General features: G+C 34.9%; 5 protein-coding genes and 1 long non-coding RNA gene across 9 annotated transcripts; 3 read left to right on the forward strand and 3 right to left on the reverse strand.

Annotated features, from left to right (window-relative positions):
- Nucleotides 1-2,818: 2,818 nt before the first annotated feature.
- Nucleotides 2,819-5,307, reverse strand: LOC114717565 (uncharacterized). Of its 4 annotated transcripts, none has more exons than XM_028902757.1 (3): nt 5,192-5,307; nt 4,033-4,200; nt 2,819-3,418 (listed from the first exon to the last, which is right to left on the reverse strand). In XM_028902757.1, the coding sequence occupies exons 1-3, from the start codon at nt 5,246-5,248 to the stop codon at nt 3,221-3,223; spliced, it is 423 nt and encodes a 140-aa protein (XP_028758590.1). In that variant the 5' UTR covers nt 5,249-5,307; the 3' UTR covers nt 2,819-3,220. The 4 variants fall into 4 exon arrangements, with proteins under 4 accessions (XP_028758590.1, XP_028758592.1, XP_028758591.1 ...); XM_028902759.1 differs by having other exon boundaries at nt 4,033-4,978; nt 5,202-5,281; XM_028902758.1 differs by having other exon boundaries at nt 4,857-5,275.
- Nucleotides 5,308-15,882: 10,575 nt separating this feature from the next.
- Nucleotides 15,883-16,350, reverse strand: LOC114717593 (uncharacterized). Its single transcript, XM_028902805.1, has one exon. The coding sequence runs from the start codon at nt 16,348-16,350 to the stop codon at nt 15,883-15,885; it is 468 nt and encodes a 155-aa protein (XP_028758638.1).
- A 7,278-nt stretch (nt 16,351-23,628) lies between these two features.
- LOC114717588 (uncharacterized) lies at nt 23,629-43,162 on the reverse strand. Its single transcript, XR_003737727.1, has 3 exons — nt 43,093-43,162; nt 30,077-30,089; nt 23,629-23,640 (listed from the first exon to the last, which is right to left on the reverse strand). It is a non-coding gene; the product is annotated as an uncharacterized LOC114717588 (long non-coding RNA).
- Nucleotides 33,169-38,549, forward strand: LOC114717587 (eukaryotic translation initiation factor 2A-like). Its single transcript, XM_028902800.1, has 14 exons — nt 33,169-33,324; nt 33,397-33,502; nt 33,579-33,933; nt 34,156-34,342; nt 34,951-35,185; nt 35,272-35,340; nt 35,921-36,022; nt 36,147-36,187; nt 36,985-37,118; nt 37,478-37,541; nt 37,617-37,713; nt 37,803-37,876; nt 37,976-37,998; nt 38,090-38,549. Exons 2-14 carry the CDS (start codon nt 33,463-33,465, stop codon nt 38,181-38,183), a joined length of 1,515 nt encoding a protein of 504 aa, XP_028758633.1. The 5' UTR covers nt 33,169-33,324; nt 33,397-33,462; the 3' UTR covers nt 38,184-38,549.
- LOC114717586 (vacuolar-sorting receptor 7-like) lies at nt 40,401-48,477 on the forward strand. The gene is given in 13 exon segments (XM_028902799.1): nt 40,401-40,816; nt 42,608-42,913; nt 42,916-43,299; nt 44,391-44,479; nt 44,586-44,655; nt 45,026-45,109; nt 45,400-45,476; nt 45,638-45,719; nt 46,266-46,348; nt 46,684-46,747; nt 46,843-46,971; nt 47,731-47,834; nt 48,051-48,477. Coding segments are annotated over 13 exon segments (1,893 nt in total). The 5' UTR covers nt 40,401-40,506; the 3' UTR covers nt 48,162-48,477.
- A 9,776-nt stretch (nt 48,478-58,253) lies between these two features.
- On the forward strand, nt 58,254-59,199 carry LOC114717594 (DNA polymerase eta-like). Its single transcript, XM_028902806.1, has 2 exons — nt 58,254-58,454; nt 58,720-59,199. Exons 1-2 carry the CDS (start codon nt 58,254-58,256, stop codon nt 59,002-59,004), a joined length of 486 nt encoding a protein of 161 aa, XP_028758639.1. The 3' UTR covers nt 59,005-59,199.
- The last annotated feature ends 4,032 nt before the right edge of the window (nt 59,200-63,231 follow it).

Consider the following 63,231-nt stretch of genomic DNA (forward strand, 5'->3'; position numbering starts at 1 on the left):
CAAAAATATCCACTTACTAGAAATAATATTTTTTGAGCCACTACTAAATATTAACTGAGTATCTCTTTTAACAAATATTAAAAACAATTTAAATTAAAGATGGTACTTTTACTGCTACTTTGTAGCAGCACCACAAACTAAACAAGTCAACATGTTTTGTCTATTATTTTAACGAATGATTTTGTACTTTTTAAAAATGATTGTCAAAAAGTACTTTTTTTCATGCGAACTACCTATTCCTTTGTTTTTCATATTTTATTTTCCATATTTCGAATTTGAATTCAATTTTAATTATCAAATAAATATAATAACGTTTTAAAATTGAATTTAAATTTAAATTTGGGATACTTAATATGTAAATCCTCATAGTTTCAACTAATTTTTAATTTAAGTTCTTATTATTTTTTTATTAGATTATTATACTTTTACTTGTTTTTAATTAGGTTCATATAGATTTTTTTTTGTTTTTTATCAAGCCCTCGTAGTTCCACATTGTTTTTAATTAGGTCCCTCAGAATTTTTAATTCTTTATTCTATGAATTCCACTAATATTATTTTATAAATATAAAATATAAGTAATTATAATATTATATAAATAGAAATATTCTATAAATAATAAATTATTATTATAATTTTATTTAGATGTTCTTTTAAATTTTCTATTTAAAATACATATGAATCTTACCTATTTTTATAATTATAAAATCCGAATGATAATTAAAAAATTTTAAAAAAACAAAATATACTTGTAATTAATTCATTATTAGTTATTCAAATTAATTACTAGTTATTAATTCTATTAATATTTTATATTTAAATATTTATTATTAAATTTTACATTTCGACATATTTATTTAACTAATTTTAAAATAAATAAAAAATATACAAAGATCTTATTAAAATCAATTGTAATTATAAGGACTGATTTAAAACAAAAAAAAGCAAGGGCCTAATTAAAAATATATAAAAATATAAGGAACTAATTAAAAATTGGTTAAAACTATAATGATTTACAAATTAATTGTCCCTTTAAATTTCAAATTATTTGATTTCACACATTTTTATGGGGTCAGAGACAAATAATTGAATCATAAAAATGTGACAAAACTTGGGGACAAAGAATCACTAAACCAGTCAAGTTGGCCTCAAATCAATCAAAACTGGTAAAAACAACCAGCAATGAAAATCGTAGGTCTCCATTGATGGGCGAGGACCTCACACGCTTGTAGAACATATTTCGAAATTCACATTTTTAGGTAGCATGGCTAATACCATTATCATCCATATGCTTTATTATTTACCCTGACCTATAAATAAAAAAAAATTGTTTGTGATGTTAAAATGAAAGCATCCCCTTCTTGCTTTTTTAATTGAAAGTATCCTAACTTTGATCCTCTATCATCATAGGACAGTCAAAAACAACCTCACATGTAACCAAAATTATAAAGTATCAAATTTAAGAAGAACGTTATGGAATTTAAGAAAGAACATAAAAGACAGAGAAGAACAGAAGAGTATCGAAAGAAAAGAGAAACTGAGAATAAGATAGAATTCAAAGGAAATCTGAATATAGTTCACTAATGATCAACCAATCAACAGTTACAAATGATGTAGGGAGTCCTTATTTATAGCTGCACATCTCTATCTACTCCCATGACAGCTAGTTTAGATAGACATCAATCATAACAACTCATAACTACTAACGGTCTATGACCAACTAGCTACTTCACATGTACTTTGCATAACAATGCCCCCTCAGAACAACCCTTGCCCTCAAAGGTCAATGATTTGGAAATCTGGAAATTGTTTTTGCAGATTAAACAAAGAAATCCAGGTTGCTTCTTCATCTGGAAGCCCTCTCCACTGAACCAGAACTACCGTAATTATCCTCTTTTTCTTCCTTCCAATTCTCTTGCTCAATATATTCTCAGGATAAGGAATAGTAGAGGTAGCTAGCTACTCAACAAGAGGGAGTCTTTGCTTAACAGTTGGGTCAGGACAGAATTTAAGCAAAGAAACATGGAAAGTTGAGTGACGCGAGACTCAGCATTATGATCTGTTCACCCATAACTGACAAATATACATGATAAAAGGCTTTGTCGCTTTTTCCATAAGAGAATAAATTATATCAAGAAAAAAAGACATATAAAGCACCTGCAGGACGAAATCTCCTCTAACCCTCTTAATTAGAAACAAAAACAGATAAGAATGAAAAATAGAAACATGATCGTGCAGCCTATGAACCTATCATGCATTGTTTCCACAAAATCAAGTAGTGTCCAGGTCTAACATTTGTAGAAGCTTATTGTAGAAATGATGCTACTTATTCAAATTATAAATGGACACTAAAATTTTATAGTGCATGTCTTAGTCATGTCTCAAGTCTGAGCCAATCCCATATACATCAGCCCCTTAACCATCTAATAAAGTGAGCCTCTTCAAAAAGCCACACCAAGAGAGAACGCAAAAGATTTTCCATCGCACAGGGGATCTAAAGACAACCAAACACATCAAAAATTACCAGTATTTCATTCCAAACAAAAGTTCCATGTCACAGCAAAAGCCATGCATTGCCAGAATGTCATCCCCTCCTTTTCTATCCAAAACTTTTGAACCATATGTGCATTGTCCACTGGGAGGCAATATACTATAAAACAATCTCAAGTACAAGACATGATTCTCACACTTGATGATCACACCACCCAGTTGAATAGGATGCAAGATGCGTGTTTTTATTTCAGAAAGGTTCGAAGCTCATTTATGAATGACAATATACTTAGCATAAAAAATATCTACAGGAAAATAAAGGGTAAAAACATTGCATTCAATAAAAAATTCATTTCAAGTTGCCTTCCAAAATAAAATTGCGAAACCAGAGAACATAGCATGGCGTGAAGCTACTTGAATGTTAACCATATTCTACTTATCAACCTTCTAAAAAAAATTGAAATAACAAGTTATGTTATCTTCACAAGGATCAAAACACTTTCCCGAAATCATAATAGTCATCAGATTTTCTACAGAAACATGCCAAATACGTAACTCTTATACTAACAACATGATAAATAATCAGTATGTGATTCTTACAACTTAGAATCACATATAAAAGTGTATAAGGGTCTTATATTTAGGACCCGAGGAATATTTTATTAGAGCTACCTATATAGCTTAGTTCATTGAGTCCCTTGGCATGTACACATGTAATGATGATAAGAAACCTTCAGGAGGACTTTGGTTTGGACGGAAGATTCACTGCTTTTGCCTGCACGGAGGAGGGTTTTGAAAACCAAGTGGTATACAGAAACTGCTTATGAGCACCTACAGGGTTGCATATGAGTCGAACCTTCTGCCTCTCTCTCATCCATCTCAATACGATCTTCATATGCCTCTTGCACCTCAAATCTTTCAATCCTACTTCCTAAACACAGTGATACCATCCATCATTATGTATTCTTATAGAAAAGCAACTATACCCAAAAAAAAAAAAAAAAAAAGTCATATACAAAGCAACCATCAATCATCACTTCTGCTACTTTTTCAGAATTTTCTTCTCTTAGGAGGATGCCCATCAATTGTATTTTTCTTCTCTCTTCATAAAGTTCTTTTGTCATCAATGTAATTGACATGAGGACAAGATGAAAGTGATTCTTTTTTTGGGAACTAGAAATTCATTTCGTCCCCTGGGTTTCATTCATCTTACCCTAGGCTGAGAAATTCTTCCACAGCCTAATTACTTTGTAAGATAACATAAAGTCCATTGCAAATGCAATGTTAGGGAACGATTTATTAAGCCAAAATCAGGGTATCCTTCTTATGATCACCAATCAAGCAACAGTTGATAATAAGAAAATGCAATGAGTGTGCCAAGCCAAAAAAATTTCAACTGGATAATTACGGGCCTCAGTGATACTCAGCATGTGTCTGACTTCAAGAGATAGCCTTGCAGGAAAAAAGCACATAGAGTTGAATTTTACGACTACTTCAGAAACTAAATGGAAGTATCAAAAAGAGACAATATGTTCAGATGCTAACCTTGACATGTTCCCACGTCTCTGCAATGGTGAGAGGGCCATGCTCCTTCACAATATCAAAGAGAACCCTAGTGATCGTTTGTGCATGCTCTGGTGGAGTTTTGAGTTCTATAGGTTTTGCCTTTGGCTTTGATGTCTTAGCAGCATACCTAATCACTGTCCCAAACATCTACCAAGAAATGACAAAAAGTTTCACATGAGAAAATTTTTTACGCTCATACCATATTTTGGAGGCTGAGATTTTCCTGAAATGAAGACTAACTGAAATATCCCCATAGAATTATAAGATGGAAAAGTGAAAAAAAGTACTCAATAATATTACACACACATAGGCCAAGGTACCGGAAACTCAAATAGGCTTCCTATCAGAAGGATCAGGACCTAGTTTAGAGAGCATAGTGAAAAATGGGGACCAACTTATACCAACACTTCAGCTTTGTTTTTAATTTTTATTTTATTTTATTGTTTTCCCACAAAGAACAAGAAACTTGTTAGCAATTGATGAAATGGTCAAAACCAACTCCATTGATTCTCTCATAAACATGATAGCCAATGAGCAAGACAGAAAAATTTAGTTGAATATTAATTGGCATCCTTTTGGAACTAGAAGTTACATTATACATGCACACAACATAACCGAAGGAAATTAATGAAACATGTCAAGATAAGTTAAGTACTGAAGGAGTTCGCAGACTACAAATTAGTTGAGACTCAAACAAATCCGTCCATATGCTAGTGAGGCTCGAAGAACTATGAAGAACATAGATGCATATGCGTGTTCGCGCGCGCGCCAAAGAAAACTCAGAAATAGACTTTACTACTTACCAGTGAAATGAGAGAAGTTCAACACATCAAACCTAAATTGCAATCCAAAATAAAATCGGGAAACCAGAGAACAAAGCACGACGTGCAGCTACTTGAATGTTAACCATATTCTACTTATCAACCTGTGAAGAAAAATTGAAATAACATGTATTTATGTTATCTTCACAAGGATCCAAACAATTTCTCGAAAACATACCGCAAAAGAAGGAGGAAACTGAAAGCAAGGAGGAGCTCATCATTCAAAAACAAATAATGCATAAACAAACGCCAAATGGTTCAGAGCAAAAGGAGAATACATGAATTGAAATTTAAGAAGAAAATTGATAGAGCAATACGAGGACGCACAGTTGAACCCGATGCAGAAACCTTGAATAAGACTGCAAAAGGATCATCGATTTCCTTGGGTAAATCGAAACCAGATGGGGGTGTTCCAGTGAGGTACGGAGGAGAGCTCAGAACGAAAGTTTAATTAGCGGCGGAAGTTTTTTTCCCCCTTCATTCAATCTGACTTTTATAAAAATCAGATTTGTTAAATATGAATTTTATTAAATATCCGGTTCTAATTATAAGAGTTAATTGAATAATTTGAGAAGATTAAAGAAATGGGTTAAATTAGTTATTTGTAATAAATAAGTATTATTTTTTCTAAAATATCATTACTAATCAAGTGTATTGATTAGAAATATCATTATTAAAAGGGCTACTTTAGAAAAAATACATAAATATTAGAAACAAAGTGGATTGAGGTCTTATATTGAGGACTAAAATAAAAATCAAATAAGGTCTTATATTAAAGACAGGAGGTATTATTTCACATTATATATATTAGATGACCATTTTTAAAAAAAGTATTCAAATTAAAATTATTAAAAATCAAGAAATTTAATTTATTAATTATCCTAATAGTATTATTCACCGCATCATCATCATCAATATATATATATATATATATATAAATACTCTTCCACCAAGCCATCTCCAGAAACGGCTTAGCACTGGCTTCAAAGATGAATTACTGTTCACAAGCCATGCTCATTAAAATAAGCTTATTTCTTGGGTTTCTGTCAAGCTAATCATAATAAATGATATACATTGGGCTTTGGACTGTGGCTCAATGTTCCACACCTTTCTCTCAGTCCCATTTATTACGTTTTCGCTCTTCGCGAGTTTTATCATCCGCCTCTCCATCATTTTTTCACATGAGGCATTACCTCTCACTTCTTCATTGCCACAGGTACTCACTTCTAAATTCAAATTTTAAATTTTATCTCCCTCCATCTCTTCAGGTCTCCTTTCAGGAGTCTCAGTGCCATTTTATCTCATTCAAAATGTTTATAATCTTCTTTTATTATTTCTTTCATTTCTGCTCTTTCCCCTTCTTCCTCTTATTTTATTTTCCTTTCGCTGATTTCACTTTTCTTTGTTGTTCTTCGGTTTGTTTTTCTTTGGCCCCTTTTATTAGGTTTTCCGATCATTTCTTGCAGTTCATCGAGGAAGGAAGAAAACAAAAACATATATTCTGTCTCTGATTTCTTCTTATTTGCTCGAGGTAGCTCTACTATTCTGTTTGAACTCATCTCTCTCTACAACATTGATCTAAGAATGAAGAAGTTGTTCAAAGGTTTTGCCATATTGACGCAGCTAAAGCTCAACTATGATTTACATGACAGATGAGTTTCTCATCTATGTATTCTCTCTACAAGATGAAGAAGAGCAAAGGTAATATTAGCTATTTCTTCACAATCGCTGAAATTTCTTCGGATTTGCAATCGACAGGGAAAAATAAGAAGGTCCGATGCACGGTTATTGTAAAGTTTCTAAAGCACAATGAGAGAGACATCTGGTAGGCTTTCTTCACGATTTGAGTTTTTATCTTCTTTTTTTTTTTTACGTCATATATATCCATTCTTCCTCTCCTCTTCTTGTTTTTGTTCTCTCCCACCATCTTTCTTCTATTTTATGCAAGTATCTTCAGAAGGTTATGCTTGCTTCAAGGTTTGATTTTTTATCTTCTCTAAAATTTTCTTCTCAACATCTGTCAAGGGTTTGCTTTCTTCGTTTGAGTTTTTAGATTAGAAGGAACAAAGAAATAAAGATGGAGGGAGGAAAGGATGAACACCAATATGAGAGGTCAGGGATGTAGATGGCTAACAGTGTGGAGATATTACGACCAAGGCAGCGGCGAAGAAGCTACAGTGAAGAAGGATGATATGGGGTGAACTAATTTCCCCTTCCCCATGTCTAGCTCCGGCAATTTTGGTTTTTGGGTTCTTCTATAGTTTTCTATCTGTTGATTGTATCTGTTCTTTGATTTTGGGTTCTTCTATTTTATAGAATTCAGATATTTAGTTTCTTTTATCTTGTAGTTCTCTATCTGTTGATTGTATATCTTGCTTTCAAGAGGGATATGTTAGGATGAACCGATCCTCCTTTACATCATGCTCTCCCATGAGATGAATATTTTGGTTGCTCAAGTTTTACCACATCAATGATATTCGATTTCCCAAAATGTCAGAACTTGAAAGTTACGTAGATATATTATTATCAAATTTGATGCAGTGACTTAAAATGATCATTGCGTCCGCACCATGATAAAGTATATAGCACTAAGATTGACTTAACTTTATTAATCTCAGTGGGTAAGGTTTTTATTGTTAAGCATGTGAAACCACATCCTTTAATTCTTTTCTTAATAATCACAGCAATTCTCGCGAGTGAGGCTCTAATAATAAAATGGTGCGGATGCACATACATACCCTATAAAACAAAATGGCTGAGCTATTTAGAAGAAAGTTAAGTCATCAAAAACCGCACCCTATTGGCCTTGCATAGTTGGAAAAGCAAGACTGCTTTATTTTATCTGACCTTACTCTGCTCCCTTGAACAGCTCAATTATGTTTCCTCAAGTGTGAAAGTTGTAAGGGGTACATAAGGGCACCATGTTGATTGTTTAATAAAACAAAAGCATTGTCTGAGTAACAACGACTGGAAAAAAAAAAACTGCTGAATAGTTTGTTTGTTTTTTTTTGCCAACATAAAAGTGTGAGATTGCTAAGTCATTTTTATAATATCATGACCCGATTATATTTGAAGCGTTGTCTGCATTTTTTAAGCTCATATTAAGTGTGAGATTCTATTTGAAGCTTATTTTTCTTTTCCGCCATGTTCTTATTCTTATTATGTCATTCTAATCATCTTGCTTCATTTATTTTGCTGAGCTTGGGTGTGTATTTTGTGTGGATGTGGCTCAATTTGCTTTGTGTGAAGATATGCACCGGTGGCTTTAACTATGGATTCATAAGTTTTGAAAAGAATGGATCCGTACTTTTTTTTAGTATGGATGCTATGTGTTGCAATGGGAGCTATCTAAGGTGATTATAGGATACCATCCAGAAAAAATTATACCATGCTTCAGGAGTTTCATAAGAAAATGTGTTTAGCATCATGTAAAAATTTAAACTACATGAGGATTGAACCATAGATTAAAGAAGATTGAACGCATGATGCTTATGACTTTGCTTCTTTAGTGTTTATTGTTCTGTCAAACAACTTTTTTGTGTCAGTTAAGCCTTTTTTCCTCAAGCTGATGTTAGTCAATGGTAGGGGGAAAAAAAAAAGCTAATGTCTAATGGTTCTTATTCTTTGGGGTGTGTTTTTATTCAAGTTGTCTTACCCATGCTTAAAATCATAATAAATTTAAATGCTCATGCTTAGACTTGCTCTTGGCATCTAACGAATTTTATGCATATTGCAACGTTATTATATACTTCTATGGATGTCAATGTATATAATCATAGAGCACTCAACCCATATTAACTTGAAACACGTTGTTTTATATTAAACAAAGAAGGCCACCAGACAAAATTTTGGGAGTTCAATATTTTCATTAATTTTCATGAAATAATCTGTAATTTTCTGTGGGGCCAAGGAGAATTATAGATTTCCATGTAATCTATCACATTACTTTAAATTTTTTATACACAGCAAAATCATTTGTAACTGTTATTTCGTATATTTCTGATTATTGAATATCATAGATTGAATTTTATTTCTACCAAAGTATAATGATTCTTCCTAGATATTTGTTTTTGCTTCTTTTTTTTTTTCAACATGGTCTTTTGGTGTTTCATGAAAATATTAAAAGCTTTATGGACCACATTGACTGCCCTGAAAAAAGAGATCTGAACCTCAGTGTACAAGTATTTTACCTCTGCTGTGTTTATTTCTTGATGGTGTTAAATGACCGAGAACGTCTCAAAAAGGAAACATGCCAAATAAAGTCACATTTCGGTCTTCTTTTCATTGTAGCATATGGATTCCTTCAAATGACCTGTCTTCTTACAATTAGGCTCACTAATGACTTCATCCTTCTTTTTATCAGTGTTTTCTGTGGCTGATAAAGGGCAATTATTTTTATCCACAAAAAATTGAAAGATTAGCGTAGGAAGCATGTCAAAAAAGGGTATATCTTAAAGTATGCATGTGTAGTTTGTAGACAATATTTGCTTCCGACAGTGCACTGAACTTTTGCAATACAGAGTTCTTATGCCATCAAAATGACAGGTCCTTTCTTTGTTTTTTTTGGGTCAACCGACAGGTCCTTTCTTTATGTTAACAATATATATCAATATTAAAAAAAAAGCCAAACAAACTACATGTTTTCAAAACCTATCCACCCCGTTCTACTATTTGAATTTGAAGGTTACCTATTGATTTTGTTGGAGGCGTATCACTTGAAGTCAAATAATTAGGCATGTATAAAAGCACATGAGAAACAACTTTATCCTTTCCAAGCACTTCATCTTTTTTTTTTTTTGTGGTTTCAAATTGTTTACCACATAACTTTCTTTCTCTCAATTCTAATTTCCATTTGTTTTCTGATATTTCACCCTCTTTAGTTCTGCATTATATTCATTATGTTCTATTCCTTCCCTGTGCACATAGCAGCATATATAGCCGGCCTTGATGATCTCCCTCATGCTCGCTCACTGATGTAAGTGTGTATAACCATAGATTAATAGGTGTCAAAGAATCAAATAGGCCTTGATGATGCCCGTCATACTCAAACCTGTCCATGGGAAAAGCAACATGGCTAACTTATGTATTCAATGACTCGTGAAAAGTCAGCTGGCGGTGTCAAAAGTTCTTTATGTAGGTGTCATATGATATTCCAAATAAGAACAACACATCTTCAAAAGTTGGACTGCCTATTAATACATTCATGTTTTTGGGATCTGTAGATATCAAGTATGACTTATCTCTTTTGTTACAGACGCATTCTTCAATTGAAGATGTCTATAAAAGGTCGCAGGACTAGGGCAGTGCACGTATGGAGGCATTCTGGCTGTAACATTAAGCCTTATAAACAGGGCAAAAGTTGATGACACTGCAAACTGAAAGCAGTTTTTTATGTTTCTTCTTTTTAGGTCAATGAAAAGAAAGTCATCTTTTCCTTTTCATCATGTTTGCTGTCAATTTAAGAGGAAATGAATACTTATTAACTTGTCATAGTTATTACTCCAAATATTATTGTATAGTTTTGCCTATTTTCAAGTAATTATGTTACTCTTTTGAACGTGATAAATACCAATTATCTTGAGCAAATCACTGAAAAACTTAAAGTGCAAGCATGTTGTGCCAAGAAAATTAGAAAGAAATTAAAGTTGTGGTGTGATAGATTAGTATAGGGATCATCTAAATGGTATAATTAATGTAATTGGAGTTAAATATATTTGGTTAGAGTTTATATTTTAATGAATATAACTTTTAGTTCAAAATATAATAAATATATCAATACTAAATTTTGACATAATGAGCTGAGAATTTTCGGACCTACAACTATAATTTCATTAGGATTTTACATTTAAATGTGAAAACATTCCATGATTTTTTATTTTATTTTTTGCCAACAATTATTAGTATTATTAATTGGCTACAAACAATAATCAGTAGTTAATAATAAATTAAGTTTTAACCAAAAAAATAATAGAAAATTAAGATAAAATAATTTTATATCTTTAAGCTCCTTGTGCATCACATGGGTGATACGGGAGTGTGAGATAAAGATAAAGGAGAAGGCATGGATTTAATCAAAGTTCCAAATTAAAAGAAGGATGAGAGGGAAAATAACACTTAATCATAGGTGTTTGAATTTGAAAAAGGGTCAAAGAGGACATTAAAAAAACTTCGATTTATTCCCTCCCTCCTTAAATATAATACTCTCTTTCTAATTTTTAGTATATTTCCTCCTGGTTTTAATATTTGATATTTTTACTATTTGACATACTTTAGTATTAGGTTGGAAATGAATGCTTCCCGTGCAATGCACGGGGAGCACAAGCTAGTTGACAACTGAAAAAGCAACTTAGAGCAACTTATTATAGAAATCCAATTCAAGTCAAGAAGTCCTGTAATTGCTAAAAGGTCTAAACACTACTACTAAGGGGGTGTTTGAATGAATACCAAACTATAATTTTAAAAGTAATTTTACGGTATACGAAGTAAATATGTGGAAGAGTTTACCTTAATTTGTAAAAAGGTACTTTTTAAAAGCACTTTTACCACTTGCCAAACATCCCCTAAATTTCATAACTCCAGCTTTCCTATTTGAGATGCAGCTTGAGCACCCAAACAGCATCCAAACACATCCTAAGATGAGCACGGCTCAAAACCTTTGGACCTTTAGACAATTAAGATCTAATTTGAATGTTCTAGATTTTTTTAATTAATTATTTTATATAATAAAATTTTTTTTTAAAAAAAGTGATAGTTAATAAATCGTTTTTATTTTAAATATTATATTTATTAATATGATTATTTTAAAAAAAATAAAAAAGATAAAAATTAAATCTGCACTACCTAAATCTCATTTTAACGGTCTAGATAAGATTAGCTTTAAGTGCTCATCTTTAACACAAGTATGTAAACGCATTCCGGCTGGGAACTGAATGCGTCTTCTAATATAGGCGCCTTTTTGTTCGCTATTTTTTTCCTAAAAAATATTATTTAGTAATATATAATTAAAACTTAAAAATCACAACCCATACTTTTTAGGGAAAATGACAACAAAATACCACCTGAATTTCAAAAAGACAAATAAGGCACCTGAATAAGCAAAATGACATATAAGGGATTGGGTACCAATCTGGAATTCAGATTTTTGGCCAAAAGACCAAAATGCCCTGTCTGAAAGTGAGAGAAAGGAGAGAGGAAGACGTTGATGAAATATGGGAAGGAGAGAGGAGGAAGACGCTGATGAAATCGAGAAGAAGAGAGGAAGGAGAGAGGAAGACGTTGATTTTCGATGGGTTCCCACAGCTTAAAATGTTATTGCCTAGCATTTCTCTAAAAAAATTAGGTTCTGTCTCTGTTCTTCGCATAAAACCATTTTCAGAGAAATTTACCACTCACGTAATGAGATTTACCAAAAACCAGCAGGCATATGACAGCAGTTACGTTACGTAATTGCTTGTCATTGTTTTCTTATTTTCGCTTTATCTTTCCCACAGCTTCACATTCTCTAAAAATGGTTTTATGCGAAGAACAGAGACAGAACCAAATTTTTTTAGAGAAATGCTAGGCAATAACATTTTAAGCTGTGGAAACCCATCGAAAATCAGCGTCTTCCTCTCTCCTTCCTCTCTTCTTCCCGATTTCATCAGCGTCTTCCTCCTCTCTCCTTCCCGTATTTCATCAACGTCTTCCTCTCTCCTTCCTCTCTCCTTCCTCTCACTTTCAGACAGGGCATTTTGGTCTTTTGGCCAAAAATCTGAATTCCAGATTGGTACCCAGTCCCTTATATGTCATTTTGATTATTTAGGTGCCTTATTTGTCTTTTTGAAATTCAGGTGGTATTTTGTTGTCATTTTTCCTATTTTTTAGCCAAAAAAGTTAGGATCATATATCGCTTCGGGAAACATGGGCATTGAAAATCTTAAAAGCCCGTGGGTTCCCAATTTTGAAGGGTAAATAGGGCTATCAAGCGCTTAGCCCTTAGAGCGAGGATTGGGCAAACTTAAATCAAAATACCATTCGCTTCTTCTGTCAGCTAATTCAACAATGTCTGCCCATTATTAACATAGTAACCACCATACGAAATGCTGACATGAATAGAAAAAAACGGTTCGAATACTATCTACTAGCATCACTGAAAACATTGTTACGATACTTTTTGGAGAAGGTTTTATTGAAAACATGAGAAAACATAGGGATACCAGTAATTTCTAGTCTGCATGGTCTAAATGTCTAATAATTGATTCTTAAAAGTTTGACAATAAAATTAGGTTGGTCACTGGTACAATTCCCTATCCATGATTATGCTCTGTACTGAAAGAATTTTACTGGGATATAGGAAGAATCCCTGAATGAGTAGAAAGAAAAAGAAAAGAATACATCAATTTTTGAATGGTTAGCTTTTGTACAAAATAACAAATTTGGCCAAATATGTTTATATATTAATAATTATTTTGTTTATATTGAAAAGTTAAAATATGCTGTCAAAATATATATAAGAGTGAAAAATAGTAAGACTAAAAATTATGTTTTAATGAGACAGCATAATTTCTCATGCTCTTTTACTCTAAATGAAATTATTTATTACAAATAATTGAACATATATTATTTACTCCTCTGATCCTTAATATAAGACCCATTTAACTAATTTGATTAGATTAAGGAAGTTAGGTAAGTTAGTTAATTATAAGAAATGTGACACGTTTTTCCTAAAATACCATAATCATCTTTCTTAATACCCACGCTTTCTTTTCTACTTGATTATGGTTGAAGGGGTATCCATAAGGATAATTTAGAAAAAATTAATAAATATGAGAAATGGGTCTTATATTTAGGATCAAAACCAACTCAACAATTAGATTCTATATTAAGGACAGGAGGAGTATCATTTATTTAGTTGATAAAACGTGTAACATGTGTGCCAGCCAAGCACTCTTTCTCCATCGGTGATTGACACACAATCTTCTCAACTAATTGATTGAAATTAAGAAATTTAGTTAAATTACGTATTACCTCCGGTCCTAATTATAAGAGCCAGTTGACTAATTTAAAGAGATTAAGGAAATAAGTTGAGTTAGTTATTTGTTCTAACTAGGTGTTGTCTTTCCTAAAATATCCTTACTAATCAAGTGTATTAACTAGAACTATAATTATTAGAAGGACTATCTTGGTAAAAATTGAGTAAATATGAGAAGCAAAGTGGATTAGGGTCTTATATTAAGGACCGAAGGTAGTATTTATAATTTATATATGTCGCACATTTGTGTTACTCTTCTACAGTGAACGACCTTTTGTTTGAAAATTGAGCATTAACTAACTTTCAATAGTTTAATTTCTACTTCTTGTTTCAAATGAATCTGATATAATTATTTTACATATATAAATATTTTTAATGTGAAAACCGCTCTCATATTTTAATTCACCTGGCGCTAACACAGGTGCATATGAAACTCAAATACTATTAACCAGTGATTTGATAGAATACATTCAATTCAAGTGGCAAAAAAACTAATGATTTGGCAAATATTGTATAGGAAATCAGTAAGCAAAACAGCTTACACAAATGATCCCCAAAAAAAAAAAATGAGCTTACCCAAATATGTAATTTTGGAGATTTAAACATAATAGTGAATGAAGAAGATAACATTCCATTTCCGCTTCAGCCCGAAGGTGGGAGGGAGGATGCCCAAGTTGAAACACTCAAACCGTACCTATACCATACTTTTTCTTTTGGTTTGTTGCGCATAGTTATTCCTTCATTAGATGCAATTCTATTCAAAATACTTTTAGTATTAAATATGTTCATCTCAATATTGGTTTTCTATGTTACGAGGGATTTTTTGTTGTTGTTGTTGGATTCATCTCCCATTAGTGTGCCTGTATTATATTGTTCACCTTCTGAATTCCTTTTCCACCAAAACTGAACTTCACTCTTATTCCTAAAGTTACACATTACAGCTTATTACTAAGATTTCTACCTCAGGTGCAAAAACTTCGCTAGTGGCCAGAAATATACTACTATCTCCGGTCCTAATTATAAGAGCCAGTTGATTAATTTGAGGAGATTAAGGAAGTAAGTTAAGTTAGTTATTTGTCTTAAATAGGTGTTGTCTTTCCTAAAATATCCTTACTAATCAAGTGTATAAATTAAAACTATAATTATTAGAAAGATTATCTTGGAAAAAATTGAGTAAATATGAGAGACAAAATGGATTGGGGTCTTATAATTAGGACCAAACTAAAAGTCAAAAGGGGTCTTATAATAAGGACCGGAGGTAGTAATTCTCAAACAAAAGAAAGATATCAATATTGACTAATTATGACTGGAGCATCACTCAATCCGTTTACAGAGGAAACTTTATCATAACATTAATGGAAATACCAAAACATAATCTTTGGACAAAAGAATAATCAAATAGAGAAAGAAAACAAGAATACCAACCTAAGCAAAAACTCAACGTCAAGAAATTAGTTGTCAACACTATCAAATATGTTAACTTAAAAAACTTTTCCACCCTTTTTTTAACCAAAAAGCTTATTACTATTCAAAAACTACATTATTATAAATAAATAATTTTTTAGTTTTTTCATAGTTTTGAAATAAATAGATGTCATATGGACAAGTTTTTTTCGCATTCCTGACCAATGAAATTGAATAGTGAATAAAATAAACATTTTTAGACTTATAAAAAAATATATTATATTAAAGCAAAGAATCTTGAATCCGTTTGAAAAAATTTAAATTTGCGCGGACGGTATACAGTTAATAGAGCTAGCATTGAAGAAGGTAGGAATTTCGTTAACAGTGCGTTTTTTTTGTTTTAAATATATAATCGGGCAAGTTACAAACTTGACAAAAGAAGCTAAGCTAAGAGGCTTAAGACAACATCACGTCTGCTTGAAGGTGATTTCTACATCCAGGATGTGGTTCCAAAAGCAGTGTCATATCTTCCTCCCGTTGATGAGCGTCCTTTGCCAAAAAATCTGCACAGTATAAGGTTTCCCGTGGTGCATGTCAAACCTCAATATCCCAATCAGAGTAGATTAACCTCCTGCCTTCTCCAATTTCAAGTTTAAACGGATGGTCTGTTCCACAATCCGCCATCAGCAAATGAATCACTTCAAGAGAATCAGTATATACCAAGATTTTGTTGAAACCTTGTTGTTTACAAATGCGGAGTCCTTTTACCACTCCTAAAAGCTCTGCACACGTTGGTGGTATACATCCAAGCTTTCTTTGAAATCCTAAGACCCAATCTCCTTTTGGATTCCTGATTAATCCGCCACAGGAGGCATGCCTTTGAGGATTCATAGAACCATCTGTATCTAGACGAAAGTAGCCCTTTGGTGGTGGATACCATTTCGTTATCTCTTCACCTATTTGGAAGATCTGATGTCTAAATTTTCCATGGATTGTTGATTCCATAAGTTGATGAAGACCTAAATGAATAATCTCTAATTCTTGAGCTCTTACGCCTTCCATGACACCCTTGCATCTATTTTTTCCATAAGATCCAGCATATAAAACTAAAAACTTTTATCCAAGGCCATCGTGAGACCTTTGCATTGCTAATGTCCTTTGTCATGTTTTCCTGAAGTCAAACTTGCAAGTCAGAACAAAAAAAATTTGCAAGATGGTTAGGACTAATAATGTTTATCCACATGTTTCGAGCCACTTCACAGTCTCGTAGAATATGTAAGATATTCTCCTCTCTTTGACACTCAAAGGGGCAGCTCTCATTGACATTTATCCCTCTTTTAGCTCTGAGTGAGTTAGTGGGTAATCTCTTATGGAAGACCTGCCAGAGGAAGAACTTAATTTTCTCAGGAACCAGAATTTTCCACATTTTCTTCCACAAAGCCCTGTGAGCTTGATCATGCTATTGAAAAACCATTTGGTACATTGATTTGACATTAAATTTCCCATCACTGCTACTTCTCTAGCAGAAATAGTCATCTTCATTTCCATTAGGGGTGTTTATCTTTGATATGTTGTTGATAATCCACTGAGGCAGAAAGTTCCTCCATTTCTCAATGTTCCAAGACCTATTTGAAAGGACAAAGTCCTTAACTTTAGCACATGTATTTATCAAATGGAAGTTTCTCTCCACAAAATTTATAAGGGGTTCTCCAAGTGGTGTCCAAAGGTCCCACCAAAAATACGTGGTCAACCCTCCCTTAAGTATTTTACCAACCCTAAAGAAAATAATGGCCACATAGTCACAATGCTACGCCAAACTGTAGAGGAATTTGCCCCTTTAATTATTAAAGGGCATCTATCATCTCCACATCCATATTTATCCTATAGACATTGCACCCACAAAGATTTAGGTCTTGTCAAAGATCCTAACAAAGTTTCATGATAAAAGCAATATTTTGGCATTTCAAGTCCTTCACTCCAAGGCCCCCTCTACTTTTATCTTGTTTAACTTGCTCCCACAGTATAAGATGCATCTTCTTCCCTTCTTCTTTTTGATTCCAAAGGAATTTCCTACTGCTTTTCTCAATTTCCTTTAAAATTCCAGTAGGGAGTAGCATTGTTTGCATTTGGTAGCTAGGCAAGGGTGAAAGGATTGATTTAATGAGGATTGTTCTCCCTACCATGGTTAGAACATTCTGTTTCTAATTAGCCAATCTTTTTCGGGCCTTCTGAATGAAAGGAAGATATGTCATTTTTGACATTTGACAAACTCAATTATTTTTATATATTTTGATATCTTTTATATGGGTTTTGTCAACTTAATTAGTCCTTTTGGTCTTAATTGATTATTAATTGATTTAATATGTTTTATTTTGAATTATTATTTTTTAGGGGCAAAATTGTCATATTTTGGTTTAATTGTGACTAATTGATTTTTGAGGACAATTAATGCTACCTTATCTTTAAATTTTGTTTGCAGGTTTTTGGAAGATTTAGAAATAAAAATAAAAATTTTAAAAAAAAAGAAAAAAAAGAAAAAATTACAATAAAAAAATAATTAAAAAAAAGGGGAGCAAAACGCCCAACCTAATATCCAATAATCATCTTCATATTGGACGGAAGGCACGAAGTGGAACGAGCTGGTGGGCGGCGGAAAAAAGAAAAAAAACAGAGAGAGATTCAGCGTGAACGAACAGAGAGAGGTCCTTCCATCGGTCCAGTCCATAATCACCGGCGCCTTCACCTTCTTCTTCTCCTGGGCGCAGCAAAACCAGAGGGAGGCGAAGACCCACAAGCAGAAAGAAGGACCGGCGAGCTGACGGCACAAACAAGAAAAACAGAGATTCAGCGTTCTTGATGGCAAACCGAAGCTAGAGTCTATAATTCTCTAATTCAACAACAATGGCAGGAGCTTAGATCATCAAAAGGGAGTTTTAGTTGCTTTAATTTCTTACTCAATAATTATTTAACAATTCCTAGGTCTTAGGATAGTTTTTCTGATTGTTGGGATAATTGTATTGCTTAATTTGATTATATTTGGAGATTATTGTGACTGAATTATTGCTTAGCATTTGACATTGGGTTGTTTATAGCTTTGATTTTGATTATAATGTTGTGGTTATGACATTTGTATTGATTTTGGAGTTAATATATTGTGATTTTCTGAGGTAGCTTGGAATCTTGGATCATAATGTCTCTTGCTAGCTTTAATTTTGTTGTTTTGGATTTAAGAGTTCTAATTAAGCACTGGTTTTAGCATTCTTAATCCCATTTTATTATTCTGGTTGCAGTTAGTAAGTTGGGATTTTAGGAAAATATTTTGTGACAATTCGAGGTGGCTTGATTGTTGGATTAAAAGCTTAATTGTAATTCTAAATTCATTGTTTTAACTCCCGTATCTTTTAGAGTGATGATTGCCTGCGTTGTTGAATTGGAGGATTGATTATTATCATTGTTACTTGTGTGTCTCATTTTCATTTCTTTAATCTTCATTCATTTTAATTATTTTTATATAAAAACAAAAAAAAGTATTTTAATTTCAATTTAATTTATGGCATTTAATTAGCAATTATCAAATCAAAAATCTTTTTTATAGTTTAGGTTACTTGCATTTATTTACTAGGATTTAATTTCGTTTTCGGCTCCTCAAAGTGAAACGACCCGAGTTTTGCATTATATTGCATTAATTCGGTTAATTTTTGGAGTAATCCCAAAGCGACAAATTAAGGCAGTTATCTTCAACATTCTTTTGTGAAGCAGGGGAACTCCAAGATACTTCCCTAAATCACTTGTAATCCCAATTCCTAAGGCTTGACTCATTTCAGTTGCTCTATTGTGATTAACATTTTTGGAAAAGAAAGCTTTAGATTTAGCTAGACTAATTTTATGGCCAGAGACATCACAAAATCTTTCGATAGTATTTCTCATAATTTCAATTTGTTCCATAGAAGCCTCTCCAAACAGCAAAAGGTCATCTGCAAAGAAAAGATGAGATATTGATGGTCCTTGAGGGCTGAATTTTAAACTCTTCCAATGACCCTGGGAGACTTCCTTAGTAATCTTCTGTCCAAGTCTTTCCATGCACAAGACAAAGAGATAAGGGCTAAGAGGGTCACCTTGTCTCACCCCTCGAGACAGTCGAAAGGCCTGTGATTCAATGCCATTCCATGATACTTTCCTTGTGGCTGAAGTGGTACAAGCCATAATGAGGTTGATCATTTCATTTTTTAGTCCAACACAAGATAAGGTTTGCTTGAGAAATCCCTAACCCAATCTATTATATGTTTTTCCCATGTCTACTTTGATTGCTACAAATCCTTTCTTCCCCGTCTTTGTTCTCATAGTGTGTATGGCTTCCTAAGTAATAATCATATTATCCCTACTCTGTCGCCCACCAACAAATCTGCACTGTTGAGGTTGGATCAGATACTCCATTGCTCCTTTAAGCTGATTAGTAATGATCTTTGTAATAATCTTGAAACTTACATTATAGAGCGAGATCAGTTGGAAGTTTGTTATTTTCACTAGGTTATCAACCTTGGGAATTAGGATTATGTTGGTTTTATTGATCTCATCAATTCTTCTCGAATTCTGCCAGACTTCTTTGATAAAATCACAAAGTTTGCTACCAACATGATCCCATTGTGTGTGAAAGAAGTGAGCTTGTAGCCCATCTAGTCTTGGGGCTTTAAAGGCCCCCATCATGAAATCTGCATTTTTAATTTCAATGTCACTCACTTCTTTATGAATAAGCTCAAAATCATGTGTGGAGAGTGTGGGAAAGTGGACATCCCAATGAAGGACTTCGCTTACACTGTTGTCCTTGGTATATAGTCTTTGGAAGAAGTCACTTGCCATCCTCCAAAGTTCTTGTTGGTCTACAACCCAATTACCATCATCATCTTGCAATGCTTCAACAGTTTGTCTCTTTCTTCTCATTAAAGTGGACATGTGAGAAAATCTAGTATTTTTGTCTCCCCACTGAAGCCATTTGCATCTAGATTTTTGGTACCATATCAACTCTTCTTAAGCAGCTAGTTTGCTATAATCTTGCCATAATTTCCTTTCCAGTTTCTAGAGACCACCTGCTAGCTTCTTCTTCTTGGCTCGGTCTACTCCCTCAAGTCTCCTAAGCACCTTATGTCTCTTTCTAGGAATGCTGCCCGCAATAGAGTTATTCCATTTAGTAGCCTCTTCTGCAAATTTAGAAATGCCATCACACCATTCTGCCCCTTCCCATGATTTGCACACTACCTCTTAAAAACTATCCTTAAGAATCCAAGTAGATTGGTACTCAAAGCTTCGTTTTAAAGGTCCATTTTGAGAAGGTACTGGCCTATTAGAGATGACTACCACCCTGTGGTCAAAGTTGTATCTTATTTGATGATAGGCCTTGGTTTGTGGGTGATGTATATCCCATAAAACATTGCTAAATGCCCAGTCCAATCGTTCTTTCTCATTTTTCTTCTCCCATGTGAATTTCTCTCCAACTACAGGTAGCTCTACAAGACCAGTCTGATGAATACATCCAGCAAATTTTGACATGGCAAAATATATGGGAGAGGTTCTACCCATTTTATCCGTTACATTCATATAATAGTTAAAATCCCCAACTACTAGCTAAGCTTCATCAATTATCTCTACAATAGCCTTTAGAGTATGCCAAAGTAGTTCCCTCCTTATAGCAATCGTCTTTCCATAAACAAAAGAAACAACAAAAGAATCATGAGTTTTCTTATCAATAATTCTGCAATGAACAAGCTGAGTATTTGAAAAGATATATTCAACATGAACAAATATCATCATTCCAAAGGACCCATATGCCCCTTACAAATCCTATGGCTTCCAATCTAATCCAATCAGAGAAACCTAATTTCTTCATAACTTTATCAGCACAACATCCACTAATCTGAGTTTCAATCAAGTAAGAAATATCTACGTTATTTCTTTTAACAATTTCTTTGAAGGTGCTTGGGAAACCTCTGTTATCCGCACTCCTACAATTCCATGAGGCAATAATCATGAGGCTTATCAACAAAAAGAGGGAAGTAAGAAACACTTACTCATTCAACAAATTGGCATCTTCCTAAATGGGATGTTCAACTGAAATATTCCTGTTGTAGTCAATGTCAATTTCCTTCCTGTTCCATTAGTTTGACATTAGTATCTCCCTTCGTATCATTATGCATCACCAAGATTTTATGGTCATGTATAGTATAATGGGAAGAAGAAACTGTATTTATTTTTCCATAAGGAGTTCTCTCTGGATCCTCTAAGTGATTTTATTTTATTTTATTTGTGGCAAGCCTTTCCTCTTCACGTGGTCTAGCTATGTTAGAGCCCATACTGTTTTGATTTCCCCTCACAATAATATGTTCACGTTGGCCTGCTGTGTTTTGGCCATTTCTTCCATTTTGTTGCAAGGCCTTGGAAGAGGATCCATTTGTCTCTTTTTCCATTTCTTTTTGTTGGGCCCTTGTTGGTTTTCCTGGCCTATTAGGGTCTACATTTTCCTTCCCTGTAAGGAGGGCTAATTCTTTGCTTCTCTGACCACCTGCAATGTTTTCAGGTCTCTTGTGATTTGCCACCAATTCTCTTTGACGCATTTAACTTTTGTTAGGCTCAAATGGCACTAAACTTTTATTATTTCCTTCCACGCAGGCTAGGTCTGCTTCCACATTGGCTATCCTATCCTCTGACACCGTCTCTTCCTCTTCTACCAATTCTGCCAGTGCCCCAAATCTCACTAGACACTTCCAATTTTTTGACCCTTGATAAGTTTCAGTCCTTTCCCTGTCTTCTCCTTCATCTCTCTTTTCAAATCTTTCCTTGGGACTTAAGCTTTGTTGTTTTTTCCTACAATCATCCATTATCCCAATTCCTTCTCAGTGTTCACACCTTTCTTCTTCGGCGAGTTGAATCTTTTAAGAGGTTCCTGTTTACCCATTGAGTCTTCATCATTATTTTGGGTATTGGCATACACTCAAGGTAGTTTTCCCTTCGATGGCCATATCTACCGCAACTAAAGCATATAAGCTTGAGCCCTTCATATTCTACTAAGTATACTACATTAGTTGCTATCACCCTTGAAACCAGTTTTTTCTGCAAATCGAGTTCCACGCATATACGGGCATATCATCCCCTTTCTACCTTAGAAGGCCCTCTTGTAAAATCTGTCAAAGTATTCAAATCCACTTTTAAGGTCCTTCCTAGATGATCCCCAATCCTGGAGATAAAGTCCTTGTTGTAACAATGCATTGGGATATTCAAAACACAGACCCAAGTGGCAATCCTCGTCAACGGGTTGTTGAAAGGATCAAAGTGCGGCATCCACTGCTGAATCAAGACATGGTGTTTTTGCACCACCCATGGTCCTTCATATAAAACACGTTTGTATCTCTTTATCCACCCCTCCTTCTGTGGGAAGCGAACTATGAAGCAGTTATTAGGAATGTCGATAAGTTCAAAATCTGGTATTCCCAAATCCTCACAAGGTTGTTTTTCAGATTATAAACACTATATCTCTTATCCAGCATCGTGAGGACAAGAGCAACATTCCAGGGCTTGCACTATTCACTATACTCTTCGGGAGTGATTAGAACCACAGGACATTTCTCCATGAGCGCCTGGATTTCCGTTGAAGGTTCCGATAGTTCCCACTCTCTGTTAAGTACATCAGAAAGAAGCTCATCTTCCTCTATTCTATAGCCACTATTTGCAACCCTATTAAATCTGATGAGAGAATCTCGATATGATGGCTGTTTGACCTCTGTTTTCCTCTGTTCACCCTTACCGTCGCTGTCTTGTTCCATAGCATTCAAAGTTTCCACTTCCTCTTCGTTGAGTATCAGATCAACCATATTTTCATCGCTTCCATTCGAATCAGTTCCAACATTCTTTTTCTTCTTGTTGCTTCTATAAATTAGGGTGTCCGATGGACGATCAGGTGGAATTTTTCGGTGACTGAGATCTTCCATGAGCAGAGATTAGCTAGGCATGAAAACTAAGAGAGAGAAAAGAACCCACTCGCAAGCCATGAAACGGTATTTGAATTTGTTAATAGTGCGTTTTATCATTGATACGAAGGATTTTTTTTTGGGTGGGGTGGGGTTTTGATCGTTTTTCTTATTTGGCAAGATAAAAATTTTAGAAGGGGAGGAAATTTTTTTTAACATTTTCCCTCCTCTCCCCTCATAAGCCTTCCCTCCAAAATTGAGAGAGTTTGAAAAGAAAGGATAATATTTTCGCTTGTATTGGCTAATATGTGTATATTATTTTCTAATAATCTCATGTTACCCTTCGGCCCTGAATTGTATGTGATTTGGTATACTTTTGGATTTAACAATGCCTCCCCTCATTTATGTGCTATCAAATATTAAAAAAAAAAAGGTTGCTATCAAATAAAGTTTAATTTCCAAAGACAAATCAAGCACACAAAACAACAACATACAAATAAGTTCTTTTTATGTTGTCTTTAAAAAAGTTATTTGGCTACTTGTACTAATAACACAGAAAAAAAAATGAAAGCTAGAAAAACATACTCAAATTAAACATTCTTACTTCATTAGATCGGATTTTGGATATAAATAAATTATAGTTATTGGATATATAATAGCTATTAATTATGTATTATCATTATATTTATTTAATTTTGCTAATTATAAAAAGTTGATCTTATACATTAAATGTTATTTATAACTACATTTTATTAATCACTCTATAAAGTTTATAAAAATCAACTTAAATAATATAAGGGCAAAGTTGTCCACACAACAATATTTTGCCTCCCCTCTCTTCTTATACCAAATAAGGTAACATTAAAATTCCTTCCCTCCCCTCCTTTTGTATTAATCTAAACAAGGTAATATTAAAATTTCTCTTCTTCCTTTTATCTCTTTTTCCTCCATTAAAATCTTGCCTTTTTATCTTTTTTATTAGGCCAAACACACCTTAAATGTTTCTTCACTTATCTTTCTTCTCTGCCTCTTCTTCTCAAATCTCACTACTACAATAAAGACTTTTTACTTCTGTTTTGCATGACTTTTTACTTCTGTTTTGCGGGGAACATGAAAAGAAGGGACATAAAATGTACCCCCTTTTTACTTCTGTTTTGAACAGAAGCGAATAATGGTATTATTTACGTCTGTTTCTACAAAAACAGACGTAAATTCACGTTTGGTTTAAAAAGACCAGATGTGAATTCACATCTGGTTTAACAAAACAGACGTGAATTTACGTCTGTGACATTAAAACAGACGTAAATTCACGTATGGTTTTGGAGAAACAGACGTGAATTTACCTCTGTTTTGTTAGAATAGAGGTAAATTGACGTCTGTTTTGGTGTAAAACAGAGATTAAAAGTATGATTTTTTACTTCTGTTTCCTAAAACAGACATGAATGTGCTCTTTTTTTAAAAAAAATTCACTTCGTATGTACCACTTCCCCTACAGCCACAATAGCCATAATAGCCACTTTCCAGCATGTTGAAATAGAATGAACCAGTCAATATTTTCAGCCAAGACATATCAACATCACAACTTCATCAATATATTGACACATTAACTAACTAGTCAAAAAAGAAGAACAAATTGCAAAAGTCAAAATTTATAACCTATTATCTCTATAAACATAAACTTGATCAATCCCTAGACCACCATTCTTGAAGCAGTTGCTGTGCCAAAAGGTCTCGGATGAAGTCAATATCATCAACAGTATATGAGCAGTCATTATCAAAAATATGTAAATTGACAAATGAACAAATTTAAACATATGAAGAAAATAAAATAAATAACAATTCAATTTAAAAATTCAACAACTATTACAAAACTAAAATTATATTTACTTTCCTCATCAAATTTTGTAGTACATCTACTCTCAATAATTTCAAACATATAACGGATAATGTAATATCCGCACTCTGTTGACCCTCGTTGCTCAGCATACTGCAAATCACAAGGAAATGATAATCTAAATTCATATATAAAATAACTCATCAATGAAAGAACTTCAATTCAAAGTACTCACGTTGGGATAGACCCAAGTTGTTGGGCCATTTTTGCCAAAATGCTTCATACCAGTTGTATAATAAGTCTTTAAAGCCCTATAAGCAAATGAAAACACAAGTTAAATAATTTATAGTAAAAACAAAATTATTGATCTACATTAAGGTACTTACGTGTTGAAAACGCCCCTCATCTCAGTGCTTGGACGATGACCCAAGGGATCAAACCAGTAGATGACATTGTCGATAGGATAAGAAACACACAAACTCCAATGATAACTGCATCATAGAATAAGACATATATTATTGGATATCACAATAATTTTTAGCAATTTAAGTATGTCTAAAAAAATATAATTAAGCTACTTGCCCTTCAATAATTGGTGCCAAATAACAAGGTAATTTAGTGTCTCCAATCGTATTGCCCATATATCTGATTCTCCTATCTAGTGGGTTGTGCTTCTTTTGGACACTTGCAAGGCATAAATATCCATACAAATTTCTCTTCTCCATTGATGACATGCATTTGTTATGGAAAAAGCTATAATTGAATTGAAATAAGGTAATTATTAGCATGTGCAAAGTAAGAAATTAGAAGTTTAAGTTAGAAATGAAAAAAAAAACTTACATGATTGCTAATTGAAGCCATGCAATGTCCAACTTCTTCAAAGATAAGAATTCCCTGATATCGTTGTTGTCAAGTCCAAAGAAATATGATTTTTCTTCACCACAATCCCTACAGGCATCTTTATGTTGACCTTGTTAATTGTTTTATATTCCTCATATAATTGTGCCAAGCAGGGATATCTATCAACATCTTTCTGGTCTTAATGAAACATCAAATAAACATAATAAGTATTATAAGTATTATGTTAAAAAAAATTCACACAATATAGCATGACATTTTCGTACCATCAAAGGTATTATCTCCTCATCGACAAGGTGTCTAGGCCAAAGAATGAAAGTTCCAATTGCCTGACCTAACTTCACAACTTCAGTAGTCAGGAATGGCACATCTGCTCCTGTCTCTCCCTCTCGAACAGTCGTAACTGTAACCCTCACTTGGTCCTCTGGAATTTGTTGGTGATGGATGGTGCTCCCGTGATTGTAGAGGAGAGTGTCAGCAACAACATGCATCCTTGGGACCTCTAAACGAAGACAACAAGGTTGTCCAAAGTTCGGCATGGGACTACTAGGATCATGCTCTCCCAATGCCCCCGGTGGATTACAACTATCTCTAGTGCTAGGAAAGACGAGGGAATCCTAAATGAGAGAAATGCAAGTATTAAATTAAATAAGAAAAACGTTGGTAAAACTCAATATCAATTTAAGTGAAATTGATTACAAACCTGAGATGTGCATTGTTGTTGAACTATCCCAAGTTGCATGCTAGAGACCATAGATTTCATCTCATCACGAAGCTCAGCCATAAGCTCTTGTCGAAGTGACTGGCGTAACTGGGCCTCAATCTTGACCTCTAGCTCAGATTGGAGCTCATCACGAACTTGGTCTTGAAGTTTAGCTATCATCTCATCAGTGGGTTGACTTCGTAGGCAAGCTCGTGAAGTTTGTCCAAAATATTGGGCAAGACCAATTGTCCTCCCTTCTCCTCTAACACATCCGGGGTGATCAGGCTTCCCAATCACCGTCGCTAAAATGTCCATCCTTCCACTCGAACTAAATGAACCTTCACTACTTTGCTCTTCAAGTATCTCCTATAACATTTTAAATATGATAAAAAATTAATGACAAAGTATAAGGACTATTACCATAAGTTAAAGTTATTTGAATTATAGAACTTATAATTTTTTTTAGCAATCACAGCAACTGCTGGATTAATATACTGACCCTTCTTCATCCTTGCTTCCTTCCATTTTCTATGACGTGGAGGAGGAGGTGGGGTCTAAACAACGATGCTAGGATCAGATTTTGCAGCTTCCTGCATCGCCTTCAAGTCATTCTGCATGATCCTCTCCTCGAGCATCTTGTAACCTCCACGAGATAAATAGTGTGGATATAAATTTTTAACTTGCCTTTCTTTATTCATCACACTTAATTCCTGTAGAAAAGAAAACAAAGTAAATTGAGTAAGTGAAGTAAATTAAATCAAAATTAAATGTTTTATAAGGCAACGTACCTGAAATGTAGGATCATGCTGTGATGCCACAAACCTCCTCCAATCATCTGGATCAAGGAAGGAGTATTTTTGGCACGGATCATCATCTTTCTTAGGCCCTCGCACATAGTGGCTCATGAGTGTGTGCTTGAAATCTTTCCAGCGCTGACGAACTTGCTGCAACAAATGCTTTTTCATTTGCTCAGTACGAGGGATGTCATATGTTTGTTGTAAAAAAAAAATGTTTGAGTTAAAGATCTCAGTTATAACTATATTTACAAAAAAATAAATCAAATAAAATTAGAAAGTGACAGACCAAAATATATTCCCAAATCATATCCTTCGTTTCCTTAGAAATCGACTTCCAATTAGGCCATAAAATGTTAACTTTGCTTCGGGCTACAGAGCCTATATAGCTAATGAATCTGTCCTTCTCTTCACCAATTGGATTCATATTGACATCAAAATCCACATGCCTCTTCTGAATACGACCATGACGTACTGCTAACTTCGGTAGCCTTGTACTACCTCTACCCTTCCTTCCTTCCAGCTCATTGACATCATCGCTGCCACAATCCTCCTCCATATCTCTATCACAATCCTCCTCCATATTTCTATTAGAATCGTCCTCCATGTGCCTGTTGAAAAACCAAAATTAGATAAATAAGTAAATTATAATGAAATGCATTAACATAAATAATATTAAGTACATTGTAATGAAATAAATGAAAGAAAATAACACAAGGTACATTGCAAAATTACATTACTTAATATGACGTTATGCATTGTCCCATATCCGTTCACAATGATCATCTCTTGCAGCATATGCATCATTATCTACCAATTCAACTTCACTTGGTCTAGGCGGATTTGAAGCAAAAGGTGGTGTCTCTCCTCAAGATTCATGGTTGGATCACTGTCCTTCTGCCTTTTACTTTGAAGGACAATAGACAATTTTTTATTCGCTGGATTAGTAACATAAAATACTTGTTTTGCCTGGCTTGCTAAAATGAAGGGCTCATCTGTATAACCAACCCTGCCAAGATCAACTAATGTAAATTCAAATTGTTGATATATTTCAATACCATTGTTGTTGACCCATTTACATTTGAAGACAGGAATCTTGAAATTGGTGTAGTTTACCTCCCATATCTCTTCAATAACTCCATAATAAGCCATAGATGCCAATTTGGGGTTTTTATCTTTCGAACTCGAAAAATGCATCGCTTCAGCAACCACTATTACCCCACTATTCTGCACAGTACTTTTGTCATCTTGAGCTTTTGTGTAGAAGGAATATCCATTTATGTCGTATCCACTCCAAGTAATAACTTCAAAACAAGGACCCCAAGCTAACCATTTTATTATATTAGACACATTGGCCTCTCTCAAAACTTTTTCATTGAACCATGTTATAAATGTTTTGTTATGCTCATTAGCTATCTGCATATCACTTTTCTTTGGATATTTTTCTTTTAAACTTTTTTTGTGATCATCTAAATACGACTGCACTTCTTCCATATTATTCAATATGTATAAGTGCGCTTGTAACACTTCTTCACGACCCATACTCTTTACCTTCAGCCCTCTTATTCCTTTACTTGTACCATTTTCATGCTGAGATGGTGTTTTAGCTATAGATAGATATGTTTTGCAAAATTCCATAGCCTCTTCCGCTACATACCTTTCAACAATTGATGCTTCAGGTCGATAAGGATTCTTGGAATAATCTTTTAAGACTTTCATGTATCTCTCAAATGGATACATCCATCTTAGAAAAACAAGGCCGCAAAGCTTTATCTCCCTCACTAAATGAATGATCAAATGCACCATGATATCAAAAAATGCTGGAGGAAAGTGCATTTCTAGTTGAGACAAAATAACATAACCCTCATTTTCCAATTCATCCAATTTCTCTATGTCAATGACTTTGCTACAAATAGCATTGAAGAAGATACATAATCTAGTTATAGTGCTCCTCAAATCATCTCTCATTGTGCCTGGAATAGCCACTGGTAATAATTGTTGTATCAGTACATGATAATCATGAGACTTTATTCCCACTAACTTCAAATCATGCATTGAGACAAGCCTTTTCACATTAGAAGAATACCCCTGGGGCACCTTGATGTCATGCAAACACCAACACAAGCTTGTCTTTTCGACTTTAGACAATGTGTGGGTCGCAGGTTCCATATAAGCCCGCTTACCACCCTCTTTCAATTGTGGATGTAAGCACTCTCGTATTCCCATTTCAGCCAGATCAGGTCTTGTGTTAATTCTGCCTTTAGTTTTTCCAGGTATGTGCAAAAGAGTACCGATAAGACTATCACACACATTTTTTTCCACATGCATCACATCAATACTATGTCTTACATCAAGACTGAGCCAATATGGAAGATCAAAGAAAATAGACTTCTTCTTCCATATGTTTTCTCACTTGCAACTTTTTGAGTCTTACCGAAGATGACATTGATTCTTTCTACTCACTGGTAAACTTCCTCTCCAGTTAATGCCTTCGGAGCCATGTCATGCTCTGGTAAGCCATTAAAAACCTTTTTCAATCTCCGATATGGGTGGAACCGATCAAGAAACCTCCTGTGACCGAGGTAAATTGTCTTCCTTCTGTGCTTAAGTTGGTGGAAGTATGTGTTTGCTTCACATATAGGACATGCTTTATGCCCCTTCACACTGTATCCTGATAGATTTCCATATACGGGAAAGTCATTTATCGTTGTAAAGATCATGGCACGCAACTTAAAGGACTCCTACTTCTATGCATCAAACACATCCATGCCTTCTTCCCACAACATCTTCAAATCTTCAATTAAAGGTGCCAAGTAGATATCGATATTGTTTCCTGGTTGTTTCGGTCCTGAAATCATCATAGAAAGCATCATGTACTTGCGCTTTATACATAACCAGGGAGGTAGGCTGTAAATCACCAACAGTACTGGCCATGCACTATGTGTGCTATTAAGAGTACCGTAAGGGTTGATTCCATCTGTACAAAGCCCAAGGTGAAGATTTCTTGGTTCAAGATCAAATTCTGAAAACATTTAATCTATTTTCTGCCATTGAGGAGATCAACAGAGTGCCGAAGATATCTTCCATATGATATTCTCTCATCAAAATGCCATCTTAACTTCTTCGTTTCTGTTGCATTAGCAAATAAGCACTTAGATCGTGGTATTATCAGAAGATACCATAACACCTTCAAAGGTTGCCCTTTACTTGTCTCATCACTATCATAGTTACCAGCACAGTCCATGTTCTTTTTCACTTTATATCATGAAGTTTTACATTTTGGGCACTCACGTAGACTAGCATACTCTTTTCTATATAATACACAGTCATTAGGACAAGCATGTATCTTTTTCATAGCCCATACCCATCTGAGACAAGATTTTCTTTGCCTCATACACATGATTTGGAAGAACGTTATCAATTGGAAGCATATCACTAATCAATTGAAGCAACTCTGTGAAACTTTTGTCAGTCCACCCATTATTTGCTTTTAAACTGAACAATTTCAATACAGCTATCAATCGTGTATACTTAGAACACCCAGGGTACAAAGGCATCTCTGCATCACTCTTCAAGTTATCATTTGCATGTGATCGCACAAAGAACTCTATCCTTACATCACGAATCATATCGCTCATTATATCATTTACATCATCCATAACTTCCTCTTCTTCGAGTATTGAACTTGTTCCTACTTCACCATGCCATATCCATCTTGTATATCAAAGATTTATACCATCACAAAACAGGTGATCCCTAATATCATCAACACTTAGTCACCTCTCACTTAAACACTTGACACAAGGGCAAAAATACATTCCGTTATTGCTAGGAGCATTCTTTTTAGCAAATTCAATAAATCGTTATACTCCATTCTCATATTCATCACTTGTTCTCAAAGCATTCATCCAACTATGATCCATTCCGTTACTACCTAAGGAATTTTAAACAATTTAATTCCATTCAGCACAGTCCCAATAAACATTAACCAAATTCAAAACTAATGATATCAATTGAATCTGATTCATTCCAATTACAACATAAAACATCTCATAATAACTATATCATCATGCCAATTCCTAAAATTTAAAAAGACAAAAATTACTTTTACAAGTAGTGGAGATTTTACATATTACATAACAAAAATCCAAAGATTATGAGAACAAAGCTTTCCATTGACAACTAATTAATGCATAACAATCTTTTTAATCTTCAAATCCATTATCCAATTAATAAACATCCAATTTTTAAAGATTCCTCTTGAATGTAATCAACATCTAATTCAATACATATAGGAAAATTTTCTTTTAGACATTTTGACAAACACTTTTTATGTTTTAGTTAATAAGGATTTCAAACTTCAAATCCATTACCCAATCAATGTAAACAAATTTTAACCTATCTAAATGCAATTTTTTCATTAATAATTTAATGTATACCCAATCCTTAATCTAAATTCAATACATATAGGAAACTATCTAAATGCAATCCCTCTTAGGCATTGTGACAAACACCTTGTATGCATTATTTTTCTAACAAATATTAACAAGGCTTGAAATCTTTAAATTTTCTACCCGATCAATATATACAAATTTAAAACTATATAAACACAATTCTTCAATAAAAATTTAAACAACAACCTCAGAAACCAATTCAAAATTCCCCAACCTACTCAAACCCACATACAACATACGAAACCCACAATGCAACAGTTAAATGAACATACCTTCACTGTTCTGGCGTGCCTTCAAATCAAAGACTATCACGGCCTGGAGAGAGGACGAGGACGGTGAGATGCTGTGCCTATGAACTTCACGGCTTCAGCCTTGGTAATCGACGGCGAGCTATTGCAACACGAAAAAATCAAGCTGATGCAGAACACGCGACGGCAATGGAGGGAGGGCTACGGCCTTGAGAGAGCTGAAACTAGAAGGAGAGTCTTCAAGTAGCTCACGACTGCTACAGGTAGAAGACGAAAATGAGAGGGAGAGACTGAAAAATCAGAGTTGCCGCTCGAGATAGCTGGGGGCTGGAGGTTTGCGGTACTGATGATATGAAGCTGATGCTAGCTGCGGGCAAATTTTTTTTTAAAATCAAGCCACTTCACGTCTGTTTCGTGTGAACAGATGTGAATTAATGTCTGTTTTGAAGCAACAGACGTTACTTCACGTCTAGTTGATGTAAACAGACGTGAATTAACGTTTGTTTTCTTTAAAATAGACATAAATGAGGGAGGTAAATAACACATTTTGTTGTAGTGTCTCTTTTGATTCAATTCTCACCATCACATAAATGGATGTCAAGCTAGCTAACATATCAGCACTGTAAGGATGCGTTTATATGGGGTTCCTTCAACAACCAAACTTTATCCCCTAAATTTATTCTCATTTGAGTTTGGGTCCCTTAAATTTTAAATTATAAGTTTTGATTCTTCAAAAGGTTAAATGATTTAGGTTTTTATTAAATTATAAGAACTAATTTTTAAATAAAATAAATTTGAAAGATTAAAACTTATGATTAAAACTTGAGGGTTTAAAATCAAAATGGGACGAATTGGAAGGACCACAAATGGTGTTATTATTGACTTTTGAGGGTATTATGACAGCTTTTTTTATCTTCGAAAAAATATGTTGAATTACGGACTTCTTGTTTAGATTTAAAGAAAGAAAATTCATCCTTCTGTTTTAAGGATATTGAAATAAAAATAAAATTATGAATACAGCTAATTGAGGGAGACTGAGGTCTGAGGGTAACAATGAGAAACGACTGGGGTGTCCGCTGCTAAATTGAGAATCAGAGGCAGAATAAGCTGCCGCAGCTTGGGCCTCTGGTAATTGAGTTTATCAGCAAGACTGGAATCGAAGTGGAAATTTAGCCAATTAGCAAAAACAAGTACTCGTTCTTCTCTTTTTCTTTTCGTAGCTTTCAGACCACAGATCACAACTAACTTGGGTTGTTATTCAGTTTTGCCACAACCCATAACTACATATAGGTAGCTTCCTCGTACAGACTTATTCCATCCAACTTACAATGGCGTCCAAAGATCCTCCACCATCTTTGGAGATACTAGGTATTGCCATCAACTTGCTGCCGTCTGATTTCACTATTGTTATTTTTCTTTATCTTATCTTTCGATTTTTTCTCAGTTCGGACGCCCGATAGCTTCTCAATCTGGGGTGGACCTCCCTTTCCCAATGCTCAACCTGGTGTCAAGCTTGACAAAGTCTCTTGTTTGAATGCGAAATTCTGTGATAATGGGTCTAGACTTATGGTCATGAAGACTAACTCTGTTATTACGGTATATGATTGCGCAAACTTTCAAGAGATTAGATCCTTTGAGATACCTAATGTTGCTGCTGCCGTCTTGTCCCCTTGTGGGACTTATTTGCTGACCTTTCAAAAACCCTCGGCTCCCCAAGACAAGAATGTGACTTTACGGAAGACTGAGACTGGGAATTCTGTTTATCAGCACTCCCAAAAGAACATGACAAAAACCACATGGTATGTAATCATGAATTGTTACAACAAAAATGTACTTCCTTCTTAACAAGTCTGTCTTTCATCCTGTGCTCAAGTTATATATTTTAGGACATTTTGCCTTTCTGAAGGACAGTGATTTGAGAACCTGTCATGGCCTTGCACTTTGTACATATGCTTTCCTGATGCATCGATAACACTCTCACAACGGCTTGTGCTGTAATTATAACCTTGGCTATACTTCAGGCCCTCGATTCAGTTTAGCTCTGATGAAGCTGTTGCATGCCGGATGGCAACCAATGAAGTTCAATTTTTTGACGCGGGTGATTTCTCTAAAGGAATTATATATCGATTGAAAGTTCCAGGAGTTGCTGCAATTGAGCTTTCTAAGACCCCTGGATCTCATGTAGCTGTATTAGTTCCGGAGTCCAAGGTTTGCATCCTGCGATTCTGTTAGACTTGTACTTTCTTACATACGGTGTTCTATGAATCATTCATGTTCAAAAATTGAAAGTTACCCATCTTTGAAATTCATTCTGTATTCTATGGTGAATGTATGAATAAATTGGATCGGGAAACTATGTATTATTAATAAATCTTTCATCCAATTATTGTAAGGATTGTAACTAGAACTAGCTGGACATGCTCAAATCATTTATTAACAGGTGAATCAAAATTTAAGAAATCATGTTGTGTTAAACACGGTAAACAATTTTACTAATCAAATTATTTTATAAATGGAGTTGTCTGGGTCTGTTAAACTTCGATAGCCTCCCCTGTAGCTGATGGCTTAATTATATGAAACCAGGTTTCTTGAACGCAGATTACATTATAGGAAATTTGGTATGAAGGTTTAGAATTTGCAATCTTCTGTGGTTGGAAAATCCTATTGGCCTCCCTTATGAGTCAAGATTAAGGATAAGCTTTTTAACTGCAGACTGTATGGTGACTGGCAAGCACCTAGAAATGAAAGTTATTAAAGATTACACTGTCCACGCTTTTATCTGCAATACATATAATGTGAAGTTTTCTATTGTGTAGGGGGTTCCTGCTAGTGTGCAGATATTTGCTTGTGACAAAGATTCTCAAAGTCAACCTATTGCCCGACGAAATTTTTTTCGATGCTCAACTGTCCAGTTTAATTGGAATCATGGATCTTCTGGACTTCTAGTGGTGGTGCAATCGGATGTTGATAAAACCAATCAGAGTTACTATGGAGAATCCAAGTTATGCTACCTGACAACTGATGGGACTCAAGAAACAGTTGTGGCTCTGCGTATGTTCTTGCTGTTAGTAAAACAAGAACTTGGTTATTTGGTTATATAGTCAATACCTAAATGATTATTTTATATAAATTGGCAGGTAAAGAGGGACCTGTTCATGATGCCCATTGGTCATGTTCTGGCTTGGAATTCGGTGTTCTATATGGTTGTATCCTTTTCTCTGTGGTATATACAGTCTGAAGACGCATAGTATGTTATGTGGGAAGATCCCGTAACTTCAAATTCTAGGGCTGGGATTGACTTACTTTAAATCAGTACTTATGTTGAAGTCTGATGGAAACAACTCCAGGGACTAACCGTCACTACCTCAATTTACCTTAATACCCCTGTTTACATTAGCAACCCATCCCTCACATCTTGGGCCTAGGCCTTCTTTTCATATAAGTATATTTGGGCTCAGGTTCAACAAAGTCATGGACAGATTTTTGTTAAACTGGTCCCTAATGATGCTTTTGGAATCATGTAAGAAAATGCTGTGAAAAGAGACTAGAGCCTTCCCCCCTTTCAGTTCTGTCCAGTCGTCCTAAAATGAACTAAGCATTCTATATGACCTTCCATACTGGCCATGGTGGAGTAGATATTTCCTACATGGTTTTGGATGCATATTGGATTGGTGCATTTTTTTAAGGAATTTTCTTCTCTTTCAGAGTTGTATTTTGATCTGTATCATGCTTTGAATATTTTTTACACATCCCTTGAATTTCTTTCTTTTCCTTGACCTATTTTAGTTATGCCTGCTTCTGCAACTGTATTTAACAAGAAGGGCAGACCCATACTTGAGCTTGGCAGTGGTCCTTACAATACAATTCGATGGAACCCGAAGGGCAAGTGTATCCTTGGCTGATGAAGTGCCTTTTTTCATGTCTATTATTTTTTTTTAAAAAAATAAATATCCACATTTGGGTAAAAGCAAGCTAATCTGTAACTTTGTGGCCTTGACATCTCGTTTTTCAGTCTTAGTTTTGGCTGGCTTTGGTAACCTACCTGGTGATATGGTATGTTGTCATAGTCCATTATGCTTTGTTTTGATTTTTCCTGTCATTACAGATATTTGACGCCTTATGATGACTAGGGACCCTCCTTGCTCAATGATTAAATGTGGATCACATATTTTGGTCTTTCGTCTGAATGATGTCATTATAAATGACATAAACAAATGCAGTTAATAATGTTCAACTAGTTGAACTATTCCACGTTTTAACCAAGTGAAACCGAGAGATCTATTTTTGGCCTTCTATTCTCTTTACATGCTAATTTTTCTTATATTTCCTTATGATTTTCCCCCAAATAGAAATGATTGTATTCTTTGTGTGATTTTTACTTTGGGGTACTTCTTCCATTTGAGGACAATAAAGAACATACATTTGTTATTTTCAATATTAAAGATGTTGATTTTGTTGCTGAATCTATTATTCTTTGGTCCTTGGCTGTGTGGCCTTTAGCTGCCTTTTAGTTCTTGTATTGACTATTGACTGGATATCTCTTTCCAACACAATTCTGTTTAACTGAATGCAAGTATGGTTTTTATTTGAACAAATTTTTACAAGTTTGGAAGTCAATACAGATTCTGTAGTTTGGAAACATGTTTCTGAAGTTGCTAGGTGGTCCGGTGGTGAGAGTAGCCGTTGGAGATCTTGTATAGATTAGAAGCTGCCGTGTTGCCATGTCTTGATAAAGACTTGTGTTTCTAAGACTCTCTGCTATAGTTCCATAAGACGTAGAAAAAGATGCTCAAGCTTGAAACTTGTGTTTCTTTTATGAAGTTAATATTTGTTTAATGCATACTTTCTAGGAATTCTGGGATTACGCAGAGTTAAAAAAGATTCGAAAAACAAAGGCTGAATGGTCTGTGACTAGTGAATGGTCGCCTGATGGATGCTATTTCATGACGGCCACAACAGCTCCAAGGCTTCAAGTTGATAATGGGTATGTTATATTTGGCCATTAGTGGAATCTTGTTCTATCTCTTTGCTAGAAGATAAGTAATTATCTACCCATGGTCACTAAATTTTTGTTGGTCTTAGTTCACTCAGACAGGCCACTTCTATATTGTACTTTTTTTTTTTTTTTGGGAGTGATTCTATATTGTACTTTTGATGCTATCACAATTAGCGTTTTAACTTGAGCAACATTTATGGGGTAACCGATAAACTGGAATGATGTTTTGGGGGAATATGTTAGTTTGTTGGTGGTCATGACTTGATTAACTAGTTCTCTCTCATTCACCAAGCAAGCATTCTATTTCTTCCCCTCCTAATTTTATCCATTTCCCCCTCTCATTATAGGGTCAAGGTTTTCAATTATGATGGGTCATTGTACTTCGAGAAGAAGTTTGACAAGTTGTTTCAGGTCAGTGATGCCTTGATCCTTCCGGGTCATCACCTATCTTGAAATATCATTGAATTGTATGCAAATTCTTTGCAGGCTGACTGGAAACCAGAGTCACCAAATAAGTTTGGTGACATTGCTGAATTAATCAAATCTCTGGGCACAGTGAAAATTGAAGATAGCAAACGACCAGGTTTATGATGTGTTTTGTTGTAATAATTTGTTCTCTTTTGGGTTATATCTTTTTTGCCCCTTGATAGAGAGAGTATGGACTAATTTCAGCTCAAGGGCCAACGACAACCAAAGCTGCTTACTGCCCTCCACATGCCAAGAAGGCAGCCGCTATTCAAGCAGAGGTGCGTAAAATTTATGCAGAAGGAAAGTTTAGTTATGATGTGTTTCAAGATGATTTACTTAATGTATCTAATGGTGTCCAAAATGATTTGCATTTGCAGTTGTTAGGAATGGACCCCACAGAGTAAGCGAAATTTCCCTTTCTAATGCATCTTCTTTGGTTCTTATGATTTGTTTAGTGTTGTTAAATAAATGTTAATTGTTGATTAATGCAGATCAAGCAACATGAGCAAGAACGCGTTACGAAACAAGAAAAAGAGGGAGCGACAAAGAGAGAAAAAGTCTGCTGAAGCTGCTGGTTCTTCATGATTGAATCATTCTGAACAATTCTGTTGTGCACAAACGCCTGAAAACTGCTTCAAGCTAGAGACAAATTTCCTTTAATTAACAATGTGGCAGCGAGGTTCAGACAGTTTTACCCCTGCCTTGTTTGAAGTTTCGGTTTCTGTTAACTCTGCTTATGTTTCTTTCCTTCGGGTAATAGAATAATGAGAATAGAAGATAAATGCTGTTTTATTTATGTTTCTTTGGGGAATCCTATTTGTAAGATTCATTTATGTGATTAATCTAAAATATAAGAGGTACAAGGAATAGTACTCTTAGCGGGGACGAGCGTGACTTGTTTCAGAATTTGTGGAGCCTGTATTTATTGGAAAATTAGTATTTTTGTCTTTATAATTTTGAGTCGATTGTAATCCATTCTTAAAACTTTAATTCGGTGTAACTAGTTCTTATAGTTAATTCAATTGAAACCTGGTTTTCAAATTTTAAGGGTTAATATAAACTTTGGTTCCTCAAGTTTACTTTCAATTTGGTTTTAGTCTCTCAAATTTTAAATGATCGGTTTTGGTTCCTCAAGTTTTTTTTTATTTAAAATATTAGTTTCTATAACCCAATAAAAATTTGGACTATTTTGTCCCTAGGGGAGCAAAATCTATAGTTTGAAATTTGATGGACCAAAACTAAAATGAGGATAACTCGAGGGATTAAAAATTATATTAACCTAAATTTTAATTTGGTGTGATTGTTATAGCTTGAGTGTCACGATGGGCATACCTTTGGTCTAGCACAATTCCATTCCTTTTTGTTGACTCCCTTAATTTCACAAATCACTGCTAGAAGCGTTCCAAGTTGCCAATCGATGGAAACGTCATGGTATGAAATATTGAGTCTCACATTGATATGAGATGCTTAAAAAGATATTGAAGTGAAAACCAGTAATGAGATATTTTATATCATGAGGAAGAAAGTTCTCTAACTTGGATTTAGGAAAGAGCCAATCAGCCGCCTTGTCATTAAGACATTGAACATGTTTGTAAATTTTAAAAGCAAAAAAAAAAAATTTGATTTTTAAAATAAAATATATGTAATTTGGATAATAATGTAAATATGTGCAAGTTTTAATTGTGGGCAAATGGTGGAGAGATGGGAAATGGTTGATGTAATTTGAGCCATATAAATGTGAGGGGGATGAATGGAAGATAATGAAAATGAAATGAAACGAAGAAACAAACTGGGGATTGGTGACACATTAATATCTGGTGGACGTTGGTTTTCGGTTGAAGTTGAAGGAGTCAAGCGCATGTTACAAGGTGCCAGTTTTTCCAATATTGACTGGCTTCATCCAAACGTCAACCCTCCCATTTTGTATTGACACCATCATCAACACTTGGTATTCAAGGATTTTTTTTTATATTAAAAGTTTCTTAATTATTTAAGATTAAGATATGACATATAATTATAAACATGAAATAACTTAGAAAATTGCAGCGCAGTCACCCCCTCCCCCAAAAAAAAATCGAAGGAGACTGGATGAGGATGCTAATTTCATCATTTTCATGTCATATTTGTGCCTGGTCAACTTTACTTTATTGAATTATGTATGGTTTATACATAAATATTCAATTTATGGGTTAATTTCTTTTTATTTCAATGTTACTCTCTTTTTAGATTATATATTATTTTATAATGAACGGATTGAACCAGTCTGACTTCGATTAGAATGAAATCATTATCCCAACCGGTCCATTGAGTAGTGTAGCTTTCATCTTCCTAGCTCAACTTGTACTCCTATGGTAACAAAATACAATTATCTCTTATTTTTAATATAGGAACTAATTAGAGAATTAAATTTATTAATAAATATAAAGTCTTAATCTACTTTATTTCACATTTAAAAAAAAATCCCTATCAAATATAAGAGATTTTCACAAGGTTATACTTTCAGTATATATGATTAAAGAAAATAGTCTACGGGAATTAATATATACATTTATTACAAATAACTAATTTAACTAATTTATTTAATTTTTTTAAATTAGTTATTAAGATTATGTTAACCAGCGGACAGCTAGCATAATTAAAAAAAAAAAAATGGTGGAGGCAGTGTCAGCTTGTGCAGTGAAAAGGAACCACCTTCACCTTGCCGTGCCTTGCCATGTTGTTAATCATCCCTTTACGTCACAGCCTTGATAAAGAAACTCGACCCTCCTCAACTTCTACATTCCACCGAACCCTCTCTCTCTCTCTCTCTCTCTCTACATCTCTCATGCCTTAACTTTCCTTTCCTCCTTATTTTTCATTCTCTCACGCCACTCATAATCACACAACCAAACTCTACTGCAAATCAAACATGGCTGTTCTTCAAAACCCCAATAACAATATCATCTTTGTGTTAATATTTGTGTTATGGGCTTGTGTTGTTGTTGATGCTCGCTTTGTGGTGGAGAAGAACAGTATCAGTGTTGTGTCACCTCACAAACTGAGGTCCAAGCATGATGGAGCCATTGGAAACTTCGGAATTCCTGACTATGGAGGTTTCATCATTGGCTCTGTGACTTACCCAGATCAACAATACTCCTCTGGCTGCAAACCCTTCCCTGGTCACAAGCCCTTCAAGTCTCAGTCCTTTCGCCCCACTATTGTCCTCCTTGATCGTGGAGGTACCTATCTAACTCTACTCATTCCCAGGCTCTGTTTTTAACTCTGTTCTTTCTGCTGCAAAGTAGCAGTCTGCGTGTGAGAGAGTAACATGAATGATTCTGTTGCAATATGATTGTATGTGAAACATCTTCTTCACGCGAATGCACCAGATAAAATTAAATTAGAGTTAGCTAGGATCCCTGAAATTTCAATTGCAGGGCATCATGAGTAAACAATACTGCTTGAGAAAACAGAGTTGGTTCTAATGTGGTTGTGTATCTGGTTCTCTCTGACTCTGACTCTGGCTGCTTTTCGTAGCTTCGTTTTGGTTTTTGCTGGATGCACAAAGTCAAAACTTGGATTCGGGAAGCTTTTTTTTTTTTTTTTTTTGCTTGGTTGGGCCGAAATTGAACATCCGTTAGTTTATTTTGTTGCCGCCCGGCGACAGTTGAACTAACTTTTTTTGTTTTTGAAAAAACAACTGCTTGTTTTGTTGACTGAAACGTGAAACAGGTCGCCCTGTAATTCTCTGTTTGTTTATTTTGCTGTGTTGTCTTTTCGCAGATTTTATAATACTCTTTTAGTCCTTATATAAGACTTATTTAACTAATTTGATTAGATTAAGAAAGTTAGATAAGTTAGTTAATTATAAAAAATGTGATATGTTTTTTCTAAAACACCATAATCATTTTTATTAATATCTTCCCTTCCTTTTCTACTTGGTTATAGTTCAGGGAGTATTTATAAAGGTAATTTATAAAAAATTAATAAATATGTGAAATAAGTAATATTTAGGATCAAAATCAACTCAATAATTAAGTCCTATATTAATGACCATATGAGTTTTTTTTTTTGGATATCTTTAAAATGCCAATAAAGCTGGAAGTAACTGAACAATGGTCTTCAAATAAATAACATATAGATAACTAATGATCAGAAGTTATTAAAAAATATGTTGTCATTTATCAAATATAATTGAAAACTAAAATGTAGGAACCAATCCTAGTATAGAATCGAGTAATTTCCATTTTTTTGTGAGATTTTTTTATAAATATATTTTGGTTAACTTTTTTAATATCAACCTTTTATTTACTAAATTATTGTAACACTTGTTAATATTTTTTTAAATTTTTATTGGAGCTTGCTGAAGTGGATTTTCTCACACCACTCTTAAAAACTGTCTTCATTTCTAAATATAAAACATTGTTTGTAGTGTAAATCTAATCTAATCTAAATGTAATACTTAAATCTAAATATAATACTAGTTTGTAGAGCAATTTATAATTATTATAAGATGGTTTTTGAAATAATTTTTTTATATTAAAACAAAGAAATTTTATTCATCTGGTCCTAAATATAAAATCTATTTTATAATGTAAATTATATTATAAAATAACTTTTATATTTAGAACTGAAGAAATATTAGGCCCGTTTGGAACAGCTTATAAATAGCTTATATGAGGGTCCATTTGGAACAGTTTATAAGTAGTTTATAAATAGTTTTTCAATAATAATTTACGAAATATGAAAAAAAGTTTTTCTGAACTTATATGAAAAGTATTTATAAGGACTTTTTAGGCCATCCCAAACAGCCACACAAATGAAAAATATGAACGGCATGTATTTCATGCAAACACATACAATCTCTTTACGTTTCGAAATCTCTTTCAGTTGTCGAATGAATGATGGATGCACAAGAGAATGGTGCAGGAAATGATCCAAATTCATACAAATTTCCAACTTTGAAGCTTGATGATCTCGACGCAACGAACAACTTGATTATTCTAACACACAATCATTTGTATTTGTAGAGTGTTATTTTACATTGAAGGTATGGCACGCTCAACTCGCCGGAGCTGCCGCAGTTCTCGTCGCAGACAGCATCGACGAGCCTCTGATCACCATGGATTCCCCCGAGGAGAGCTCCGATGCCGACGGCTACATTGAGAAAATCAGCATTCCCTCGGCTCTTATCGAGAAATCCTTCGGCGATTCCTTGAAGGAAGCCCTAAAAAACAAGGATGACGTTCTTATAAGGCTAGATTGGAGAGAATCAGTGCCTCACCCAGATAACAGAGTGGAGTATGAATTCTGGACTAACAGCAACGACGAGTGTGGGCCCGCTGCGATGAACAGATGGATTTCGTCAAGAATTTCAAGGGTCACGCTCAGATTCTTGAGAGGGGGGGCTACACATTGTTCACTCCTCACTATATAACTTGGTATTGCCCCTCTGCTTTTGTTCAGAGCAGTCAGTGCAAGTCGCAGTGCATCAACCACGGGAGGTATTGTGCACCAGATCCAGAAAAGGATTTTGGAGAGGGTTATCAAGGGAAAGATGTAGTGTTTGAGAATTTGAGGCAACTCTGTGTTCACAGGGTTGCCAATGAGAGCAATCGGTCCTGGGTTTGGTGGGATTTTGTGACAGATTTTCATATCAGATGTTCTATGAAGGAGAAGAGATACAGCAAACAGTGTGCTGAGGACGTCATGAAATCATTAGGTAAGCGCTACTTTGTTTTGGGATGTGTCTTGAATTCTAGATGCTGTCAGTCTCACAGTTAGTTTCAAACATTATCAGTGTTACAATTTTATTTTTCTGTATTAAATTCTATCATGTGTCCTTGAATAATGTCGGTGTAGCATCGTTTTAGGACTGTGAATATGCATTACTACATACCAACCAAAGGGCTAAAAGTAGATGATGGAGTGAAGTATATCTATTCAAGTGTGTGGGTGGCTTGGGGTAAATTAAATTGACTTGAATCATGTGTATCTATAGTGTTAAGATGACGTCTAACTGGCGATGCTATCAAATTAAATGAACTACTAATGGCGGTTTAACGAGGAGTAGTTTTTTAAAACAAACTTTTAAAATGTGGATCAATTTAAAAACTAATTAACGTTGTAAAGACCAAAAAAATAATTTAAACATTTTATTAGCTATCAAGACGCATGGATTGATTTCACTCGGAAAAAAGACGCATGGATTGACAAAATCCTAGTTCATTTTGTTCCTTGTATTTTTCTAGATTTACGATATATCAAGATGATTATCGGAGTATTATAGAAATATAGTTATTTCACTCGCATCTAAATAGGATTTGGATTTGGCTTTGCTATCTTAATATTTAGTTGAGACTAGGATTTCTATGTAAGTATTTATATATCATTTTCTGCGAGGAAATAATTCTCGCATCTAAATAGGATTTGGATTTGGCTTTGCTATCTTAATATTTAGTTGAGACTAGGATTTCTATGTAAGTATTTATATATCATTTTCTGCGAGGAAATAATTCCAAGGATAAAGGTGCAGTGGCGAGTGTGGATCTGAGTTTAGTCACTCCATTTATGTGCCCATTTGTAGAATTTCCTCATCCTAGCTCATCAATGTAGGCAAATTAAATTCGGTTTGTGCTCACACGTACGTTTTTTTATCCTGAGCACTTTTAGATTTTGTTATTTATGATGAAATTGCTCTAGGTTCAGAATCCCCCTGTAGATATTTTCCCTGCCTTAACACTTTGTTGTACTGTCATGATCAAGATTTTCCTGTTTTCTATTTTACTAAGTTTAATGATATTATTATCACAGATCTACCAATCGAGAAAATTCAAAAATGCATGGGTGATCCTGAAGCTGATGTGGATAATGAAGTGCTAAAGATTGAGCAACAACTCCAGGTCACAACTGCTTATTCACTTTTATATCAGTTTGAATCCATTCATTATGAACTGCCAACTAAAGTGTAAAAGAATTCTGTATCTCTTGCTTTATTGTGATGTTCAGATTGGGAAAGGATCTCGTGGTGATGTGACCATCTTGCCAACATTGGTTATAAACAATGTCCAATATCGAGGTTTGTTGCTTTAACCCTAATCAATTAACATTAAGCTGAGGTGCTTGGATGTGCTCTGTTTAAACTTATTACTCTTTAATTTTGCTATTTTCTCGGCTCTTTAGTTTAGGAAGTGTTTTGCATTTTTGCTATGTTTTAAAATTCACATCCACACACACATGTATATTTAAGCCTTAGCTTAGTAGGGAAATGTAGTTTGCCTAAATTTGAATGTTCCATTTGTAAAAACCATCTTCCTTTTCTGCCACTTAGTCGAATTTGATCTGTAACATTTTCCCATGTAGTTTTCTTTTGCTTCTTCAAACTATCCTTTTCAGAGCAATTTTACATAGATCAGATTTCTTAAGTTTTCAGCTTGTTTTGTTTAAAGGAAAATTGGAGAGAGTAGCAGTGCTGAAGGCTATATGTGCAGGATTTAAAGAGACTACTGAGCCTGCAGTCTGTTTAACTGGAGGTTCGTACTTCGTATGCTTGCTGTTATATTTTCTAAGTTGTAAAGATGGAGGGTTCTGCTAATCTGAACATTGAGAGGGAAATTTACACCATAAATTTTTGAGATAAACACTTGATTTGTAACCCACATTGAAGCAACAAGTCTGTCCACTGATTAAGTGATGGGTTTTTCAGGTTGAATGCGTTTTCCTGTTGAAAATTTATGATGTTGATGTCTCTAATATTTTAGAGGATCCCAATCTGATATCCCTATGGTATTGATTTTTTTCATATTGCCTTGGTATTTATCAGATCTTGAGACTAATGAATGTCTTGAAAGGAATGGAGGATGTTGGGAGGACAAATATGCAAATGTCACTGCTTGCAGGGTATGGATAAATGTTATCAAGCACGCATTTAACTTCCTTAATTTGTATCTATATCATTTAAGCATGATTTTCTATATATACATATATATATGTAAATCATGATACTTTAATGATTGCTTATAATTGGCTGCAAACTGATAGTGAAACCTGAATTTTGTTAGGATACCTTCAGGGGAAGAGTTTGTGAGTGCCCCATTGTAAGAGGTGTTCATTTTAGAGGTGATGGTTATACATCTTGTGAAGGTATGCCTTCTATCATATGAGAAATGCGATTTTCCAAGTGACGTAATTTTATTTCCAATAGTGACTTACAATGCTCAAAGATAAGATAAATAAAGGTACTATACCTTGAATTATCTAACCACTTGTCTAGTTAACTGTTCCTAAGTTTGAAAATATTTTCCTTAACATGCTTCTTCTATGATTTGCAGTTTGTTCTCCGTGCAACTTTTCATGCGGATGTTTTAAGAAAGTTATTCTACTATAAATTCATTTACAAATGCCTGTTTACTATGAATTTAGATTTCAGTGTGAATCAACAGCAATATAGCATCTCCTTATCCTCATTCTTGAATGACCAATTGGATCTATATTTTTCAGAAAACTTCAGAATATGAATTTGCCTGTCATCTTTTTGTGTATGATGATGCAAGACTAGACAAAATATTCAAATATGTATTCACATACTTCACAGTGGGATGAAGTGGAACATTTATATACTTAATACTTCAAGTGTTATTCTCTTCTCATGATGGTGCTGAAATGGTTGCGTTTTGCTTTCATTGACAGCTTATGGTCCTTTAAGGTGTTCAATAAATAGTGGAGGCTGTTGGTCAGAGACTAGAAAGGGAATAACTCATTCAGCTTGCTCAGTTCAGTACTGCATATTTTAATCTTCAGTTTTTTGTTTTTTCTTGAGAAATTCTTGGGTATCTGTACATATAGCACATTATATATCATGCGCTAGCTGACTATATAACGAGTCAACGAAATGGCTATTGAAGATTATAGGTTTATTTGTACATTCATTTTTGGTAAATTTCTATTAACAACTTGCGCCATCTAACTGGAAGGGAGCGTACCTATGAATTTCTCATTTTCCCGTCTCCTTGGAAGGGCTGATGGAAGGGAGCATACCTATGAATTTCTCATTTTCCCATCTCCTTGGAATGGCTGATGGCTTACTGAATTCCCTTTCTATATGCAGGAATACAAGATAGAAGGTTGTCAGTGCCCGGTGGGCTTTCATGGTGATGGTAGAAAATGTGAAGGTAATCTTGAATTCCATGGTAGCAAAGCAAGACAGTCTCATGTCTTCTTTATACGACATATAGTTGACTTTAGCGTTCGGTAATTTTTGATGCAGATATCGATGAATGCAAAGAACGAAGTGCATGTCGATGTGATGGTTGCAGCTGCAAAAACACATGGGGTGGTTATGATTGCAAGTGCAAGGGTGACCTTGTGTATATAAAAGAACGAGATGTTTGTATTGGTAAGATGCTGAAGAACAATAAATTCTGGTTTGAGATAATAGTTGAATGGCATACCATTAAATGACGAAATAATCAATAGTCAAATCTATATCAATAGAAGTTTTAGAAGCTTTAGATAATCAATAGTCAACTCCATAAATTCTGTCAAATATTTATTGAAGAGATAATTGGCAATTCTTAAATAAGAAGAGTAGATTTTTTGACAGATACTTAACTGTTGTATTCTGAAGTACTACCTCTAGTCCTTAATTTAAAAGCTAAATAACTAATTTGGAGAGATTAAAGAAATTAATTAAGTTGGTTATTTATAATAAATGTGTGTTAACTTTCTTAAATTACCCTATTTAATCATGTATATTAGAATTATCCATTGGTAGAAACCCCTTACAATCAATAAGGATATTTTGGGAAAAAAAATTGTAAATTTGGAAGATAAAGTGGATTGAGGTCTTATATTTAGAACCGAATCAAATTCTCAACTAGTTTTTATATTTGGGACTGGAGGTAGTAGAAGGAAAAGATTGTTTTGAGCACTAAATTACGATTTAACTTCGCATTTATGATCGTCTTCTTTCCCCACGCACACTAAAATCAATTTGCATATACTTTAAACATATATTTATTTTCATTGCCATTGCAATTTCTTTAGACTTATTAGGGAAAATTTTAATTTCCAATTAACCATTATCTGATGGAGAGAGTAAACTTTATAAGTCAGATCAAGATGCATGACTTGCCTTTTGCTTGCTTTCATGCAGAAAGAAGTGGATCAAGATTTGGACGGTTCCTTGTCTTCATGCTTCTGGCGGTTGTTTTAGGCGCTGGCATGGCTGGTTATGTATTCTACAAATACAGGCTCCGGGTATGATAACTGAAGTTGCCACCCATTTACATATACTCTTACATCTATATATACAAAATGAAGTTAATCATCTCATCAGGAGAGATATCCATATTTAGTAGCCGATATTGTCTCAAACTAGATTGCTTTTAATAGAAATATACCAGTACCTAGTATAAAAAAATTGGGGTTAATGTGTGTTTTTTGGCCGATATTCTTTAACTTATTTCTTTGCAGTCTTACATGGACTCGGAGATCATGGCAATTATGTCACAGTACATGCCACTGGACCAACAGAGTAATGAAGCACATAATGAAGCTCAACCTCTGCGACAATCCTCAGCATAAGATATTCATCTCCTCTGGCCTGCTTCATGAAAAACAATCTACTTATGGAGCCACCAGTCCTGCAGATAAATCAATATCCACTGAAGAATCCACGTGAAAGGTGAATTGTGAGGAGCATTATATAGCCGGAAACATTTAGAACTATTGAAGAAGATAATGCTTTTCTTACAAAATACTCGTGTAGGATTAATCACGGGAACTATTGAATACAGATTTTTTTCCCCCCTTCATAGGACCCTTTTTATAGTTTGTAAATAGAACAGTTGAGATGTAAGTGTATGGCTGAGTTATTTTCTGCGCTATACGCGATTGGCTTCTTGGTGATGCTGTCCTTTGCTCCCAAACGACGTCGTTTCATATGGGACTTATGAGTTCCGAAATCAAAAACCGAAGCTGAACCCAAGTGGCCTTCTGAACTTGCCTTTGACAATTCCGACCAAAATCTATTTTGATTTTTTCATACTTAATAGTTATAATTTTATAATTTGAATTTATGTTTTTATTTTTCAATTTAATGATAAAGTAAAACATGTCACGTTTTCCCAACATTTTCAATTCTTTTATACTTAATCTACGTACTTTTTCATTTACACCAATAAAATTAGATATAATAATTTTTTGGAAAAATCTCTCGAAAACTAGTAAATATTTATTTTTCAACTGAATTTTTTTAGAATTGGAAGAAAAAATAGTGCTTTTTTATTTTTTTTTATCACTAAATAACTATAGTTATTTAGTTTTTTATTGCTACAAGTATTCATATGTCAAGTTTAATTTTTCAAAATAAAAATAATTAACCAAAAAAATCATCATTTCATATTTAATTTTTTGAATTTTAAAAACCAAATAGAAAATAATATTTTTTCTTTCAAATTTTGAAAAATTTCAGTTCAAAAAATAAATACTACTTTTGATTTTTAATATAAAAGTTAGATAACTAATTTATATATATTAAAAAATTTTATTAAATTAGTTATTACTAACAAATGTCTGTTGATTTTTCCAAATTACCTTATATAATCATGTGCATTAAAACCATGTACCTAAATGATAAAGATAAATCCCCTAATAAATGATTAGTTATGAATGGAATAAATATTAATCTAGTCTTACATATACCTAAATGATAGGTTTTGGTAGCTAATAAAACACCAAAAAAGAAGAAAGTGAGATTTAATTGGAAGAAAGCTCACCAAGTGGCAACAACTTTTTCATATCATATATTAGGCATTAACTAATTTTACTAATTATTTTTTCTTAATTTCACACTCGAATTAAGTTTTTTGGTCATTAAAATATTTTTAAAGTTCTAATTTTTAAAATAATTTTTTTGAATTTCATAAATACTTGTTAACCTATTTTTCTAGAGCCTTAAGGTTCGGAATATCAGAATTCTCTCATGCAAGAATTATGGAATCAACGTATATATTTTTTATTCAAAATACACACAAATATATTATTTATCATGAAAAATGAATATATGAAAATAAAATGCCATCTTCATTTATATTTATAAGTCATTTTGTAAAGTTAATGAAGTAGGCAATATTTTTCCTAATATTCAGCCACAAATGCTTTTGTTTTCTCTCCCTAATATTGCTTTTGGTATGAATATTTTTTAATAATATCGAAGAGATTGAAAAAAAATATATAAGTATTTTTAAAAGAAAATTTTTATATTTCGTTCTATATTTTTTTTAAAGGAAATTCTGACCTTGTGTCCTTTTAGAAACTCGAAGTAGCAAATATTAATATTTTTATAATATTGTATATACACTTTTTTCTTGCCGGAAAAATAGCTTCATTACTCCCAAAACATAGTGACAGCGAACGAACGCTAAATTAATGGTAAGGATTTTGATGGAAGATATGTTAATCGAATATTACCATTCAAAAAATAACAAAATAAGTCACAGAAATTGTTATTTTCTATTTTAATAACAGGATACTCAGATTGTTATTAGAATTTTTTAATTTTTTTTTTTTCCTGTGAGATTTCACTGTAATTCTCCCTTAAAGAAATAGTCCCGTTGGCGCGCTTTTTATTTCTTAAATCAGCGAGGCAATCAGAAGAAATTGTTCCGTTGGGGCGCGCTTTTTGTTTCCTGCAACAGCCAAGCAATCAGAAGAAAATCGAAATAGTTCCGTCGGGGCGGGCTTTTTATTGCCTGAATCAGCCAAGCAATTCCTCCTTCAACGAGTTCTACTTCTGAGTGGTTGAAAATTCTTACGGGAGGTTTCTTTCGAGCGTCCTTGGGTTTTGCTTGTCCGGAGAGAACGACGATAGAGTGAAGCAGGGACCGCAACTGGCGGAGACGCGGTCGCGTTTGAGCCAGCGAACGGTGACTTGATCGACGAAGATGGCTAAGCTGTCTTTAATACCGCTGCCTTTCCCATGTTTCTCCCCTCTCCTGCTTCTTCCTCACCGACCCCTGAAAAACCAAAGGCTGAGGATTTCGCCCGAAACTGATGCCAATAGTAACACCCCCTTTTCTGGGTCTGATGGCCTTCATGATGTGAGTTTTTCCTTCCTTTTGATTCTTCCCTTGCTGTTTGGCATTTCTTTTGTAACTTTCTGTAGATATTGGTTAGAAGCAGTACCGTGGATTTCCTTTCTAGAGTTGTAAATAGAGAGAAATGGGCCGATAAAACTGTACACAATCTGAAATTGATGTTTGTATCTGTTTGCTAACCTGGCTGATTATATCATCGCATTTAATAATAATGGGTGATAAAATGTATTTAATAGCTGGATATGTGATCACAGCACATAAATTTTAGGTGTGAAACATTAAAGTAGGTTGCACTTCTTTGAAACAAATGCGCTGAGTACACTTTTCGTTCTAACTTCTTGAAGCTGGTCCATGGCAAAGATAAAGAGCTTAAGGTACTTTGAACTTCTTTTTGATGGGTCTCTTCTATATAAAACAGTATACTATATTACGGATGTTCTGCCCTTGCCCACAGTGTCAAACAAAATAAATGGTAGGAAATAGCAAGGGAGAATTGCCAATTTCTAGTTACGTAGTTGAAATCATTATTTCGGACTTGGTTAGCGGCATTATCACATCAATAGTTTCATTACTGTACTAATATCAGCTTCTAATTATTTTGATTTTCGGGTCACGTATTTATTGAATATGAGTATGCTGAGGAAGCACAGAATGCAAAAGAGAATTTGAATGGATGCGAACTCCTTACTCAAACTATACATGTTAATTGGGCCATGTATGCTGGCTATTTTAATCATTAGCATTTGACAGTTTATTTTGCTGCTTGACACTCTAAGGGATTTGATAAATTTATACTGATTGCATCTTTCAAGTTCAAAAGGTACGGATTATCTATCATGATTTATGTATGGTGCCCGAGTTGACTTGCGTTTTGGTTGAAAATTCTCTCTTCTAATGACATTTGATATAAAGGAGCTAAAAAGGAGCCTTAGTTCAATGTGACCAAATTATTTTATGAATCAGCCATAACTTTAATGATTAATGCGTCATGTGCTTTATCCACCTTGCATTTAAAGTTGCATGTTTGTTTTCAAGAACTTTATTTTGTCCGTGTCTTGTGAAGATTGAGCAGATGACTGGGGCTAGCGTTTTGGAGTCCTTCGATGAGGGATTTTCCACGCAACATGGAGGAGCAGGTTGTTCAATATGCCACTTAGCTTGGCCCGGTTGTACACTTTCCTTTTACACTTCCATATTGCGTTTCTTTGTCATTTGAATAGGGCGGATTGATTGAATATTATATTTTGAGCTGGGGTTGCATTGATAGGATTTTACTTCTAGCTTTTAGTTTTGTGTGCTTGCTTTGTTTTATGTTTCGGAAAAAATTTAGAATTTTTCACAGAGAGAGAGAGAGAATGTGTTTTGGATTTGAGAATTGCGAGGACAAGGTAATCCTTGGTTTGTATGCATTCTTGATTTGATAAGTGATTGATCATGTGTTGAGTAGAAAAATTACATCGCAATTGTTTTGGCTTTAGGTGAATTGTAAGTAGGTGGTCATGACCTATGAGATTTTTGGGCCTATTCATATTCATTTCGTGTGTGTACCACCTATCTCTGTTCTTACTCTAGAACTTGGCTTGTATCTTGTTTGAGACCACATATTTGCATTTGCTGTGGAAATCCCGATAATCATGGAAAACAAATAAAGGATTCTATTTGATATTATTGTATTATTTATTGATTGATTTTGCCCGTTGTAAAATAGTCAGCTAGGTCCTTTATTATTTTTTATTACCCATTAATTCCTTTCCTAGGATAGATACAATACAGCCCCTATAAATCCCTGTACATGTTCGACTTGTAAAATATAAGAGTATATACAGTTTTTTACTCACATGGCATCAGAGCATTAGGTGGGTACCTCTTGAATCACTATTGTGCGACCTCATGTCGCTATCTCCGAAAAAAACAGAGTCGACCAAGTCGACTATGGAACCAGAGAGTTCCGTCCTCTCACGCCACCCATCAAGTCTCGAAGGAAATGCCGTCCTCATCGTTCCAGAAAAGTTGACCGGTGAGAATTATCGTGAATGGGCGCAATCTGTGAGGCTCGCTGTTGAAGGTCGAGGCAAGCTAGGCTACCTCACCGGCGAAGCTGTTTGTCCGTCGTCCACCAACTCTCAAGCTGTGCACCTCTGGAAAACTGAGAATTCGATGGTCTCTTCCCGGCTGATTAATGCAATGATACCAGCCATTAAACGGAGCTTCATGTTCCTTCCCACTGCGTGTGAAATATGGGACGCTGTGCGAGAGGCATATTCTGATGGAGAGAATGTCTCCCAAGTCTTCGAAATTAAAACAAAATTGTGGCAAACGAAGCAAGGTACGGGAACCTTAAATGATTACTATTTAACCATGTCGGCTCTGTGGCAGGAACTTGACCTCCAGAATGACGATACATGGAAATGCTTTGAAGATGCCGCACTATACAAGAAGAAGGTCGACAGAGAACGCCTCTTCGAGTTTCTTGCAGGTATTAATTCAGAGCTTGATGCCGTTAGAGGACGCCTCTTGAGCCGTGTTCCCTTGCCTACCGTCCGAGAAGCATTTGCAGAAGTAAGGAGGGAGGACTCACGACGACGAATCATGATGCCCAACCCTGTTGCTGCAAGCAGCAATCATGAATCCTCTGCTCTAATTACTCGGCACAGTACAGATAATAAAGGTCCAAAAAACAAACCAATCTGTGAACATTGCAAGAAGAGTGGCCATACAAAGGAGACATGTTGGGATATACACGGTAAACCCGCAGATTGGAAACCAAAAAAGAGCAAGGGACGTAGCTATATGGTTGGAACAGAACGGAATGAAATGCAACCTGCCACACCCGCTGCTATATCTAATGACCAGCTCTCTAAACTAATAGAGATGCTCAGCAACCTGCAACCTTCTGGTCAGCCATCACGCACTCAACCTACTGCCACGGTGGTACACAAAGGTAATTTTTTACATGCTTTGAATGCAATTCAAAGCCTCTGTACAGGTAGGTGTTGGATAATAGATTCTGGTGCATCTGACCACATGACTGATAATCGTGGCTTATTTATATCTTATACGCCGTGTGATGGCACCCTTAAAGTTAAAATTGCTGATGCATCATTATCTACTGTAGCTGGCATTGGTGATATCCGAATATCAGAGCATATAATTCTTCATGCTGTCCTTCATGTCCCTAAATTAAAGTGCAATTTAATATCTGTGCACAAAATTACCAAAATTGAAAAATGCCATGCTGATTTCTATGATACTCATTGCTTATTTCAGGACCTGTCAACAGGGAAGATGATTGGGAGTGCTAAGGAATTCGATGGCTTATATTACTTTGATGATGCCTCCATTACAAATACTAGTGTCTGCAATAAAGTTTCTCTCCCTAGGGATAGTGATATTTTCCTTTGGCACAAACGTCTTGGCCATCCTAATTTTCAATATTTAACTCAAATGTTTCCTTCTAGTTTTCCTAATAAAAATGTTTCTGAACTTTCTTGTGAAGTCTGTGAATTTGCTAAACATCACCGCACTACCTTTTCTCGAAATATTTATCAACCCTCTTCTCCTTTTATTACAATTCATAGTGATTTATGGGGGCCTAGTCGGATTGCCAACCGAACTTTTCACAAATGGTTCATTACTTTTATTGATGATCACACTCGCGTTTGTTGGACTTATTTACTTAAAGAAAAATCTGAAGTTTATTCTACTTTTGTAAACTTTCATCAAATGATAAAAAATCAGTTTAATACCTCTATAAAAAATTTTCATACAGATAATGGCACCGAATATATTAATCATAGTTTTACTACCTTTTTCCAAGAAAATGGCATTATTCATAAAAGTTCTTGTCCTCACAGCCCCCAACAAAATGGAATTGCAGAACGGAAAAATCGACACATTTTAGAAGTTACTCGTGCCCTTCTCCTCACTCATAATGTCCCAAAGTATTATTGGGGTGATGCTATCCTCACTGCAACTTTTCTTATCAATAGAATGCCTAGTAGAATTCTCTCCTTTAAAACCCCTCTTGAGATCCTTCACAAGACTCACTATGTTCCTTATCTTCATAACAATCTCCCTCTTAAAATTTTTGGGTGTTCTGTCTTTGTTCACTTGCACAATCAAGGGAAACTAGAGCCTCGTGCTGATAAATGCATTTTTCTAGGCTATTCTGCCTCTCACAAAGGATACAAATGCTATAACCCTCTTACCAAACGCCTCTATATTAGTTGTGATGTCACTTTTCATGAGTCTGAACCATTTTATTCCCAGCCTTCAATTCAGGGGGAGAGTTGGGATGAATTGAAGTCTTCAAAAAACAATAATACTTCAGCCCCTCTAGAGGACATGGTTGAATCTCATTATTTTGTGGAGTATGAACCACCTATTACTTTTGAACTTGAGAAAAATCCCAATGAGGGGGAGAAGCAAACCAAAAAAGACACTAAGAAGGCGTACGCGAGGAGGCAGAACAGTAAAGACAAGCCACTAACTCCTAAGGCACACCATGAATCAGAACAAATGACAGTTCCTGAGCCTGAAGAATTTAGTATTGTTAATGTTGATGATCAGACAGGTAATGTAGATCCTACAGGTGAAACAATATCTGACTTGGACCTCCCCATAGCACAAAGGAAAAAACCTCGAAGCTGCACACAACACCCAATCGAGAAACACATCTCCTACAAAGCTCTCTCTCCCCGGTATTTAGCATTCACCAGCAATCTAGACAATATAAAGACTCCAACTAGTATTAAGGAAGCTCTTGAGTCTCCAAACTGGAAAAATGCTGTTATGGAGGAAATGGGTGCACTCAAAAGAAATGGCACTTGGGAAGAAGCAGCTATACCACAAGGAAAGAAGGCCGTGGGGTGTAAATGGGTGTTCACAGTAAAATACAAAGCTGATGGAATAGTAGATAAATTCAAGGCAAGACTTGTAGCGAAAGGATTCTCTCAGATATATGGCACAGATTATACAGAGACCTTTGCCCCAGTAGCCAAGCTCAATACTGTAAGAATCTTGATGTCCTTGGTAGCAAATCTAGATTGGCCTATTTACCAACTAGATGTAAAGAATGCGTTCTTAAATGGAGACTTGAAAGAAGAAGTATATATGATACCACCTCCTGGGTTCCCAACTAGAAAACCGAATATGGTATGTAAACTGAAGAAATCTCTTTATGGCCTAAAGCAGTCACCGTGGGCATGGTTTGAGCGATTCACACAGGTTCTCAAGGATGAGGGCTACACTCAAGGGCAAAGTGATCACACACTATTCTTTAAACATCAAGGAGATAAGAAAACCATCTTAAGTGTCTATGTAGATGACATAGTTCTCACAGGAGATGATCATGAAGAAATGAAGAGAATAAAAGCTGCAATGGCAGAAGAATTCCAAGTAAAAGACCTCGGAGAGATGAAGTACTTCCTGGGAATGGAGGTGGCCCGGTCTAAGAAAGGAATCTACATCTCCCAGAGAAAATATGTGCTTGATCTCCTAAGGGAAACAGGGATGTTGGGCTGCAAGCCTAGCTCTACACCAATTAAAGTTTCAACGAAACGAAAGAAGAAGAAGAATAAAAGCAAAAGGAAAGATGAAGAAGCTTGAAAAAGCTTGGGGAAAAAAAAAAAAGAGAAGTTGAAAAAAAAACTTGGAAAAGGCAAAAAAAAGGAAAGGAAAGAAAAAAAACAGAAAAAAGGAAAGGAATGGAAAGAAAGAAAAGAAAAGGAAGAGACATGATATGCTTTTTTTATGCATTTGCCCCTTTCATTGATTAAGTGGTTGTGAATTCTGGGCCTCAAATTTATTGCATGCATATTCTATCTATCCCATTATTTTTTTTAAATGGCTCTTAATTTTCTAAAGTATCTACTTTGTGTTTTGATATCCTTTCTTTTGTTTGCCACTTGTTTCTTAACCAAGCCTATTTCATCACCCAATAAAAGTCCTTTTGATCTATGTTTAGCATTTGATTGTTAGTGGTGAAGAACCTAGATTATATCCAAGCTTATGGAAAGGGGATTAAGTAAGGTGGATTTGAGTGTAAACACAGGCCTAGACACTTTGAGTGAGAGAGCTAAACACTTGGCATTGGTGAGGGACTATAAGCTTAGGTTCACCATGTTAAACCTGTTGCCATGGTGCTTAAAAACTTGATTCATGTGAAGTCACTTTGATAGGAAAGATGTTGACCAATCTTGGTTTGCCTTTGCCTGTGACTCTTATATTTCCATTTGTTTGGTCCCTTTTGATTTTTGACCTTAGCATTTGATGCTTCGTTCAAATCACTTAAATTCATGACTTACGAAGGGAAGGGATAATTTGTATTGCATTACTCGTGAAGTTGTCATGTGTATTGCACTAGGTAGAGTTTGATGCTTTATTCAAATCACTATGCTCCATTCTTCATTTGGGCTTCTAGTGTTTTTTCAGGAGGATAAGTTTACTAGGTAGAGTTTGATGTGTTGCTAGGTCAAGATGGGAGGGGGAAGTTCTATGTTTCAGTCGGTCTGTCTTGTGCTATTGTTTATTGTTTAGGGCTAAGATTAATAAACTGACTTTTTGTTCCTTTTCTCTCATGTACTCAAGTAAAAGAAGTTACTATAGTTGCATTTTTAGATATCTTCCATGCAGGGAATTACTTTTGAGCTAAATGAGGAGATGGCGGCTGATGATGACGTGATGGAGGATATCATAGACAACTCCAAGTTAACTGAATGATATCACCTTCTTACCTGTGATTTTGATTACTATCTTCTTAGATTGTTTTCAAACTCATAATTTACTGATTTTGATGATGACAAGGAGTTGCTGGAGGATACAATCAACAACTCCAAGTTAAGTGAAGGATGTCATTTTCTTGCTCATGATTTTGATTACTATCTTCTTGGATTGTTTTCAACCTCCTAATTTACTGTTTTTGATGATGACAGGGAGGTGCTGGAGGAGATCATAACCTACACCAAGTTAAGTGAATGATATCTATTTCTTGCTCGTGATTTTGATTACTATCTTCTTGGATTGTTTTCAACCTCATAATTTACTGTTTTTGATGATGACAGGGAGGTGCTGGAGGAGATCATAACCTACACCAAGTTAAGTGAATGATATCTATTTCTTGCTCGTGATTTTGATTACTATCTTCTTGGATTGTTTTCAACCTCATAATTTACTGCTTTTGATGATGACAAGGAGTTGCTAGAGGATATCATCAACAACACGAAGTTAAGTGAACGATGTGTGTTTCTTGCTCATGATTTTGATTACTATCATCTTGGATTGTTTTCAACCTTGTAATTTACTCTTTTTGATGATGACAGGGAAGTGCTAGAGGGTATCATAATCTACTCCAAGTTAAGTGAAGGATATCATTTTCTTGCTCTTGATCTTGGTTTAAGTCCTTTTTTTTCCTTTTAAATCTTTGCACAGTTTGGTCTCTCATTATTTTATTTGTTGTTTATTGGATCAGATTCTCTCATTGCCCCAAAATAATTGAAATGCCTTTGACTCTTCAATTTTCTTAATGAGTTTACTGGCTGGCTTCTTTTGAGAAATTTGTTATTGGATTTTTATTAGTTAGATGACTTCGAACTTGATCCACAGTTTCACATGCAAGAAAATCCCTTTCATTACATTGCTATGTACTGTTATTTGTTTCTTTCTTCAGGTTCAGCACTGGCTTAATCAATTGTGTGAAGAGCTGAGTGAACGTCTTCAATCTAACTTGGAACAAAATAAGCGTATTGCACGCACATTGACTCTGCATGCTAGAGCATACAAGGTGGCTTTTCCATACCTGATCTGTGCATGATTTTCTTTATTTAGATAAACGTACCATTCTCACTTTTTCATTAGTCTTTTATTGTAAACTAGATGTAAGCCTTGTAGTTGTACAGAATCTGAAAAATGAGTAACATTGTTCATGAATTATAAATGATACAGCTCACTATAAATTTTAATGTTATATATCGAGACATTGATTATGAATTTTTGTAGTAACTTAATTCTATTTCATTTTATCTATTGAGGTTTTTCTTTGACAACAGGGTGATTTGGATTCGCATAAAAACTTGCCTTCTAAATCCTGTCCACTAAGATATGGGGCTGCAAAGATTCAAGGAGATGCTGTAAATCTGTTTCAAGCTGGATTGCGTGAATATATTGGCTTTCACAATAATAAGGGAAGCCAAAACAGCAGTTGGGGAATAACATCACTTTCTGTTGGTGCAAGTAAAATGGTCACCACACCATCTGTAGGTTTGAATTGTTGTGTAAATATAAGCTGTATTTCTTGTGTTCAACTTGTGGCCTCTGACATAGGGTCACCTTGAAATAGTGAGCTGCGGTGCTGGATTTCAAAGTTGAAAGAACTCTGCAATAAGATGCTATTTGCTTGTTCCCTCAGTTATTGATACAACTTGGGCTGTAAATTAGTTCATCATTTCATTTAGATGCTTTCATATGTTGACATATTTAGTTGAAGCATTTGAATTGAACCAGGCTAGTTGCCTGTGATAATATGAGGTCGTCAACTGCTAATGTTTGTCCACCTTTTTACCTTGGAGAATATTGAGTATTACACAAAATCTCCCTTCAAGTTGGGCTGCATTGCCCCTAATATTCTTTTTGTTTTAAAAAATCGCTGTTGGGTCCCGTTACCTTTGATATGGATAGCAAAAACCTCATTTCTAATCTATTTTTTATAAAAATATAAATGTAAACTTTCTGCACTACATGCATTGCTTCGGAAAGTAGAATTTCTTAATTATCTTGATATTAATTTAGCAGTTCTGTTGTTACATTAACGTTAGAATTACATTTTCATATTATTTAAAAGATTAACTTCTTTGACTATAAGTAAATTGAAAGTTTTTGCAGTTTATATCAAATGTCAATGGAGGTTTGTATAACTTTTAAAACAAGAGTGGTGTGTGTCAAATGTCGTTTAGCCAAATTCCATACGTTAGTGTAATTTACTCAAACATTTTTAGTTTGCTTGGTGGAGCATAGCATTTTCTTCGGATAATTATATTTTAAAAAAATTATGTCTTTTGAGTTGTATTGTTGCTAGGAAACATGTTCAATTATTGAAAAATACTTTGGTGGGCAATTGCCACCCTCCTCATCTTTGAAACAGCCACCAGAAAATGTAATCCATGAAGCTGCCCCATCTTCACCTGCAGGTTATGTCATATCATCAAGTTGAATTACTTATTAATTTTTTTTTCTCCATTCCATATAATCTAATGGTGGCAGTATGCCAAAACAGGCAGTGAAGGTTGTTCGGGATTGAATTCATATGAATCACAGCTTGGATATCCTGAAGAAGACGCGAGTGAAATATTTAAAGGCTAGTTTTGGTCAACAGGTTCAAAGCTTTTATGTGGACTTTTAAAATAATCCATTGGTTTGGTTGCTGTATATGTTATTTAGAAACATGAAATAATCCACAAATTTGATTCCTCTCATATAATAGCTAACCAGATGCATGGCTTTTATTAGGCGAAGCCTCTAAGCTCAATTTTATCAAGAACAAACATAAACAGTACTTTCATGTCAGAAACGATTTCTAAGGAATCTGTTCTGTTGAAACAAACAAAAAATAGTCCTCTATGGATATTTCTGTTGGCCGTAAATATGAGGTGCTGCTTCTAGTCTTAACTTGTTCATTCTTTCTCATGGTTTAATAGCAATATCTGGGTTAGCTGGTTAGTTACTTTATTGTAATTGATCCACGTCCAACTACATTAAGCCCCTTTATCAAGGAATATCCAGTACTTTTAATTTGTGTACTTCTGTTGGGTAATCTAACCATTTCTATTTACATCTCTTATGTTGCTTCTCTTACTTACCGCTCTAGTTTAAGTTATAGAAATATTAATTATTCGGGGAAAGCACTCAATTATCTGAAGTTTTTTGGTCGGCTGCGGATCCTTTGGTTTTGTAGAGATATTATAGGAGATATTATAAGATATGTAAATATCCTGGAATTAGTATATAGGATACAATATGATATGATTTCATAGTAATGAGCCATTAATACCTAGGCTCCTCTATTGTATATAAATACCTAATCGAAGTATCAATAAAATACACAATTTCCATTCAATTACATGGTACCAGAGCAGGTTTATTAGGTTAAAAAAAGTTTTCTTTTCGGTTCTTCAGCGTCCTTGCACTGTTCACCGTCCCTGCACTGTTCACAGAACTCCAGCCTCCCGTCCTCTACAATGCACACCCGCCAGTCAACGGAGGTCGCAGGGTCCCGATTGGCCAACCACCAGAGTCTCGTCGCCGTCCGAGCAGCGCGTGGCCTTCACGTGCCGTCACCCTCCACTGCTGTTCTGTTCAGTTCACGCGTCGTCTCGTCGTAGCCTTTTCCGGCGTCTTCTCTCGCTTTCCGACGTCTTCTCTCGTTTTCCGGCGTCATGACTTCTGTTCTGACCCTTCCTTGCTGCTTCTACTTCCTGGGTCCCATTGTTTGTTGTGATTCAGAGCACTTTTGGCTTCCTGAGAAAGCGTTGGTGCTTTGGTTTGTAGAATTCTGATCTACTTTTTATTCTGTGGTCCCTAGTATGATCCATTTGGCTGATTAGTGTTACTGTGATAATTATTATCCTAATGGGTGATAACAAGTCTGTTGTCCCTGAAGTGGTTCCAGTAGTCACTAAGATTACTGAACACAAACTAACTTGGAAAAATTATTTGGATTGGAGTAAAACTATTCGTATTTATTTTCGGAGTATTGAGAAGGAAGATCACTTGATTGACAATCCTCCTGATGAAAAGGATGCCTCTCATAAGTCATGGTTAAGAGATGATGCACGGCTTCTGTTACAACTTCATAACTCTATTGACAATGAGATCATGCCTTCTATTACTCATTGTGAATTTGTTAAAGAACTAATGGATTATTTGGCACTCTTATACTCAGGAAAGAACAACATCTCTCGTATTTACGAGGTCTGCAGATCATTCTATCGGTCCGAGATGCCAGTTGACCGTTCCCTCACAAACTTCTTTATGGATTTTAAAAGCACCTATGAAGAGCTCAATGTTCTTATGCCTATTTCTGATGACAGGAAAGTTAATGTGTCTCACCGCGAGCAGATGGCCACCATGAGTTTTCTGACTGCACTGCCATCTCAATATGCGGCTGCTCAATCGCAAATTTTGTCTGGAGCTGAAATCCCCTCTCTTGAAGAAGCTTTCTCTCATGTATTGAGAACTGAACAAAACCCTTCCTCAGCTCCCATTACACCTACTAATGCATTACTCAGTCGAGGCTAGAATGACAATCGAGGGCTCCCTAATCGTAGTGGTCTGAAACCAGGAGGTGGTAATCAGGAGCCCAAGGAAGTGATATGTTACTACTGCAAGGAACCGGGACATACTAAATGCATATGTTGTAAGCTGCAAAACAAACAACAACGACAGAGCTCTGCCCATGTGGCCACAACAGCCAATGACATGGTTACTATCTCAGCTGCCGAGTATGCTCAATTGGAGTTTGCAAATCCCCCCGTGAGCGCTGCTAGTGCAACAGGTAATAAGGCTACTGCCCTTGTCTCTTCTTCCTCCAAATGGATCATAGACTCTGGTGCTACTGACCACATGACAGGTAACCGTCATCTCTTCTCTAGCTATAATTCTTATGCCAACCCTTCTGCTATCACCATTGCAGATGGTTCCCACTCTCGTGTCCTTGGATCTGGCATTGTTAAACCTACTCCTTCTATTCATTTAAAATCTGTACTCAATGTCCCGAATCTTGCTTTTAACCTTTTGTCCCCTAGCAAGCTTACTCGTCAATTAAATTGTTGGGTCTCACTTTTTCCTGACCATTGCTTGATACAGGATCTTTTGACGAAGAAGATTATTGGTAGGGGTTACGAATCTGGCGGACATTACTTCCTTGATGATCAGGGGTCTCATGCGGTAGCTTGTACTGGTGGTGTCACTCCATTTGAAGCACATTGTCGTTTGGGTCATTTATCTTTATCCTCTTTAAAAAAGGTTTATCCTCAGTTTCAGCACTTGTCGTCTTTAGACTGTGAGTCGTGTTAGTTTGCTAAACATCATCGTCTACTGTTAGTGTCTAGAGTCAATAAACGGGCTTCGTCCCCTTTTGAATTGTGCACTCCGATATTTGGGGTCCGTGTCCAGTTGAGTCCAAAGGTGGTTTTAAATATTTTGTCACATTTGTTGATGATTATTCCCGTACCACTTGGTTATATTTAATGAAAAATCGTTCTGAGCTTTTCTCTCACTTTTGTACTTTTGTTGCCGAAATTAAAACTCAATTTAATACGCTTGTCCACACCTTGCACAGTGATAATGCTAAAGAATATTTTTCTGAATCCTTTCGCTCTTTTATGCTTCAATACGGCATTCTTCATCAATCTTCCTGTGTGGATACACCGGCTCAGAATGGTGTTGCCGAAAGAAAAAATCGTCACTTATTAGAAGTGGCCCGTGCACTTTTATTTCAAATGTAGGTTCCAAAACCATTTTGGGCAGATGCGGTCTCCACAGCTTGCTTTCTTATTAATCACATG

The sequence above is a fragment of the Neltuma alba genome, unplaced genomic scaffold, assembly GCF_004799145.2.
Source record: "Neltuma alba isolate B1F8T4 unplaced genomic scaffold, ASM479914v2 tig00011756_pilon, whole genome shotgun sequence".
In the NCBI taxonomy this organism is placed as follows: domain Eukaryota; kingdom Viridiplantae; phylum Streptophyta; class Magnoliopsida; order Fabales; family Fabaceae; genus Neltuma; species Neltuma alba.

Excerpts from the sequence above, each read along its gene's own strand:
- LOC114717565 (XM_028902757.1), bottom strand. The coding sequence starts at position 5,248 with ATGATCCTTTTGCAGTCTTATTCAAGGTTTCTGCATCGGGTTCAACTG. Across the intron at positions 4,201-5,191 it reads GGGTTCAACTGTGCGTCCTC|ATGTTTGGGACAGTGATTAG; the intron begins GTATTGCTCTAT and ends ATTTCTTGGTAG. Across the intron at positions 3,419-4,032 it reads AGACGTGGGAACATGTCAAG|GAAGTAGGATTGAAAGATTT; the intron begins GTTAGCATCTGA and ends CACTGTGTTTAG.
- LOC114717593 (XM_028902805.1), bottom strand. The coding sequence starts at position 16,350 with ATGGAAGGCGTAAGAGCTCAAGAATTAGAGATTATTCATTTAGGTCTT.
- LOC114717587 (XM_028902800.1), top strand. The coding sequence starts at position 33,463 with ATGGCGTCCAAAGATCCTCCACCATCTTTGGAGATACTAG. Across the intron at positions 33,934-34,155 it reads AACATGACAAAAACCACATG|GCCCTCGATTCAGTTTAGCT; the intron begins GTATGTAATCAT and ends GCTATACTTCAG. Across the intron at positions 34,343-34,950 it reads TATTAGTTCCGGAGTCCAAG|GGGGTTCCTGCTAGTGTGCA; the intron begins GTTTGCATCCTG and ends TCTATTGTGTAG.
- LOC114717594 (XM_028902806.1), top strand. The coding sequence starts at position 58,254 with ATGACTTCGAACTTGATCCACAGTTTCACATGCAAGAAAATCCCTTTC. Across the intron at positions 58,455-58,719 it reads TGCATGCTAGAGCATACAAG|GGTGATTTGGATTCGCATAA; the intron begins GTGGCTTTTCCA and ends CTTTGACAACAG.